The 71,454-nt window shown below is 46.3% G+C and overlaps 2 protein-coding genes across 3 annotated transcripts in view; both read left to right on the plus strand.

Annotated features, from left to right (window-relative positions):
- The window catches only part of LOC146183233 (uncharacterized), a 3,349-nt gene extending 1,334 nt beyond the window's left edge, over positions 1-2,015 (plus strand). The window contains exons 2-7 of one of the 2 annotated variants that reach the window (XM_084608704.1): positions 1-146; positions 519-638; positions 796-1,053; positions 1,216-1,241; positions 1,409-1,506; positions 1,909-2,015. The exon at positions 1-146 is cut by the window's left edge and continues 43 nt beyond it. In XM_084608704.1, coding sequence (XP_084464830.1) covers positions 602-638; positions 796-1,053; positions 1,216-1,241; positions 1,409-1,453 — 366 coding nt within the window. In that variant the 5' untranslated portion in view covers positions 1-146; positions 519-601 and the 3' untranslated portion in view covers positions 1,454-1,506; positions 1,909-2,015. Of the gene's footprint in view, positions 147-518; positions 639-795; positions 1,054-1,215; positions 1,507-1,908 lie in introns of both variants that reach the window. The other variant, XR_014708483.1, reaches the window with a different exon arrangement.
- An 8,043-nt stretch (positions 2,016-10,058) lies between these two features.
- Positions 10,059-56,609, plus strand: LOC146183234 (zinc finger MYND domain-containing protein 19-like). The gene is made up of 6 exons (XM_084609096.1): positions 10,059-10,430; positions 18,527-18,586; positions 21,787-21,893; positions 26,662-26,899; positions 41,700-41,760; positions 52,065-56,609. The coding sequence occupies exons 1-6, from the start codon at positions 10,347-10,349 to the stop codon at positions 52,262-52,264; spliced, it is 750 nt and encodes a 249-aa protein (XP_084465222.1). The 5' UTR covers positions 10,059-10,346; the 3' UTR covers positions 52,265-56,609.
- Positions 56,610-71,454: the final 14,845 nt, after the last annotated feature.

Consider the following 71,454-nt stretch of genomic DNA (forward strand, 5'->3'; position numbering starts at 1 on the left):
GCCGTCCCCAAAATTCTGGGTGCAGAATGGGGAAACATTATGGCCGCCATACCGAACCCTGTCTCGTTGCCCAAGCGCTATAAAAGACTGCGAGGAGCCTGGAAAAGAATGGATTGCACACAAATGCTGAATCTTAGGCGAGACTAGTACGTCATTTTTTTTTGTCACAAGATAGTATTGTGATTATAGGGTACTGTTGGAGCTTTAGGTTCTTGGTTGTGGCAGTGTACAAAGGCAACGATGCACATAAGTTAAGCACTGCCAGAGGGGAGAACTTTTGAGCCAAAATGGTGAAATAATCACACATCATCTTAATTTAATGACTCTTATCAGTTAGCGTGTTTGTTGCTCATTGGCTCAAGGTTCCTGTTATAGTGATATTGTTATGCTCTTATTTCAATAATATTGTTGCTAAGCAGTTGTGAACGTTGCCTTTTCACGGGTCTGCTTACTATTTTCATTCAGTTTCCCTTTAGCCGTGTCATTCAATCTTTCTACACTGAACTCTTTGCTTGCAGCAACATATGCTGACGCAAAAAGAAGAGAGAAGAAAGCTGAAGAGGTGTCAGATTTGACAGCTGATGAGGAACGGCTGACAAAAATGCCGAGAAAGCCCACCAAGAAGACGTTGTATGGAAGTACGAGTCCAGTTTTGCTGCTAAAATGTTTTTGCCTGATATGTTTACACTTTCTATATTAATCATGCATATTCCATTTGCTTTGCTGCTATATTTGTGAATGTTACTTTAGCAAGCCACTATTGAAATAACTGAATTGAAACATTTTTAACTGCAGTGTCGGATGAAGACGGCAGCAACGTCCCAACAAAAAAAAAAAGAAAACAGAAGGCCCTTTTTGTTTGTGAGGAAAGTGAAAGCGATGAAAGCTGCAATAATCATCGCCTGCCATCTACAGTTCCTACACAACAAGCCAAGCAACTACCATTCGTTGACCGTCCTCCACCGAGACCAGCACAAGTACCAGTGAGCCCAGCAGCACAAGCAGAAAGCGGCATCCAAGGGAAAAACTTGCCTTGTGCCTGTAGTGGGTGTTGTAAGCAACATTTTACTGTGCAGTGCATGTTATAGCTCTATATTTGTGGTTTTATTCTGGCACAAATATATATTTGGCTAGTTTTTAAATTCTGGCCAGCAGTCCATTTTTGCTGCTGCGTTCTAATGTATTTTCTAATTTTTTTTCTTTTGCTCATTTCAGGGCTTCTGAAGAACCTTGTGCAAAAGGTGTGGATTCATTGAGTCGTATAATAGATTGAGATGCACAATTCAATGTATTCATAAGCGTGTTCACAGTTCATAACAGATGTAATGGGTTTTGTTAATTTGTAGTAAATATCAGTGCGTGTCTAGGTTTACTGCCCCAAGTCTGCGATATTGTTTTGTTCGCGCAGTGGCCCTCCGGCAGTCTTGCCTGTTGGGCAAGGAAGTGGACATGAGACATGACATTGGCGACCATTTTCGCTACGCACCAGCACGCTGCAAAAAAACGGTAGGTCTGTTATGCTGTGTACGGAAGCTGGACTATAATTTAGTCTACTTGTGCATCAAGCTGTGCAAAAACTGGACTTGTCACAGTCACTTAGCTTACCAGCATATCATATGGAACAGCATAGGCAAAACCTATGGGACATAAAAGTAAACTTCTAGGATATAGTGTAAGGCCATCAATGTTGCATCAGCTGTAATTTTGATGGTTTTAAAAGCGGAAATTCAGTGGGTGTCCTGGTGTTCTTTATTTTTGTACTATCTGTCCAAGAAATATTGGCACGCTCCACACACAAGTAATTCTGGTCCTGCAAATTTAGTTTTAGATGTCTGATTACTTTGTAAGTGCTGTCTTGAATTTTGGCAGAATAATAATCTTTTTTGTGTTTTTGTTCTTTTAATTTAGTGGCCTAATTCATGGAATGGATGACCTGGCAGCTATGTGATTGCTCGTTTCTTCATGGAATTGCTGACTCAACAGATGTACAATCATGCCAAATAAATTGTGTAATTGATCTCACATGTGCACCTGACGTAATTTTTGCATAGGCTGTGTCATTCAAGTGACCGGTCAGCAGACCACGATTACTGCGTAACTGCCTTTTGGTCTGTGCCTTATCGACATACAAGCATACATTAGTCACTTCAGGAAGGCAGAACGCACTCATGCACGATTCATCAGCTATGGCTGCACCTTGTCTAGTAGGAACAGATGGTGCGGGTTATGTAGCTTTTGCCTAGAAGCTCCTTGAGGAAGGTACCGCATGCATTGTTTAGAATACATTAAGGTAATGTACAGGCAACGTTTCTTTCGTCATTTTTTGTTGGTATAACGTTGAAATAACATAACGTCAACGTTTTCAGAACGTTGTAGAAACATTAGTGCATAACGTTATCTGGTGATCAAAAATAGTGACATTAGCAACAATCAGGCAACGTTGCTCTCTGACATTTGTGGCCATTCAGATAACGTTCCAGTGACATTTTGCGTTACCTCTGTTGAAGAATCGCTTCATGAAGGACGTTGTCGAATCCTTTGGAAACATCGAGGCCGATCGACAATGACTCGTGTATAGTGTGCGTCTCATGACTACCTGATGATGGAGAAGAAGCACAATGTCCGCGGCCGCTAAATGAGGGCGGATTCCCGAACAATTGTTCTGGTAAAAGATGGTTGTCTTCGAGGTATCGTGAGAGTCTGGTCTGGATAACGTGTTCCATCAGCTTCCCAACGCAGGACATGAGAGAGATGGGACGCAGGTTGGCCAAGGTTGGTGATTTTCTCGGCTTAGGGATGAGGGCTATAGATTGGCGCATTTCCACTCCTGAGGGATGGTACCGCTGGCCCAACATTATTTAAAATAGTCGTGAGCATGGATGGATGCGTCGTCTAAATTCCTAAGCATTTCATTTGCTGTCAGGATGATAGTGACCGAACGGACGGCATATTTGAGCTATTAAAGCTTTCTCCTTAAAAACGCCACATGTTGTTTAGAGTGGGGATGACGGTTTAAACACTTTATCCACCGCCGGAATGCCGCGAAGACTTCATATGGCTACAGTGTTCTAGAACACTGTAATATGGCTTCAATGTTAAACCATATAGCCCCTCTATTTTTCTTTGCCTGCGAAAGCTAGCGCAAAGTTATCGCAAAGGCCGCTGGAGCACCATATCTGATGTCTTCCACCGGGTTTCTCGATCCGCGGAGTCGGCGCGCATGCTTTTCGAATGGAAGCTACTGGGGCTGCAACCGCAGTGGAATTTTAAGCTTCTTATTGCCTGTTTTACCAAGGGTCAACTCATCCTACATCACACAATACCAATTATTGACAGCAACAGAGAGGAACAATCTTTCCTTTCTTACCTCCCTCTCTGGGAAACAAATGCTGCAGTTGGAAGCCAGCAGCAACTGATGGAGACTTGCCTGGTAGCACTGAAATGTTATAGCAATGTTACATTTTTAGTTCAGTTGAACATTATATTTATGTTAATTCCTTTTTCTGTTTTAGCAATGCTACAGATAAAGGTTGGTATAATGTTTCGAAAAACATTTAAACAATATGAATCTAACATGCATGCAGCATAAATGTAACAATTGTGAAAATGTAGAGCAACCTTGCATGAGCATGTGGCCCACCGATCGTGATAACTAGTACACAGCTCGCACACTATGCAACCACCACAATACAGTACAACTAGCTCCTTAATAAAGCCCAACTCCTACACTCACCCCTGAACAAATATCCTAGAGTCATGCTTTTATATCCATCGCCAACGGGTGTTCCATGAGTGATAGTGGCGAATGGATAATAAGCAAAAATTTCTAACAAAATATTGGGGCTGTGCTCAGTGGGCATCATCTCAAAGCTCCATCAGTTGCAAAGAAGTGTTATTCAAGAAACATGGTTACTGGAAGAAAAAGGGCAAAAGTGCTGGGGCTTAGTAGTTGAAATACATATTGTGAGCCTTCCATGCATCTTCTTTCATTTGTACATACCATCATCATTGTCCTGCGGCACCGGCTCCGGCACGCGCCTGGGTTCGCCATCGGATTAAAATGCTAGACACGCACACCTTGCTTGCCGTCACAGCCTTGCCATCTCGACCTGGCCTTCTTTCACAATATATATGCTAATATTACTTTAACGTTCAGAACACAATATTGAAACAACACTTGTTTGAAACATTAAAATAATGTTTATAATGCAACATAAAACATTAAATAAACATTAGTATTCAAAAGTCTACATTAGTAGAATGTCTGTTTTGAATGTTTTATGAATGTTGTTTTTATGTGACAAAATGTTAGGCAACATCCAGGCAACTTAGCAAACAATTTTATAACATTATTCTAATGTTCGATGCTACCTGTATATTCTGAATTCACATATGTGTCGTGGATGCTGCACGATTTATGATCGATACATTGTGACCCCAATTGCATTCTTAATGCCCAGTTCTCACCTGTTGTTGAGGAAAACTGGTAACCCTACTCTGACGTCTCACAATTGGGTAACATATATATAGTGGCAGCTATTACGATCCATGTATGTGGTCTTGAGCGTGGGGAGTTCACGTGCGTCGTATAATCTATAGCATTACGCTTTGTGCCAGGATGCAAAGTGGGCAGAAGGTACTTCCTTCCACCAGATTCCCAGTGGTCTATAGAAATAACCGGATGCGCCGAATACCAGCCCCATCACGGTGTTCAGTTGTAAGCACTAAACTTTCTGTTCAAGCTACAAAAGGGATGGATGCAAGGCTCAGAAACTAGAACGTGTTACGCTGAGCATTCTTCCAGACAATCCGAAATGCATGCAGCCACCTGTGAAAAGACCGAAAAGTGAGGCTGCACTGCATGAAATGGGAAACAGCCATTCTGTGCCCCGCAGCCATGCTGCCCCATCCTAGCTGCTTGGTTGCATGAACCCTTCCTCATGAAATCACCAGTGTGAGTCTCCTTTACTAACTACACCATCTCATGCTCTTGAACACTCTGAAGACATGGGTGATTCAAGTAGTGACAGTGAGAACCATAGTCAAGCCAGAAGCCTCAAGATCAAAAACTGCAGAGGGTGACACAGGCAGACATCGACAGTTCGATTTCCCTTGTCGAACGCTAGAAGTGGTGAAATAAAAAATAGGATTTCGAAACCTGAATACTGGGACGATTGAAGCAAGCAGTAGATCAACATAAGGAACTGAGGAAAAAGAACACTGATGCTTTTGCCACAGCTTCGCCAAAGCAACGAGTGAGAAGTGCTCAGGTGCAAACATTCAAAACCAGACCTACCTAGCTGGTCAGTTGTTGTTGTGCGCCACTGCAATTTTGGGAATCCTGCAAGCAAATTTTTATGACCCATGCACAAAGAATGCCCCCTGAAACGTCCAAGCCGCTATAATTTACAAAGCTTTCTTGGAGTCAATTCAGGTGAAGTATAGGCTTCACATTCCTTGTCAAACAATGTTGCCGTGAGGTGGAAGCAACGGGACTAAAAGCCCAGCAGACCAGTTAAGGTATGGTCTTTAGTTTTTGATGAGATCAGCAAAAACTTCATCATAATTAAGAACAGAGATTCATTTGTGGGGGAAGTAGGCCTGCTGAATAGCGTGGAAGAAAGAGCCAGTAGAGATCCTGTTTTAGTTAACTCAATGTGGAGCTTTGTGCTAGCAGGGCTGTCAGCTTGTGGATATCTGAATACATATAATGCTTACATGCAAGTTCTATTCAGAATGCGTGTTTTGTACAAGGGAGCCCATTTTGTTCAGAATTCTTGTTTTGCACAAAACAGCCATTAATAATTACATTAAACAATGTAGCCGGCTGAAAACTGAAAGATTTGATCCTCTCGCTACTGGTATCAGAATGCCAGGCTGCCACTTCAATAATTCGTCTCACCAAGAAAGATTAGTTGCGTATACGCATTGATTTGCAAACACTCAACAAAACTCTAAAAAGAGAATGACACCCTTTACCAGTCCTGGAAGATGTCTTAACTGAATTAGCAGAGGCAAAAGTTTTTTCCGAACTTAATTTGTGGAATGGATACTGCTTTGTAAGCTAGGGCCTGAGTCTAGCATGCTCAGAACCTTCCAACACCATTTGAATGGCACAGGTGGCTCGACTTCCATTTGGTCATCAGTCAGTAGTGAAATCTTCCAAAAGCGATTGCAGACTGCATCACATAGCCTACAAGGAGTCAGGTGTGTCGCAGACGTGGTGTATAGAAAGGGCAGCTCCAAGGAAGTCGCACAGATCTAAGGATCATGACAGAAATCTGTACGCACTCATGGAGAGATATCGGAACCAGAGAATTCGTATCAAGAATGGCAAGCTTGATTTTAAGGCAGAGCAGATAACCTTCATGGGCCACAAGCTCACGTAGCATGGATTGAATGCTGACCCCGACAAGATCACTACTATCGTTAACATGGAAGCAACCACAGATGTGAGTGGAGCTTTATGGTTCTGTGGCATGGTAAACTACCTTGCAAGATTTCTACCAGGTATATCTGATGTTATGGAGCCTATCAGAAGGCTCACTAGCCAAGAACATAGAATGGGCCTGGACCACTGAACAGCAGAGCGCATTCAACAGAGTGAGTATACTGGCCTGTCCTGAAGTTCTACGACCCAAACAAAGAACACAGTGCAATGCGATGCCAGTGAGAAAGGCTTAGGTGCTGTGATGCTGCAAGATGGTTCTCCTATCTGTTTGCTAGCAAGGCTCTAACGGCAAGAGAAAGAAGGTATGTCCATATAAAGAAAGATATGTTGGCCATCTCCTTTGCCCTGCACAAGTTTTGCCAATATACCTTTGCCAGGCACACCACATTCATATCTGACCACAAACCACAGCAGAGTACCGCAAAGAAAGCTCTTGACAAGGTACCTAAAAAGATTGCAGAGCATGTTGCTACAAGTGCAGAGGTATGACTTCCCAGTGGAGTACTGCCAGGGAAGACACCTCATTAATTGTTGCTGATGCAATGTCCTGAGCGTACCTAAAGGACACGGGCTGTGGACCACTGGCAGATGAAGTCAGTGTTGTTTGTCGTCAATGTATCAAGTGCCAGACTCTTGATGCAATCAAGGAAAACACACAGACTGACATTGTGATGTGCAACCTGATGAGATTGATTCAGGAAGGATGGCCGACAGACAGGTTGAATCTCCCAGAAGGAATACATGCATCCTTACTTCCGTGATGAGCTAGTAATCGATGAAGGCTTGGCCTACAATTGCCAATAAGTTGTGATAAGAATATTTATTTATTTTTTTATTTATTTATTTACAATACTGCCAGTCTCTAGTTGAGACCATAGCAGGTGGGCATTGTATTCATAATATCGAAAAAATGATGATGACAAGAAATAAAGCAGCTCTACAAAGATACAGTATTAGGCAATTCTTAAAGCACAAAAAACTGAAAATGTGTTATCAAATTCGCACAAACAGCTCACAAATAAAGAACACATACAAGTTCAAAAACGAAACAATGGGATAACAGGCTGCGTTAAACAAGCGAAAGAAAAAAGAAAGCGAAATTTGTAACCGAATAATGTCAGCTCACACCGTGGCCTGTAGTTTGGAACAAAAACTTGAAAATGAGTCAGCGTTAGTAACAGATGCGAGCAGACATGAAGCGGACTCTTCATGCATCCCACCTAGGAATTGAAAGCTGTTTGCAGAGAGCAAGAGAGTGAATTTTCTGACTTGGAATGAACTCTGAGATCAAAGACTTCATCCAGTCATTGTACACCTATACATAACAGGAGAGTCTTGTACCACATCCAGAACCAAGTATCAGTGGCATAGAGTCAGCACAGCCCTAATGGAGTACAAAGGTCGGAATTTCTTAGCAACTGTTGACTACTACAGCAACTTTTAGGAAGTAGATGAGGTTACTTATACCACTGATTCAGCTATAATTAAAAAACTCAAAGCACATTTTGCCCGTTATGGCCTTCCAGCTGCACTTGTGAGTGACAATGGTTCTCAATTTTTGTGCAGTGAATTCGCTGAGTTAGCTGCCAAGTGACAGTTTGTACGTCAAGTCCAGGGTATGCCCAGTCAAATGGAATGGTCGAGTCGGCAGTCAGAACAGCATAATACGTCCCTTCTAAAGAAGGCTCAAGAAACTGGTCATGTCCCCATTTGTCTTTCCTAGATCATTGCAACATATGCCATGCCAAAGCAGAAAGGCAAGTCCAGCTCAACTAATGATAGGTAGGAGGACTCGGACGATACTTCCAATGACAAATGAACTCTTAAAGCCACGTATGTTGAACCAGCGAGCACAGTGGACTAAGAAGACAAAGCAGATGAAAATGTACTACAACAGGACATCACGGGATCTCCCCACACTACGCAAAGGAGACATGGTGCGAGTAAAACTGGCTGCTCCAGGATTGCCATGGGAAAAGGGTACAGTTGTGGAACATGTCTCCAAGGTCCTACACGGTCGATGTCAATGGTAGCACACAGAAGAAATAGGGTGCACCTGCGACAATTGCCGAAATCAAATTACACAGAAACAGGGGTGGGCTCTATGGACATTCAAGAGTTTCCCACGAGTCCAGACGGTGCCAGCACATCACCAAAGACAGCACCTGGCACACCACATGTGTCTGAAAGTAAGAATTCACCCAGTGTTGTGGAAGAGTGCCATATTAGGCCACAACCTTCAGAGCACTCCACACCTCGCGCGGTACAAAAAAGAGTGTTACCTCGGCATCTAAGTGATTATGTGGTGCAGTAACAGCTTGGTGACGAGGTGTACATGGTGAGTCTTATCTCTATCAAAGGAAGGGTCGGGATGTTGCAATATGCGCGGTTTCGGAATTTAGGAGCCTGGTGCAAGTGTTACCGGCATCGGGCACTCCAGTAATAAAGATGGCGTTGCGTTGAAGCCGGTGAGAATCTCCACGTGCCTTTCGTACGGCCTGCAGAGGCAGACATTGAAACAGCGACATACTTTTTATTCTAGTATATGTGCACATAGGCTCATGTGAGAACTCAAGATGCAGGCTATCACATTCAAGTTTGTGCCTGCCTATCATGCATGCTGTACTAAAGTAATGTGTGTGTGTGTGTGTGTGTTGTGTGTGTGCGTGCGTGCGTGCGTACGCGCGTGAAGGGCATCCCCTTTGAAATGAGGTAGTATATAGTCATCAGCATGGCTAGCTTGATCACTTACAAATTATCAAGGGGCTTTAAACTAGCTAATTCCACCCATACCTGTCCGTGCGCTGTGCGAATTAAGGAACCCCAGATAGCCGAAATTTCCTGAGTCCTCCATGGCGCCTCTCATATATCCCGAGTCGCTTTGGGACGTTAAACCCTACAAACCAACCAACCAACCGATCCATCGATATCCACCCGATGCGTGCCACAAGTGGGCGCGCCTTTCAGTACTAGCGCCGACGGTGCCCAACAATGCCCTCGCCGCCGTTGAGCGGGCACGAAAAAAAAAAAAGAAAAAAAAAAGCGATTAAGTTGAATCGAAAGCGTACCTGCGGCGCGATGCTGTACTCTAAGAGCAAATTAAATTATTTCATTAGTGCGCTTTTCATTTCTGTAATAAATTGCCGCAAGTGTCAGGCTTGCATGAAAACTTTCAGAGCATTTCTTGCAGGTTAGCCTCTAGCAGAAACGTCTTTTTCGTCCTAACTACGTCCTAACATAGCCAAGATAGCCAAGATTTTAAAACGCGCGCCTCGGTAAAAATGGAATAACTGCAGCGCCTACAACTTGTGGAAAGTCAGAGACTGTTTTAATTGGTAGACGCACAATCAAGTACAACAATAAATTTTAAAATTAATATAAACCTTTTTTTTTTTTTTTACAAAAGGTGTAATTGGTATAATCCTTTAAAGATGGCTGCATGTTAGCCCTGTTTGAATTTATGAAAATATAAACAGTTACGTTTTTATGTAGTGATTTTTATGTTTTGCATAATGTTGAAGGTATATTGTTTTTAAATAATAAATGACAATTTTTTGTTGATAAGGTGCCCAGTAGAGGTTGCCATGGGGCCATGGCGCCAGGGGGCACAACAGTGGGCTGAGGAAGGACAAGCGAGGCGAGGAGCGAGGAGCGAGTGGCCGCGGCAGCCGCGGTGGTGAGAGCGCTTTTTGTGAGCACATGTAGTTTGGCGTCGCTGCGGGTTGCTGAATGTCGCGGCGTTTCGCGTGGGCCTAGTAGTTCCCTTCGCCGTGAGGGTTTTTGTCTCTGGAAACCTACGAAACCGAACGGACGTAGCAACGACTTCCGACGGCGTCGACTGCTCGGCCCGCCACCATCAGCTGCGACGGCGGCACCTTTATGCCTGTTCGGCAAAATGAAAGACCAGGCTGGCCCGTCGGACTCCTGGGTGTCCGGCGTCAAATTGGGCATCGTCAGGCTCGGCCGAGCTGCCGGAAAGGTAAGCAGCCGCAAGGGAAAGTGCCGCTCTTCCGGTTTCCAGCACGTCTTCCCCGCATTTTACTGCGCTAGACAAAGACTCTTCCCGCTTCCACCGCTTCCTCTTACTCGCGCTTTCTGGGGCGTCGTAACTCGCGCTGCGATTTGCAGAACGCTGTGAAACCCAGCGCACCGTTTCCGCGTCAGCCTGGAGTTGCGTGCGACATGTGCTCCTGAACTGACCCTGACTGGCTTCAGCGCGCTGATCGTCTGTCGCAAGGCTCTCGCAAGCGTTGCTGCACTTAAGTATACGTGCGCGCGAAACGTCTTGTTGCCGGCGTGTGGAGAAAAAAAAAGAAAAAAAGCCTACTATTATCGCTTCGTTCAGGAAGTGAAAAGGAAAAGTGGACCGGTGGTTCCTCGTGCAGGTTGCTTCATTTGCATGCATGATTTCGGCGTGCGTCCAGGGTATTTCTCAATTTCAAGTAGATCATGGCTCTTGAGGCGCTAGCTCCCTTCTCCACCTTATTGCCTCACGCGGTGGCCGTCACGAAAGCGCCGTGTGCTGAAAGCGTATGCCAGTTTTGCGGATATTTGCCTTAGCTGCATCGGCTTCCAGAGTGCATACATTGTCTGACGCGGATATTTTGTTTTTATTGTGCTCATAAAAGCGGATGCAGCTTTCGGGCAGTTGCAAATCGCCCGCATAGCATGCAGCGCTCGAGTTTGCTTGTTCGCTTACTACGGAGCGCTCAGTGATCGGTAATATGAGCTGCACATTGGCGCAATTCCAACACGCTGTTGATAGGGGACCGATCGCCAGGCGCGTGCATTACGCCACGGCCGTGATTACGCGTATTTGCTTTGTCCCCTCCGCCCCCAGCGGCAACGGACTGAGGCGCCTTTGTCAGAGGGAACCCAGGGGTGTGCTGCCTAACGGCGATCAATAGAAGCCCTTCTTTCTTTTTCCTCCTTTGTTTTTCGTCTGACCGCGGTTCTCCGGCGGCGCTGGGTGAATCAGCTGGTCTGACCGGCCAACAAAGGGCTTTTCCTTCGCGTGGCGCCGGCAGGGGAGGGGACAATCTGAAAAGCGACCCCGTGCGTGCTGACAGCTGCTGCGGCCGGGGTTTGCGGGGGACGCTTTGTGGCTCCGCTCGGATACCCTTGGTTTGTCGTGCGGAGCGTCTGCTGCTTCGCGTTGACGTCGAGTGGGGCCTTGGCGCCGGAGGTCGCCCGCCCTTGCATCTGTCGAGTGCATTGTTTGGGAATTGGCGAGGCTGGCCAATTTCTGCCTAATTCTAGAAACAAGTGCAGTGCGTGCTACACTTGTCAATGGTCCTCAGACATTCGTGAGGGATTTAGACGCAACCTCCATCCTCATCCATCAGTAGTTGTGGGCTAATATATTTGACCGCGTTGGATGCTGGATAGTAGGGTATTTCGCAAATAGTAGCGGCTGTCTAACCACGTCTGGCGCAAAAGTGCGATTTGGCTGCCTTTGTTTGGGGGCATTGTCTTGAGTAATAAATGCGTTCAGTTGCTGGTTGGGCTTTCCATAGGTGCTGGCGCGGCATCAGCCCTCCCAAAGGGCTCTGAGCGACCTGGAATGGCGCGCCGCCGTTAGCCCCGCGCCTATCGTTTCGATCAGCTGTGTACTCCCATCGCAGGAGACAACTGATAAGGGCAGGGCTAGGATTAAAAGATGACCTCTGCTCGCCCAAGCGGCCTGCTTTTGTTGGCGTCTGGCTCATCTGCCGTGCGCACTTCGTTGCATGAGTAAGATAGCAGCCGCCTTGTGGAGAACACCTGCCTTCTATTCTGTGCTGAAAAGCAGTGGAGCCGGGACGGTGTACGTTCCGTTAGTGTGCTGCATCTGTGGAGCAGCACACAGGTTTAGCAGTTGTGTCCAGAGTAGCACTGCCTGCTGTGCATGTGTATTTGAAACCAGTGCCCCGTGCTCATCTAGATAGAGCACAGCTGGCCATCTTTACCATGACTAGCTCTGTACTATTGCATTGTTTGCTTGGAACAAGTGGAAAATGCCGCAGAAAGACCCATGGTTCAGTAGCTCTGAGCTCTGCATAAAATGTCTAGGTCAACTTGCCCTTGTGCTTCGTCTTTGCATGCCTTTATCAATGCTATAGCCATGCTTCATAGGTGTTAGAAATTCCTTTGCTCAGTTGTTGGTCTTGTGCTCCTGTACAAGATGTTTTTAACGAAATTTGGTTCATGTATACATTCGAGCCAATAATTTGCAGGAATAGCTACAGATCTGGTTTTTAGGTTTGTTTCAAAAGTTTACATTGAAATAAAGAATCTGAACTAGATTCTTTATTTCAATGTTCAGACTAATGTCATCTGACAACTTCTCGAAAGCTTTTGATCATTGTACACCACGAGCTCTTTAGCCAAACAGTTTCATTCTTCCCAAGTGAACCATTAACCAACTATTTTCTGGTGTCCTGCAGGGCTCTGTGCTTGGCCCACTTATGTTTGAAAACTATCTTCTGGTTGCCATTGCATATTACCAGCAGTTATCAATTAATGTTTCAAAATGTCCTAAATAGAATTGAAAACTGCATTTTCATTAGGCTAATGAACCTCATTGTATGCTAATGCAAAGGCATGAAGGTGAAACGTTAGCTCACTTATTTCAACTGATGTACTCATTGCCCTCGACCACCCTTTTCCAAGGTGAATCATGTGGTAACTTAGAATTCACATTTCCAATGGCCTCACTAGGCCAAAACGTGTTGCTTGCAGGTGAGATTTCGAAATCGCTTGGTTTTATCACACGGCACTGGAGTTTCACCTTCCCTTTTATCCTCGACCTAGGGCACAAAACATTCTTCTGCACCAAACTATAATTGGTATCCCTAATTTCGGAATATATACCAAAACTGGCAGTCTAGAAGCTGTCCAGACCATGAGGCCCTCTATTTCTTTCGCTCGTACTCACTCCAGGAAGAAATTATCTCTTGACGTTGAGCCGTTTGCGCACAGGCAGCAAACTGCCTATTTATGACACGACACGTCGGTGGGGTGAAGGCGCAACTACGATAGCCAGCCTTCCAACCTTATGAACAGTCATTACCACTGGACGCCACAAGAACAGGACACAAGACAGTGCGCCGAACCTATGCAAACTGGCATAGCCATTTAGTTTCCTTGTAAAAAAGCACAATTAGGCAACGAGTCTCCCTCCGGTCATTCAGACCACTTTTCATTTTGTACCTTAATAATTCAAATCAAGTTGTATAAATACTCCCAATGTGTTGTAGTTTACACAGCTTAATTACGAAGGGCATTTTGCGGGCTCTTATTTTCATTTTGGTCCATTGAGCAGAGTTGAACTGGCAGACTTTAAAACATGAATAGAACTGATTGAAAAGTCTGAACAGTCTTAGTATTCATTTGGTTCTAGTTGAAATTTTTTTCTTTTTTTTTTTTTACCTGGCAGCGGCAAACTAGAACCTACAACCTGAACCTGAGGCAGTGCACCTGTTTGCCTTGTAGAACATAGAACAAACAGCATGCATGCCATGAGAGTGAACAATGAAAAGAGCCAGGAAATGGCTTGGCAAATTGTGTTCGCTGAACTCTCACTGTCTGTGTGCACTTCCACTGCAGCAGCATTCTAGGCAGCTGTGTGTCACTCGCATGCTCCATTTTACATTTGGAGCACCTCTACACTTGGTTAGGTTAGTGCGTTGTTGTTCTTGGGCCCCTGTCATTGTTAGTTTTGTGCAACTTGAAAGTGCTTTGCAAGTCTGTTTGCTTCTGGGTGAAACAGCAGCAGAAACTGCCACCATGTTTTGGGAGGCTTTTAGTGAACTCTTGGGCTGGGCGGGGCGGGGCCCTTTGAATGGTCTTAGCTGAAGCGCTCAATAACCTGCTGCAGCCTATTAAAAGCATCCAAACGCTGGTTTCTTCAGGGTTCTGTGCTTAGCAGCTTAGGCTTAATGCCCAGTCACATTGCTTAGATGAAAGTCAGTCCACTTTGATTATTGTCAATATTTGTGGTCACTCGCCCGCTCAGTTCGCTAAGCCTCTTTTATTATTTCGATTATTTGAGAGGCAGTCCAACAGTTTTGGACATGTTTTTTTGTAGTCTTTTAAAATTTCGTGCTTCCTGTTTAAACCCCTAGGGAGCAGTCATAGTTCCCCTTACATGGCAGACTACTGTTGAAAGGTTTGGTTTGGTTTGTGGGGTTTAACGTCCCAAAGCAACTCGGGCTATGAGAGACGCCGTAGTGGAGGACTACGGAAATTTCGACCACCTGGGGTTCTTTAACGTGCACTGACATCGCACAGCACACGGGCGCCTTGCTTTTCGCCTCCATCGAAAAGCTGCCGCCGAGGCCGGGATTCGATCCCGCGTCCTTGGGAACAGTAGTCGAGCGCCGTAACCATTGCGCCACCCCGGCGGGGTTACTGTTGAAAGGGTGTGTTAACTTCCTTTCACATTCTCGGTGGAGATTTGGTGATTAACAGTAACATACTGTTGAAAGGGTGTGTTACTGTTAATCACCAAATCTCCACCGAGAACGTGATAGGAAGTTCCCACATATTCCACAGAATTGTGTGCGGTGCTGTAAAGAAGGCTGGCGCGGAGTGCATAAGTTGCAATTGGGAAGGAGCAGCAGAAATAAGTTCCAGCCCCATGGCACCATTACCTAAAGGAACAAAAGATACATGAAGCTCTGCAGTTTGGGCACTTGCTGACTTGGCATATGCTGACAGCCATGCGGAAAAAGCTAAGGCTGCAAATGGGACGTTACATATAGTGAGATCAAACAGCCTTGGGAAGACTGCAAAAGAGAAGATGCAGGAGCTTCAAACCATTGATCGTGAATTAGCAGAAAAACTGCAAAAGCTTCCTAGAGTACTTTTTCAGCAATTTGTTACTAAACGTTCTTTATTACAGGCGGCAGCAAGTGTGGTCATCTGTAGTGTGGTACAGAACAAGGGCTGACAGTTTGCAAGAAGTGTAAAATGCTATGTAAAATTACGATGGTGTTTACAGGCAATGGATTTTTTTTAAAAATAAAATTCAGGGATTATGTTGTCAGGGCATAATTTTCTTTCCAACATACTAAATACAACCTCACTTGAAGTCCTTGAATTTACTGGGCCAGGGCCTTAAAAGTCCTTGAAAACCCTAGATTTTTTTTTAATTCCTACGAACCCTGTTCCTTTTGTCGATGTGCAAGTGCTTGTCCCTGAAGGTGAAATGGCTAACCAGTGAATTTACTTGAAGGTGTCGGTGATTGGATGAATGTTTTTCCAGGATAAAATGATCTGTGGAACATGTGCATGGGCAATGCTACTGTTCTCCTAGTGGTATGACCTTAAAGAAAGGACAGTGTAGGCATTTAGTCCTGAACTAAAATGTGCCTGGCTGGAATTCAGCCTGAAAGCTCAGGAGCTGGATGTCTCATGCCACCACAGTGGTCTTTGCAAGGTTTTCTAAAACAGTTCAGAACAAAGAGCAGTGATGGAGCAAGGGCATTGCACCTTGAGCAGAGTGCCTTGATGGAAAAGTCAGCCCTGGCTTGTATGCTTATGCTGTTTGGACATTCAAAAAGCTTTGATTTATTGATAATAATTGGCAGTACAGTTTGCTTCCTTTTAAACTCTGGAAATTTCAGACTCATGAAACCAGTAAAAATAGTTTGGTACGGTGTGCAGGGGTTTAACGTCCCAAAGTATGACTCTGGTTGCGAGGTATGAATAGTGGAGGGCTACGGAAATTGTGACCATCTGGGGTTCTTTAATGTGCACTGACATCGCATGGTGCATGGGCGCCTTGCTTTTTACCTCCACCGAAAAGCGTTTGCTGCGGCTGGTTTTTTGTCCCGCATCCTCGGGTTTCATCGTAACCACTGAGCCACTGCACTGGGGCGGGTAAAAGTAGTGTTTAGACTCCCCATATTGGTAGACAGGTATATTAAAGACACATGATTGATTTGAAGTAAGCATGAAGGAGTACAGACGTTTTCTTTGTAGTAACCTGTTTGACATTAGTATGCATTAATTGATAGGTGGTATACACCTTCAGCTAGTAAATATGACTTAATTTATTGTCTCTTGCCGCTTTCTCAGTTGCAGAACGATGATTTGGAGGTAGTGCAGTAAAACATGCAACCGAGGATATGTAGGGAGTAGTGAGACATTTACAAACACTTATGGGAATGTCACTGTGTGTGTCTATTTGAAAGAGTGCTGTTGTACAGAGCTGCATTTTTTCAAGTTTCTGTTTTATTTTAGCACCAAAAATAAAGTTCTCGTAATGAAGGGTGTTAGGCAAGGAGGCGCAGCCTTTCTAGTACAACTCTGCATACTTGGAGGAAGTATTCAAAGAGCTCAATTGGCAACAGTTACGGATGAGGGTTGGTGGAGAATATCTTGGCAGTCTGCAATTTGGTCATGACTGTGCTAAGTAACTCAGGAGATCAATTCCAACATACGATTAATGATATAGGGAGGCAGAGCAGAATGGTAGGCCTAAAATTAAAATGCAGAGGACTAAAGTAATGGTAAAACAGCACCAGAAAAGAGCAGCAGTTAGGATAGGTAGCGAGGCTATGTAAATGGCGAGGAAATATGTCTGCTTAGGGCAGGTAGTGGCTCTAGATCCGGACCACAAAAGAGAAATAGCCAGAAAAATTGGACTGGGACAGAGTGCCTTTGGCAAGATCGCAAACGGTAGCTTCCCATGTGGCAGCTTTTAATTGTATGCTGATGAGGTTGTGAGATAATAGCAGTAGAAATTAAGGTACTAGTTAAGAAGTGAGTAGCAAAGTCCATGTAGTACATGAACTAGGACTGTCGAGGGGAGGGGCAAATCTGAGCTCTTGGTGGTGTTATCACATATCCAAAGCAGAGCTTAAGTGTTCCCCCAATTTTTTTGCTCATAGCAGTAAGTGTTCAGCTTGATGTAGGGGGTTTTTTTTAGTGCTAACAAAAGCAAGGACAAGAAAGGCAAAACGTACACTCTTGCTCTTGGGTGCTTTTCTTGTCCTTGCCTTTGTTCGCGCTAAAAAACCCCTACATCAAGATGAACTACCAACTTGCCCAGCAGGAAGTTTTAGTGAAGTGTCCAGCTGCTTGCTTAGAATGAACTAGTCCACATTTATTTTCGGGGTTGGCACTTGGGTCCTTTTTGCGAGGGCATTGAAAAAAGGCCGGCTAACTGGACACCACTTGTGGTTTTACGCGGCCTTGATAAGTCATTGCCTATAGTGGTTTTGTCTTAACACAAAATCTGGTGTTAGCGTGAGCGAAAAACCCCGGCCATGGCTCTGCCATGCGACGTGGCCACGTACCGATTCATCGATGGGTTGTGTAAGGATGCCGCGTGCTGTCGCAAAGTTGAGAAGGGCTATGAACTCTTCTTGCTCTTTTGAGGCGGGAGGGTGGAATAGGGGTTAACCTTCCAATGCTCTTGGGTGCCGAGTCAGGCAAGGACCTTCATCAGCTTGGTTAAAGTGAGCCACTTTGTGTCCGTTGGTCGCGACTGGTAGCTGGATAATGTGCTAGTTTAGGACTGCATGCTGATTGATGAGAATGTGGCCCACCGGGGTGACGCAGTGGTTACGGTGCTCAACTACTTTTCCCAAGAATGTGGGATCGAATCCTGGCCTCGACGACCGCTTTTCGGTAGAGGCGAAAAGTAAGGCGCCCAACTGTTGTGCGATGTCGGTGCACATTAAAGAACCTCAGGTGGTCGAAATTTCCGGTGTCCTCCACTACGGCGTCTTTCGTAGCCTGAGTCGCTTTGGGACGTTAAACCGCACAAACCAAACCTTGCCAAGAATGTGAGTTATTAAAAAGTCAAGTTAAGGGATTGGCAATTAAGCGAGCAGAAACTGCATGTACGAGAATGAGGGGCCAGAAGTGGAGCCGCAGACAAGCCATTTTCATAGCGATGTCATTGCGCTAAAGGTGGAGCTTCATTTTAATTTTTGTTTCATGGCATGTCTGACTTGAGATATGTTAAGGCTGGTGCTGAACTGATTTTTTTTTTTTTTAGCTGAACTGGTGTACTGTGACTGTTATTTGTACAGCAGTGTGGCTGAAGCATTGATTTTTTTTCTTTTTTTGTTTACATTGCAGATCAAGTACACCTTGCTGGATGAGCGGGATATTACATTGGTCCACGAGTACTCGTTCGAGGTGGGCCTCCTTTTATTTTTTATTTTTAGCTCTTGCAATAGATTTGTTGCACACGTGTGTGTGTGTGTATATAAATATATATAATATAATTTTTTTACGCCATGACATAGCATTTCCAGTGCATAAATTCTAGACCGGATGAGGGTTGACATCCTGTAATTTTTTTCTGCCACTGAAGTAGTTCAGGGACTCGGGGTTGTCACTGTCCTATCAGTAATGAAACAAGACTTTCAGCTATTGCAGGTATGTATGCGCATCATTCAGCTTGATTTTTATTCTGTTCAATGCTTGCACGTGCTAACCTCAAGAGAATGTGTTAAGCTGGTTAAGACTCTATTGTGGGAAGGGGCACTTTGTTCCCGATAAAGTATCTGAATGAGTGAGTGAAAAAACTTTATTGAACTAAGACGAAAACAAAGGTAACGTAAGTGGGCCCTGAGTACAGAGCTGAAATATGTGGCATGTGTGCCTTTTTTTGGGGTGTCCGTATGCATAGTATCAACGGCCTTGTTTTGTAATGGTGTTATAGTTTTAAATTTAAAATCGGGGGACAGCACATTTTGTTAGGGACATGTTTTGCATGAGCGTTGCAACATACTGTGCCTGGAATTTTGGGTGTCTACGTTTGCAGTTGCATGCAGTCGTGGTGGGTGCCTTGTTGTGTGCTCTCTAGTGGGTTTAGCTTAATGGAATTGTTGCCAGGGCATGTCTCCTTAGGTTTCAGAGACACTGCATAAGCACTCCTGTCCTTAGGTGACACATGGGTTCAGCAGTCGGGAGATTCCTAAGAGCTGCTTTTCTTGAAATTTGGGGGAAGCTCTAGACCCTTTCATTTCCAGGGGAAAAAAAAGGCTGCTTTTATAGGTTTCTGACAGACTTTTTTCTGCAAATTTTGTGATAGACAAAAGCACGTAAAATACTTACCAGTGGTGGATATGGAATGGAAATTCGCAAAATATTTTATAACTCAAACACTTGGCGATCACAGTGGCGTGTTAATGAAAGAGTTAAGCTCTATATCTGTAATGTCTGGAGAGGTGGGCAGACACCTGGCTATCTCTGATGTTGTTGGCATTTCTGAATGAAGAGTATTGTCTTGCTGTAGCAGTGGCCCTCTCAAGCAGAGGTGCATGCATCACCCTGCAACCACTGCAGTGTGCATAAACCATTCACCAGGAGATTAGGGTTCACTGAAACGGAAACTTTGAATACGTGGTGGCAACACTGCTTCTGCTTGATTAGCTTGCCTGAACAAAGTACTTTTATTTGGTTAAAAGTTTTAAGAAACAGCCACGAAAAGGTCGACAGAGCTCATATTGTTGGTACTCACTTGTAGCTAGTTAATGATAGGTGAAGAAAGTCAGTTTGGTAAAAGCTGGGGTTCTGTAAGAAGCAATGCCCTTTGAAAGGTCCTAGATGATGGTGAGTTAGCAAATTCCCATTGGCTTCAGGAATTTTCAATTCCAAATGGCTCATTGGCTGTGACACTGCTGCTGAAGTAAGGGGTGTGGGGTTTATTGTAACCACAGCAGCTGGTATGCTATTTTTGTGCGTAATAAAGAGCCCGAGGTGGTCGAAATAATCGGCGCTGTCTACTACAGCATGCCTGATGGATCATGGTCCTCTGCGATTTTAAATGGAGCCGTTTTAAGGTTGTAACCAGCTGTTTGTGTAAGCTTGTTTGGGAGGGAGGCAATGCCTTCTAATGCGCAAGCCATTCTCTTGCTAGGCGGGCACCATAAAAAAGTTCATTCTGAACTGAAGGAGCTCTGTGGGCTCATGTAGAGGCGGCATGGAGAACGCTGTCACCGGCTGTTACAAGTTAGCAACAGTGCACAAGGCGCATATGTATTGCTCCGCAAAAGAACAAAAAGCACTGCAGCACAGACAATGTTGTGGCACTAATAATAGTTAGATGCAGTACAAGAAATTGTCCTGCAAACGCTTGTGCCAAGTGCAGTGAAACCTCATTGTTGTGTATTTCAAGAAGTGTTGGAAAAAAAAACATATCCGTGAAAACTTGATATTCAATATCTGAACTGCCTGATTTTTAAAAATTGGCGGCTGAACGAGGTATAAACTATAAAGGCATTTAGAATTGAATTTCACTGCATAAAAGTGTAGGTTAGCATTTATAGACATGAAGTTTGCACAGGTATTTTTCTGGCTGTCGCTGAATTCAGTCCATATATGCGTTGTCCCGAGTGCACAAGAAATTGTCACAAATCCGGTTCGTAGAAGGCAATGACGAGCCAAGATCGCTTCCTTGGTTGTTTCCAGATAGTTCGTACCATTGCACTAGTGAAGGGTGGAGAAGCTACCGTGGTTGCTTCGAGGCGCTGCATTTCTGCCCATGCTGCGTCCTCCCGACCTGGCCCACTCATATGCAGGCGAATAGTGTAGTTGTCAAATGGTTCACCCCTATGCCCCTAAGGCATTTCAAAAAAGCCACACTATTTCTCCTCATGATGTCTTGTTTCTGCGGGAACAGGCGCCTCGTATTTTGGCTCATTGCCTTTCTTTGATGCTTCACCCCGTTGTACCTTGGCACTGCAGGAAAGCAATTGTAGTGGTGTCTGAGCGCCGCTAATCAGTTTTTCATTTCAAGATTGCTTGTTGGCACATGTCCAGCTAATCACAAAACATACTATACCACCAGAGTTTGTCGAAATTTTGAATGTAGCACCCGAGAAATCGTGCTCTCCGAGAATACATTAACCGCGAAAAAAATGATGTAAGTCTGTGGGTGATCTCCACTATTTTGAGCATATGAAACAGGAACTGTACTGCTTCCATATTCAACTTCTGTGGATTCACGCGTACTTCAAAGCCAGTACAGGTGCACCATTGCTTATGAACGTCATGGCAACTGGAATTGGCCACCAGTGCCGTCGCCAAGCCTCACTTGCGCCCTATCTGGTTCTTTCTTTTGCTGCTATTTTGCAGTGCTTACCTGGCCTTTCATTTGCACTGCAAGAGTGCGAGCATCATTTGCATGCTGAAAAGAGACCTAGAGCAGTAGGAGCCCTTGCCTTCACTTCATCTGTGGTGGCTCCAGCTAGCCAGAGCCAGAACTGCTATGGGGTGTGCTGTATTTGGGTCTTTTGTTCACCTGGAGAATTGAATTCAACCAACCAACCAACCCGGATCCTGTATTGTGTCCTGTTGACTGGAAGCTCACTGTGACATTGGTTTTCTAGGCTCGTGTGGAAGTGGATAAAGACGGCAATGGCGCCCAGATCTTTGCCTACGCCTATGAGATGAACCAGGGAAAGAGCACCGGACAGTACCTCCACCAGCTGCTTTGGTGGGTGCACATTTCTTGTCTTGTCTTGTCTTTCGGGTAAATGCTTGTTGGTCAGCGGTACTGGATTTTGGATGCTGCTCTGCTTGGTGCGGTGCCGTCTAGTTGTGATAGGTTTTTACCATCATTTGTAAGGCACTCGCGGAACGAGTGTCTCCTTATATTGCAAAAGAAAAAGAAAAATTTTCCATTACAAACTGCGCATGGGGCTGTTCTGTTCTATGCGCAGTTCTTTTTGCAATTTCTGCCGCCCATTCGTGCCTTTCTTATCACAGTTCTGGGACAGTGTCTCGCATGCCATGCTATTGTGGTGTCATTCTTGCAAGCTGTGACGCCATGACTTGACTGTTGCCGCATGGGTCTGTTTGGCGTTTGCTTTCGCCAGTGAAAAGTTGCTGATAAATGAGTACAGTACTTTGTGCATTTATGAGTACAGAAAAAAAAAAAGTTGTTGGAAAAAGTAAAAATTGCAAGCCTTGGGGTCAGGTGTTGTATGGAGCTTGAGGAGCCTGTTGGCAACTTGTGAACGTGACCCACTCAAATGAATCCATGTCTCGTTCCTTGTGGCATCTGACTGAATAAAAGCACTGTTGCCAGGAGGTCCCGCAAGGGTGTGTAAATGAGGCGTGCACCGCTCACAACACACTGGCCACTGCGTCAGGTTCAGCCAGACTCTACTTGAGAGGGAACATGAAGTGTTACTAGCCCTAGGCATGGGCTAGTCGACTCCCGTTCTCTACAATTTGATCTTGAAGTTGCAGAAAATTCCTCAAAACCTGTTTAGTCCCATAGCCTGACTGACTTGTAGCGGGAAAAATTGTTTGATGCACCACAGTAGTTTAGTAAGGAGTAGCAATGCAGTGACAAGAAGAGAAAGAAACTAAATGCAAACGTTGGAACATCCAGAGGGTAACGGCAAGTCAGAGGTGGCTATCCTCCAATTACACTAAAAAATTAACCTGCGCCGGTAAGCATTTCTGTTGGTCTGTAAATTAAAACATTTGCTAGCTGCAGCTCTTGTATGGCGTGCGGGCAACAGGTAGTCAAGAGGACAAGGCAGACCTCATTTCATCAGTCTTTCTTTGTGCACCTCTTTCTTAGGATAGGCTAGGGTTCAAGCATTCAAGTTAGGTTATTGAAATCTGCTCTCCTTGTTCTCTGTATCTAACTAGAATTATTTTGTACCTATTAAAAACAGGTGCTTTTTTGTTGTTTTGAGTAGACCCACCCAATTTTCAGGCCAAAATGGACAATAAATGTGCTGTAAAACAAAACCCTTTGCTGTGATCGATATAGTTTAGTTTAATTTACGATAGCTCCTTAATTGGGGAAAAAATGTAACATATGGGTGTGAAGTGTTTCAAAAATGGATGTTTTGAGATGAGTGGCTTCGAAGTGAAAAGTAAGCTTCATTGCAAAAGTACACTAAAAGGATTCATGTTGATATATGATATCAGTAGATATCTTCTAGACTGTAATTGCCACGCTTGTTTTGTAGTTGATTGCTGCTTCGCACTCTGGGCCTCTTCTCTGATGAACAGTGTATCCCTTCCACAAAAAAAGTAATTGCTGATCAGCTTCAAAAGGCCATTGCGCTGTGTGTACCGAACTGGCGAAATACCAAATGAACATGAACATTTCAACTTAAGCAATGCATCAGCATTAGAAGTAACCACAGCAGTCATCCTGGATATTTTCAGCGTCTAAATACCAATAAACCCCATCGGGGTGGCGCAGTGGTTACGGCGCTCGACTACTGCTCCCAAGGGTGATGGATCATATCTCTGCTTCGGTGGCCGCTTTTAGATGGAGGCGAAAAGCAAGGTGTCCGTGTGCTGCGCAATGTCAGTGCACATTAAAGAACCCCAGGTGGTCGAAATTTCTGGAGCCCATCAGTACGGAGTCTCTCATAGCCAGAGTCGCTTTGGGACGTTTACAAACCAAACCGAACCTAAATACCAATAAGCATTTCTTTTGTAGCTTGCTGTGGAACGAAACTTTAGCTTTTCTTTTTTTTATTTTTCTTCCTTGTGGAGGCACTTCTTTAATAGTGCATAGCCTCGATCAATATGTCACCTTTTCTGCAGATCTTGATAAGCTGGGAAGACGCCCAGTCATGAGACACTCTGTGCCGTATGTCAGGCAGCATTGCTAGAATTCAACAGCGTGGGGTTCAGCATAGGCTCACTAATGTATAATCGGTGCTTTCAGAACATGTCCTTCGTCGTTAGTCACTCCAAAACTCAAGTCCAGGGGTCAAAAGAACTCTACAGTGCTTGCAAAATCATGCTGAACCAAGGCAAAAGTAGGCAAAGTACTTCGGCTGAGGTGCGAAGCGTTTCCAGATGAAGCACAGCTTCTGGAGGTAAATTCATCTCAGAGGAGTATGCTAGGGAGTTTTTTGCTGTGGCTTAGAACTAATAATGCATGCGTCCATATTTTTAAACTGTTGCCTACCTTGTTTCCTTAAGGGGAGAAGGTCCTCATGCATTGTTCTGTGTATCATATCAGCAACATCACATCACATCACTTTATTTTCCTTAAAGACCCCTTGCGGGGTGTTACATAAGGGGTGGGTTTTTATGAAGTACAAGTGTTCAAAGCAGTCATGAATGTTCCAGGGCAGGTGATGGCAGCGATATCGTGGGGAAGGCCGTTCCAGTCAGCTGCTACTCGGCAAAAAAATGAATTAGAGAAAACAGTGGCACGGGCACGTGGGCGCAAAACTTGAAGAGGGTGGCTGATGCGATGGGATCTGCGCGGCGGGGGGGGCGCAGATGTAGGGTTCTTGTCTGAGTGGCGAATAAAAAAACTTGTGAAATAAGACGAGACTGGCAGTGCGACGGCGAGCAGAAAGATTAGATAGACCTGATTGCAATTTTAGAGATGATATGCTAACGTCGTATGAATACAAGGAATGAATGAATCTGGTGGCCCTGTTCTGCACAGCTTCGAGGGTGTTTGTTAGATATGCTTGGTGAGGGTTCCAGATGGCCGATGCGAATTGCAGTTTAGTTCTGATGAGTGAAATGTATGCTTGTAGTCTTATATGTGGAGGGGCATCCCGCAGGTGACGTTCCAAGAAGCCAAGTGTTTTATTAGCTGATATCAGGTTAGTCACATGCAGACGCCAGGATAAATCGTTAGAAATGGTGATACCTAAGTATTTGTACGACTGGACGAGGTCAACAGAGGAGTTATAAATTGTGTACTGGAAAACAAAATGATTTCGGCGGCGGTGAAAAGACATATACTTACATTTGTTAGGGTTGAGTGTCATCAGCTGCTGCAAACACCAGTTTTGCACATGGTTTAGGTCAGCCTGTAGGGATTCTTGGTCAGAAGGGTTAGTGACTGAACGATAAATAACGCAGTCATCAGCAAACAGACTGATATGACAAGATACATGCTGGGGTAGGTCGTTAATGTAAATCAGGAATAACAAAGGACCGAGAACGGAACCCTGCGGGACGCCGGAGGTTACTGGAAGCGGGTGGGAGGGCTGATTATTAATGAAGACAGACTGAGAACGATGCGTGAGGAATTCTTTAATCCACGTGATGATGTTTGGATCTAGGTTCAGCTGAGAGAGTTTGAGAAGCAAGCGTTGATGAGGTACTTTATCGAAAGCCTTAGCGAAGTCTAGGAATATGGCATACACTTAATACATGAACAGAGCTGAAGGGAAATGCACACATTTCGAGAAATGGCAGTGTAGTAACGGTCCTGTTTGAAATGGAAGTAATGTTGGAGGCTAAATAGATTTTTATGGGCACTGCCCCAGGGAGCTATGCAGTAGCTCGGATGGCTATGTACAAATGCATTTTGTCACATGCGGCAACTGGAAACCAAGTTTAAACATGTCTTTTCTTTTTTCTCGTGCATATCTTAATTGCCATTATATATTTAAGTAAGGCTGCTCACTCTATTAGTGCAGTCTCTGAAAATACTGCTTCTTCCTGGAGTGAAAAACTATGCATTTAGTTTGGTCCACATTGTTATTTAATTGGATTCGTTAACAAACTCTTTGTAGCTCCTCATTGGTTTTGTCTTCAATCTTGAAGGAGACTGTCCTCAACAAAGATTAGTGCTGTATTGGCTGCCTAAGGTATACTTCAGAGTAATAAGAGAAAGCTGTTAAAATAGTGAAAAAAAAATTATAGGCCCAATAACTGAGCCTTGTGGTATCCCTGGTACTGATAGTTGAGTTTAGGGCATGATGCCATTCATCACTATTTTCTGCATCTGTTGGAAGGCAGCTTTTTAGGAGTAGATGAATTTTGGTTAACTGATTCAAAAGCGTTTCTTAAGTCTAGGAAGACAGTGACAGCTTTTGTACAGGGTTTTGTTAACTTGTTGGATTATTACCAGAACTCCAGTAGATGTGGGTCTGTTGGACCAGAAACCAGGCTGATTTGGGCAAATAATGTTATGTTTGCATGTGAATGATGCAATTCTGCTCCGAGTATACTTCTTTGAAAATCTTACAATTCACACATAAGATGGGTACCATCGGTCTGTAACTTGAGGCATGAATGATCTCCATCTTTATTTAGAGCACGACTTTACCCACCTCAAGTTCACTCAGTTACGTGCCACCCTCCTGCCAATGACATAACATATGCAGTAGGTGGAACGCCAGATTGTCTACGTTATCTTCATTGAATTCATTTGCCTCTTTCGCAGATATCAGCGCCTTATTGTGCTTCTGCCGCGGGGTTGTGTGATAGGAAGCCATGCGAAGCACTGGGCTTCCTGTTTGTCGTTGCAGGGAGCGGCACTATGGCGGGGTGGCTCCCGGCTTTCAGGTGGTGCACTGTAACGGGGTCACCATGGACAACCGACTGGAGAACCTGGGGCTGCAGCGGATAGGGGTACACCGAGCCGTGACTTACCCACCTGCTGCTACCCTGGCCGCATCGCCTGAGTCTCAGCCCAGCAAGCAGCGAGAGCAGTCTCTGTACTGGGCAGCCATCCAGCAGCTTCCCCCGGAGCACCTTGTGGAGGAGGTTGGTGGTCCTGTCATATCTTTTAAGATGGTGCATTTTTACTCTGGGTCCCACTTCAAGCTACATTTTGTCAACCACTGGTTACGGCAGAAAATGCACTGTTCGGTGCAACTTCTGTCACACGGGCAAGTTGCAACTTCCTCAAATTTCCTTTCCATAGAGGACCATGGAGGGAGTTGAGTTGTCGCCGTGTCACACTGCAAAAAACGAGCTTCTCAAAGACACTGTCCGGGGCCCGTTAGGCGCTGTTCATTTTCTGTATGCATAAAAAGACCTGAAATAATTTCTAACTGCTTTTTTTCAATAAGTTGGCTTAAATTTATAATGTAAACATATTCTTTCATGTCAAAGAAAGGCACGTGAAGCAATAAACCAAGCAGCCGCAATCAATTCACCTGGTTCAAGAGCTGGGTGTGCTTGTTGAGAGTACACGTTTTTGCGTGTGCTCAATTACTTGTGTTAAGCGATAAAAGGTATTTAAATTCGCTATAAACACAAAATTAATGCATTTCTGTATTTTTTAAAGATCAGCGCTAAAGCTCATTTTGCATATCTCCCTTGAGGTAAAGACTACCTTAGTTGAAAGGAGTTTAGCCGCCATGCCCGTGTGAAAACCCCTTTCAATGCCGTTGACATACCCATATGTGCTTTGCTTCAAGTTCAGAAATGCACGCTAGAACTCTGAGCGAGCGTTGCTCCCAGAGGAACCATTCACTGAAAGGGCAGATACAGGGTGATTATGCTAAAGTTGTGCTGTCTGTGGCCAGTTGAAATGCAGCATATGGTCGAAATTTTCGGACTTGGCAAGACCCATAGAAGAGCAGTCCAAATGATCGAAGTCAGCAACCATTGCAGTTTCCGGCGTTCTGCTTTCAAGTGATTACTTACAATACCTTACAGTCCTCCGCAGGGGTATCGTGTAAGGGGAGCACTGTACTGATACAGTAAACGGTCTGCAACTTGAACAGCTTCAAGAGACCGAGAAAAGTATTCTGATTATTCGAAGTTCAAATTGAGTGACCCTGTAAAGACTGAAAAGGCCCACCTGCATCATGGTGGATTTATTTGGTGAAAAACTGAGCAATGGTTGCCTGCTATCAGTACGAGAACAGCACAACAATGACTGTTTCTCACATTTCCATCTATGCTTTATTGTATGCACACTGTCCGGGCCATCAAAGCAAAAATGTTAGGGGCCTGCGTGGCATAATTTGGGGTAGCTGTGGTGCCCAGCCTTCATAAGCTGCTTCGTATTATGTGAAAAGGCTTCACTGCGCGCAAATGGTACTTGACGAGGAGCTATGGCTGGACTCCAGAGCGGTGCGCCAGTACAGTCCAGGCATGCTGCGGGCGGTGGCAGGGCCTACTATCGAGAGTATAATGGGTGTGCGGATGCATGCAGCGCTGGTTTGAGGCTGTAGAAAAACAAAACGGCAGCTATGTTGTGGCAATTTTTCATAGCTTTTGACCTGCGATGAATAAAGTCTAGAAAATCGAAAGAGAAAAGTTTCAAATGTCCGAAATTTTGGTCGACGTTGAACATTGTCTCTATGGAGCACGTGACTGTACCATAGCAGAATCCGAATAATTGGGCAGGTCCGGAAAATTGGTTGGCGACTATATTTGCAGCAGTTTTTGCAGCCTTATACTCCTGAGTCTCCTTGCTTCATGGCATTGAGAAATGCGGACAGTTTGCTCTTTCCACAAGGTGTGACGTTGGCGTGTGTCACAGTGGCAAAAGCTATTTGAAAGTGAAACACTGAATTCGCTTCTTAGTGTGCAACCTTCCAGCATCTGCTGCTGGTGAAGAGCCACCAATTTGGAACATGCTTTGAGCAAAACTACGCCGATGATTTTTTGACACTAGCAGAGTTTGCTACTGCAAGGTCCCTGTAAAAGAACTCAATGGGCACTGTCAAAAAGTTTGGGCAAGCCCATCTCACCCCACCTCTCTTCTCCCCTTGTTGGCGGAAGTAAGAAATCTCGATTTTCTGACCCGTCAGGTTGGCAGGCATGCATTGATATGGTAGTGCTGATTCTAGACCATAGATGCATTGATAACAGTACCACCACCACCATCATGGTCTGAAAGAAGACATACCCATTGAAAGTGCCATTCATGGGCAGACTGGCTTGCACCGTGGTTCAGGTTCTTCGCGCACATTTTAGGAGGAAGAAGCCAAGATTCACAGCACCGAAGTTGTGATTTTGTTGAATGTTCTTTCACCTTATTTGGCATATTTTGATGAAATGCCTATCGAGCAGGCTGTAGAGTACTCAGTCACAGTGGGTTGTCTTAGGGGACTGAATTTTTTCAGTTTCTTATGGAGGCCATTGTGTTGTTCTGTGAGTCAGAATGATGTGAAAGTGTGTCTAGAGCAATGAAATGGCAGTGAGGCACTTCTTATTTCCCAGTGAGGCCCCTCTGGCCCAGTGGGTAGGCAGAGGTGCAACACTAACTGGCCGGCCGGCCTTTTGCGTTCACCGTTGGGCGCTAGTGGCCGGCTGGCCCACAGGCCCTTGCTTTATTTTGAGCAGTAGTTCCGGAGTAGTTTCGGGTTTTTTTTAGCACGAGTAGGTGATGAAAAGGAATACAGTAGAATGGAACTCGAAGGGGATTAACAAAGTGTTTCATTTGTCATAAGTTTCATTTAAGCAAGGGACAGATACTTCATGAAATACAACTTATTTAAAATGTTCCAGCCCTCACTAACACAGATTCACAGAAAAAAAAAAATCACTCTTGGTCTGCTTAACATTCTTAAGCTGCTTCTTTGCAAAGTAAGTGTGCATCTTTGACAGGCTTGACTGAAATTCAGCAGACCCTTCATGCTCGAACTACTGCTGCAAAAATAGAACTGCATCTTTAGCAGCACTGTATGGCACTGAATTGGGCGCAGGGTCCTCGCACTCATCGCTGCCGGAAGATTGATCCTCAGGTTGCACTTCGGCAATCAGTTCCTCGAGGCTTTCCTCCCGACAGGTGCTCACATTTTCACCAACTACCTCATAGTCGTATCATGTGAAGGGGGCAGAGGGCACTACCTGGCTTAATGTCTGCTTCAGTATTGGAACAGCTTGCCTCTTCATACGGTAGCAATTCTCGTGCTTCAAAGCATGCATGGTGAAAGCACCTCTTGATTGTAGTCTCCTGTACTTGTTCCCAGGCATGGGCTAACCATGTAGAGCTGGCAACAAGTCTATGCTATAGCTCTTATCACGGCCTGCTCAAAGCAGCATTCGAGGGAGCAGCTTCTGGAAGTAATCAACCTTGAGGTTTTGTATGCCTTGATGTATTTATTGGCTGTGTAATGGCTGTGATGTTGGCAGGTAAAAATTCAGTACTGGTAGACTTCAGACCTTCCACATGGCCATGGGCAGGACAGTTATCCAAGATAAACACAAATTTCCTGCCCTGTCTAGTGAACTTTGCATCTTCTTCGTTCATCCAGTTTTCAAAAATTGCCATAGTCATCCAGGTTCTTCCATTTGCATGGTACAGTAGAACCCGGCTTAGTAAACTCTGATATAGTAAAGTGAGACGACTCCCACGATATGACCATCGCCACCCGCGCACTACCTAGAATCGTGAGGCAAAGATTTTTTCTATTTGAAAACAAAAAAATAACAGTGTTCTTTAGATGGCTTCACCACCAGGCTTAGCAACATTCAGGAGAAGCCTACTTTACGAAGGCCTGGAAGCCATGAGGGAAAGCATGCGGCGTGTAAGAAAAAAAAGTAAAGCTGTACAAACATAAAAAAAAAAGAGGCAGCGCGGTCCGTAGTAAAGTGCAGCAAAGAATGGGGAAAGGGAAGAAACTGGCAACATTCACAGCACTGTGCAGGATGAAGCATGAGGCAGTGGAGGCAAGAAGTGGAGGTGCAGCGTGTGGTGGTCTTGCAGCACTTGACTGCCATGCGCATTTATCATCTATTGCCTTTTAAAAGACAGAAACAGCAAAAAATGAGTGTTCATGCAAGGCTTTGGTTTTCACATGAAATCAAACGTGGTTGTATTCGTAGCCACGTTGATCCTCATGCCTAACCCTATCGCTGTCTGGCATTTCTGGCCGTGACGCACCCCGAGTGTCTGCTTGGTTTCAGGGTACGAGTATATCAGGGAACAAGCATAGCAATTTATTTTTGATTATGATTACTATATAAACAACATAGTCTTCGGGAAATGTTCATTTCAGTGTTCTGCAGGTATTGTTAATTATCATCATCAGCCTGATTATAAATGAGATAAATCAGGATAATATAAGGAAAACCTTCTCGATACTTCTTGAGTCTGATTCCGAGCTTCGCTCGTATTTATAATGAAAAGAGCCATCACTCCAGTCCGCAGTCGAAGGTCTCGCGTGGACAGCCATCCGAAAGTAACCACGCGCACGGAGGGCGCACATCCAGAGAAATGGCACATTGGGAAATCAAGATTATGGAGGCGGGTGGAAAGAGACTAAAACAACCTCCTTTGCTGCTGCTAGCCGCAAGCAAGGACGCGGCAAGAGAGCGAAAGCAGCGATAGTCATGTGTCGACCTATTGGAGAGGCAACGGCGCAAGCCCCTGAACGTGACGCGTCGTAGCAGGCATGCCAACAGAATAAAAATAAAAACCTACAAACCTGTGGCAGATGGCAGAAAAATTCTCAAACCCATAACCTCACGCACGCACCACGAAATGCGCGCGCCGCATGATAGCTTAGTGCGATAAAGTAGCACGGCGCAGAGAAACCGCGCCCCCCAGCAAAGAAGGGGGTGGGCGCGGTCACTTCATACTCTTCAGTATATACGTATGAACACAACGTGGGGCAAAAATAACAACTTGTAGAAAGATATTGCAGATGGCGCAGCCTGTCCAAGTGCACCAGCTTCACGCTCAGGCGTGAAGTTTTGAATGCACAATAGAGAACGTACCGGTACGTTCGTGACAGCGAAAGGGTTAAAAGATACTTCCACCAGATGTAAAAAAAATTTTACAAAAAAATTGCACTAGGAGATAACAGAGAGGTGGAAGGTATTTCAGGGCATTTTTTTTATTAAGCAACAAGACGTGTTGCTGGAGCTGAAATTTTCCATTCGCATTTGCAGGGTTATCTCCTGCTCTTTCTGTTCTAAATGGACCGCTTTAGAAAAACTGGGATTCCGCGCCCTCTTGAACCTCAAAAAGACTGTCTTCATGCAGCATTGTCCTCATCCGCATTCTGTTTCAGGCAAAAGTACCATTCTTCACAGCAGCTTGAATCGTAGCTTTGTTTTTCAAAATCCGCAGTAGTGTTGATTTTAGGGTGTCAAAAACTTTTCAGCAGCATCAGTTTTTGATAAGCTGCTCCCCTGGAGCTTCTGCAGAATTTCTCCTTTTTTTTTTTTTCAAGCGATAGCACTTTCTGTGGCAGTTTCTTTATGCTCCTCATCTTGCTGGAACCGCAGAAACGCAGATCGCATGTAGGCCTAACATGCTTCTCTCAGCTGTGGCAGTGGCTATGAAAAATGCTTTCATAGTTGTGAGACTACATTTGGGTTGTGCGAGCACAAATACATCCAGACAGATTTAGATGGAATTGAGCTTTTGTGCCGTTTAACCGAGGGTAACAATTAACAATTAAGGGTAACAACCGAGGGTAACAAGTGTTTCAATTAACCGAAGACTTTTACTATTGGAAAAATAGGAATCCAACCAAACAGCATATTTAAGGGGGGACACTGGTCTTAGAGCTATTTTCATTATTTTAAAGCCAATCCTGATAAAATCATACCCTCTTGTTCAGATTTTTATGCTGATTTCAAAAATGTAACTTGTTTTTCTCTATGTCAGTTAATTCCCGAGATAATAGTATTAATTATCCATTTAATTAGTACTTCCGCGCAAAAAAAATGCCTCTATAAAACATCATTTTTAATGCATGGCGGTACAGTACAATGACCAAAGAGTGCAATGATCAAAGCAGTTTTTCCATTTTACCCTTATTAGCAATTTTGCTGCACTTTGAAAGTTGTCCTTCAAGACGTGCCTATCATGCTTCAATTAACTTGGCAAAATAAAAAATTTTTGAAGCTTGAATAAAGAATTCTGCTTCGATCATTGCATTCACCGCACCTTCAGCTTTATTTAGAAAAAGGAATTACATCTCTATCTGTCCTAGATGCAGAGATATCGACGAACTAAACCAGCCAAGTGTCCAAAATTTGAGTTTTGAGAAAATGGGAAAAAACAAACTAGGCACAATTTATTCAAAATTTCAAAAAGATATATGCATATTTACACTTGCAGACAGCTAATATGCACCAGACATGTAATCTGACTGCTTGGGCTGACTAGAATGCCGCTTTTTCAGTGCCCGATGTATGTTTTCCGCAGAGGCACGCTTGCGTACTGATTCGGCTGTTCGGCGCCTGTCCTTCTCAGCCATCCTCCTGATATTCTGGACGCCAGGGTTCATATTTAGCTCACTCAGTATTTTTGAGCATGCTTGTAGGTTTCCTGCATTGAAGCGGACAACAGCCTCCGCAACAGCTGCTTGAACGGAGAACAGTGACGCATGGCGCTCCTTTGGTGCGAGTGACCATATTAGGGAGTCCAAGCTTTCATTACTGTTCTGGGTTTTTCCCTGCTGGCACCGCTCCAGCAGCTTTGGGTCTGCCAAATGCTCATAAATAGGCAAAAGTGCTTTGCACACATGTGGTGGCAAACTGTATCTGTGCTTGGGAGCAGGCTCTCCCTTGGCTGCAGCAGCATTCTGGCGGCACCACGAGTTTGCGCCTGTCGGGCAGAGGGTGTGATTTGACACGGTATCATTGGAGGTTACGTGATGATAGGTAGCCATCACTGCCTTATGCATTGCCCCAACATCTCCAGCATGGGACTTCAGGGCCCAGCTGTAATACGATGTCAACTTGGTGACAAGGTCGCCTGTCAGCTTTCCTTTGCCACTCAAGCTCTCTTTTGCATCACCTTTATGCTTGGCAATTGCATTGCGTAGGGCCGTTCCCATCCGCTTCTGCACATGGTTTGTGCAATCTTCTTTGCTGATTTCGATGTAGCCGTACACAGCTGATTCTTGCAATGCAAGAAATGTGCGGCTATCGCCGTCTGAGAGCATGGTCGTGTACCTAAGGCCATGTTTCTCCAGTGACCTTTCAAACAAAACAAGTCCGGCCTGAACTTCCATTTCACCGGACTTTTTGTCCGTGTTCTTTTGGCACAAGTGGCTTTCTTTCCACGCCTCATAGGACGGGTCACCTTCTTTGGGCCCACGCTCACACCCAGCACAAAAGTTACTGAAAACTACATAGTCGAGTACCAGTCCAGTAAAAAGTTCTACTACGGCGCCGACACCGATGTGGGATGAATGACCCCGGGTCATCCATGAACCATCGAAAGAGACAGAAATGTTCCCGGGGTTGTCAAGGTTCAACTCGTTATAGAGTTGCCGAACAGAACGGGCGCTGTCTTTCAACACTCCTTCGGCTGCGCGTGTTGCTGCGGGCGTCAGCTTACTCTTTACGTAGTCCTGCCACGTTTTCGTGTGCAGGCCACGATGAGATATGTTCATCGCCGCAAACACATCATTCAGCGCCGTTTGCCTATGTCCGGTACTTTGCATCGCGCGTGCAGCAAGGATATTCACGGCAAACGGATTTATCTTCTGGCTGCCTTGCACGCGCGGCGAACTCCATGCCGATGAAATGTCCCCGCAAATCACGCACGCGAGAGAGAGTTTAACGGCTAGACCATATTCACGATTTCCTTTTGAAATATGGACATCCCCGCCACACACTTTGCACTTCACAGCAGACAACAGTTCGTTCAGCGACTCCAAACTCACAACAGTGAACGTCGTATCGTCCGCACGGCAACCGCCGGTCGCGTCAAGAAGACGGGCGTCAGAAGTGGCGATGAAATCCGCTTTCCTCTTCGTCGCTGCGGTTGAACCCAGCTCCTGCAGCATTCCTTCGGCTTTTCTTTTCAATCAAGTCCGAAGGCTGCAGCATCGTCGTGTCGTGGCGGACGCGTCCGCTGGGCGTAGGCGCCGCCGAGCTCGCTAGGCCTATTTCGTCCGCGGGGACTTCTTGACTTGCCGCTGGCTCCTGCACATCCTCGGAGCTTTCGGGTGCCGCAGGACGGTTCCGAAAGTTGTCGCCGCGCGCACTCTTCTTTTTTTTGCCGAATTTGTGGCGCGAGCGGAATTTACTGAGGGGCATCGTCTCGCCTCGGTCTCGACTCAGAACAAAATGGCGTCTCGGACGCTTTCAACGGCTGCTGGCCCGCCGCATGCAGACGACGTGCGATAGAATCAGCCAATCGGATGGCTCAGTTGCAGTCACGTGCGCTCAGCAGCGAATCAGACGCCGCGTTTTCGTTTTTCTTTGTGGTTATTTTTCTCAGTGGCCATTGAGGGCAGACAAGCGCTAGCGGCGGGAAATTGAAACCCAGAAAGCGCTCTTTCAAATGCGCCTAACATGGCCGAGATCGGTCCGGCGGAACGGCAGTTGCGCGCAACGAAAAATGTGCCGTTTTATCGTCTGCTGCTGCGCAAATTCAGCCCGCGCGATGATTTCAATTCGTTATTATGCTGAAAATACTGACTTCTGGAAGAAGAAAATTGGTGAACTTGTAGATTGATAGCCACAGATTCCAGAAATGCCATTTTCAGAAAATCGGTTTTTTGGTCATTTTTTGGTCCCAAAGACCCGTGTCCCCCCTTAATTCCGTTTATCCGTAATTTTCATATAACCGAGTTGTGTTTATTGGGAGTCTACTGTAGTGTGGCTTTATTGAATCTGTGAAGATGAACATTGAGTGTAAGATTACGACCCTCTCATCCCGGAAATCTGTTTCCTATTCCAAAGTGCGTGGTGTCGCTCATTGTTCAGTAGCTTCCGCTGATGTACGGTCTTTTTGCCCTGCTTAATAGTGAAATGAATGACTTAATAAATAAGTGAAATATATTCGATTGAACAGCTCTCCAATTTTCTGGGAATTTCGATAAGTGTTGTTCATTTGCTTAAGTCCATTAATCAAATTCATAATACTGTCAAGTCGTTCACAAAACTGAATTATCATGTTATCACTCAAATCAAGAAAAGAGCACCTGATGGAACCTCCGGACACACAACACAAGAAGCTGTGGCAGCAAAAAGCAGTATCTAATCCAGTGTCATGAGTGTTTAGAGTGTCATGACTGAACAGTGCTTTTGAGTCATGACTAGACACTAGCCATGGTCATGACTAAACGTACACAACTCATGGACTGCATAGTCACATGGGACCTCTGATTTGACTGACTCATGACAAGCTCTGCCTCGGTGGTGCAGTGGTTAGGGTGCGCGACTGCTGTGCCCAAGGATGCGGGATCTGATCCCGACCACGGCGGCGGTGGCTTTTCGATGGTCAGTGCACGCTAAAGAACCCCAACCAGTCGAAACTTCAGGAGCCCTCCACTGCAGCATTTCTTGTAGCCAGAGTCACTTTGGGACGTTAAACCTCACAAACCACACGAAACCACTCATGACAAGTAACTATGGTACATGACATGACTCAGCACATGACATTTATATACCATTTGTCATTACATACACATGCATGACTGCCATTCTCATCTTAATGAGACGTCATATCACACGTTACATTTTGCTTCCACGTTTGGAGACACGTTTTCGCAAACGTAGCCGAGTAAGCCTTTCGCTAATTTTAGCGATCTGGAGAGAGAGAGAGAGAAAACTATTTCAAAAAGAAAAAGGAAAAAATAAAAAGGGGGGGGGGGGGACAGTGAGTGGAGTCTTCATTTCAAGACCCCAGTGGCCTGGGTTGCCGCTCTTGCCTGAGTTACCAGCCTACGCTGGGTCTCTAGATCATAGCATTGCAGAGTGGCCTCTCACTGCGCCTCCGAATGGTGCATGTTTATGTGTGGAGGTTTGGGGCCTGTGCACCCCCATGTGACGTGGTAGGCAGTGGGCTGATCGTTGCACCAAGGGCATATGTCTGTGTATTGTTCTGGGAACATTATGTTGTATTGATGTAGGTTGGGGTAAGTGTTGGTTTGGAGCTGTCTCCATTCCTGCATTTCTTGTGCATTTAGACCCTTGTGTGGAGGGGGATAAATCCTACGTTGTTCCCGTAGGTACTTAAGTCGCGCGCCGTAAGTCGCTGGGACAGGAATGCTGGTTGTGAGATCGGGATTGGTGGCCACTCTGTTTGTGTGACCTTGAGCTAGCCTATCCGCGACCTCATTACCTTCCAATCCAGAGTGCCCCGGAACCCAAGGAACTTGACAAAAGGAAGAGTCTCAGCTGAGGCAAAGAAAATTCTCGAATCCAGGGCGACCTCACTGATGATCACAATAAAATGACCCCAAGCCACGTATCAGTGTGTGGAAACGAAGCCGCTCACTCGAGCTACAGTTGAACCTGGATGTAACGAACCTCTATGTAACGAATTTCTGAATTTAACGAAGTTTTTAAATTCCCCAGTGCCACACCCATTGAAGCCAATGTATTTTCGACCTCTATGTAACTAAGGCGTTGTGGCGGTCAACCTTGATGTAACGAACTCTCGAAGCTGATTAGTCAATTATTTTTTGAGCTTTTACTGAAAATTTGGCCGAAGAAATGCATTAATTTAGTGAATATTAGAACTTAAGAAGCCAGCAGCTATGTGAACGCCTGTAATCGAAATCAAGCAAAATTGGCGATGATGATGATAGTATTACCTTCTAGCGCCGCTCCGTGGCAAATGCAGCAGCCTCCTCAGGCATTGGTAGTGTAGTGCAACACCTGGTGGTATTAATGGCTGCAGTTGATTTCTTTGTTGGTACTGTACATGCGTGTAGCACATGCAATTTTTGCATGCGTTGTGCATTCGCCATCTTGTCTGTTGTTCTGAGTCTCTTGTGTCTGCGGATTTGCGGTGTTGGTTTGCCCGACGTGTCGGAAGTGCTAGGCCAACCTTTCTTCCTGTATTTGTGGGGCCCCGCTTGTATCTGCGGTGTCAGTTCGTCATGGTGAGTTCAACGGCCAGAAAACTAAAAGTTTTGTCATTTCAAGACAAACTTGCCATTTTAAATGCGGTCTTCGCGGGCGAGAAGGACGTCGCCGCTCATTTCAACATCCCAGCAAGCACCCTGTCAACAATTTTGAGTGCGGAAGAGAAGATTAGAAGTGCAGTGGAGTCGGGAACAAATGCTAAGAAAAAGATTGAAACTGTCAACATGATGATGTGGACAAGGCAGTGTTCACGTGGTTTTTGGACACGGGAGCCAGGAATGTGCCCATAAGCGGAGCGATATTACAACAGAAGGCGAAGGATTTTGCATTCACCTTTGGCCATGATGACTTCAAAGCAAGCAACGGGTGGCTACAAGGTGTCAAGAGCCGACACAATGTCATTGGGAAAGTAATCTGCGGCGAATCTGCCTCTGCAGACAGTGATCGTGGGTGGCTGACACGCTTCCTGGAATTCTGAGGTGCTTCGAAGTGGCTGAAATCTGTAATGCCGACAAGATGGCTGTTTTATCAGATGCTTCCGGGCCGCACGCTAGCACTTAAAGCAGATGACTGCCGCGGCAGAAAGCAGAGCAAACTCTGCGTAACAGTCCTACTGTGCACAACTTCGACGGCTCTGACAAGCGAGTCCTGCTAGTTGTGGGAAAAAGTGCCCGTCCCAGGTGGTTTAAGGAGACGAAGCATATGCCTGTGAAATACACGGCGAACACCAAAGCGTGGATGACTTGGGCAATATTTTCTGAATGGCTGAAAGACTTCAGCCGGGATGTCAAGCGGCAATGCTGTCAAGTTTGCCTACTTCTGGACAATTGCGCTACGCACCATGTTGAAGGCCTGCAGCTATCTATCATCGAACTGCACTACTTCCTGGCTAATTGCACGTCACTAATACAGCTGCCGTACAAAGGAATAACCAACAGTTTTAAATGCTGTTACCGGCGCCGACTGATACAGAAGCTTCTTCTGAACATTCGTCTGGAACGGGAACTGAAGATCGATATTTATCAGTCAGTTGAAATGCTTGCTGCCTCCTGGCGAGAAGTAAGGGCAGAAGTTGTTAAGAAGTGCTTTATAAAGGCAGGGATTACAAAAAACTCGCAGGCTGGTGCCGACGACGAGGAAAAAGAGACTTCAGCTTCATCCTATGTGGCCAAAGTGAGGGATGAGCTACGCAGCAAAGGTGGTGTCCCCGACGACGTCGACCTGAGCGACTTTTTGTTTGCAGACAACGCCACCGTAGCTACGGAAGAAATGAATGATGAGGCACTTGCCGAAACCGTGCAAAATCCCGATGTCTGTGATGATGGTTCCTGTGAGCCAGATCCATGTGACGTGCCCATCGCGAAGGAGGTGATGATTGCAATCGACGTATTGCGCCGTTCCCTCGGCTCGCGCGACGACGAAGGAGCATTAATGATTTAGCTTCATTGGAGCGCAGTGTTGTGCTTTTGCTCGCGCGGAAACAAGCAGAGATTACGAAGTTTTTTGCTGTAAAATAAATGCCTAAAGGGTGAGTTCACCTTCACTGATATCTGAAGCCTTTCGGTTTCATTTCTGCATCGTTCGTGCGAAAACCTGCATGTAACAAAAAAGTGCGAAATTTTGTCAACTTCGTTGTACCCAGGTTTAACTGGTATCTACTACGGGATGAACGTCAAGTGAGTCGACAACCCAGTACCCGGGGAGAGGTAAACACCTACCACGAGATCTGTGAATACTACAAACTCAACAGAGCATTCTCTACGCCACATAAACATCTGAAAAACGAAAAAGCCAAAAATCTTCACTGACTACAGGCCAGAAATTGTCCAACCCAGGGCTGCACCATTTAAACGTAGCTGTAAATACTGCGAACAGAGAAGGGCACTAAGTCACATAATCTGGCAATGCTCCTTTTTTTGCTTGTGAAATAGCCAACATTCAAAATGCGGAAGCTTGGAGGAGTCTCTACCAGAATGCTAAAACCTTGAGACCCAGAAAGTAGCCATCCGCCTGGTGGCTGAGGCCTTGTGTATTCTTGTGCGCTTGCATACCTGAGTAGGGGAGCAGGAAGGTGTTTGCCCCAAGAGTAGACTATTTTGTACGGGGCCTGTCTGCCAAAAGCACGAATGCAATATGAAACAGAGCAGTAGCACTTGCATTTTTTATTCATCTTAAGGAGTTCAATGAATCAATCATGTCTTTTTGCAAGGGTATGCCACTGCCAGCAGCTGTTTAGTAGTTTCATGTTAGCATGTTTCTTGAAGCGTTTTGTGAAGATACGGTCGATGACCGATTTTTCCGACTCTCTAGGGACCGTGAAGTCAGAAAATTCGGGCAGTCTGAAAAATCAAATTTATAGAAAAAATCTCTTTACATAAACTTATGATTGCCACTGCCAAGGTGTCTAGTAACCGGGAAAACCGGGAATGGTCAGGGAAATTTCAGGCACCAAGAAAAATCTTGGAAATGTCAGGGAAAGCATCAAATTTTTCGCCAAGTCTGGGAAAATGGCGAGATATATTCTCTGGTGCATTTTCATTTCAAGCTGACTGCTGTGACTTTTGAAAGCAGATTTTATCGCATTTGCTGACCGAATTCAATGTTAATAATTTGAGTGTGGGTTCTCGAAAGGATAAACATTCCAAAAATGAGTTTTTCTCAAAATCAATTTTTGTCCATTTTTGACCGTTCTACGACTTCTTTCTCCCCTTCATTAACCCTATGGCTGTTTTTAAGAATTTTTCGTAAGAGCGCGCTAAGAAAAGAGAAGCGCGCTCTCCCTCGAGCCTAGCCGTGACCTAGGGTGCCTGGCATCGAGGTACCCTATATACACCCGAATTTTGACCACTCAAAACCGCCGTTTTTTGATACATGGGGCCTATAGGAAATTTCGCAACTGGTATCAAAGAGCTCTGCTGAGGCTGGCGTCGGAGCGTTTCTAATTTTCAGTCAAGTTGCGACGTTTTTGCCTGCCATTAACACTAATAACAGCCTTTCACTATTGTAAATGGCAGAATATGATTAATAAATAGCTTTTTGTTGGGAATTATTTGTCTATGCTCATTATCATCAGCTGCTACATTTTTAAGCCTCTTCACTCGTCAGGGAATTTGATCGAAAATAATTGGGGAAAATCTAGAAAAGTCGGGGACTTTGAAAATAGTGGTTTGCTAGACACCCTGCACTACATTGCACTACATGGAGGAAGGGGTCAGTAGCCCAGTCTGACGGTCTCGCCACGCTATGTTTACACAGACAACGGGTGGCAACTGGCGTTCGATGGCTGTACTGCCGTTGGCACCTCGTGGGTGAACACGCTGGCTTTTACGAAGTCCAGACGCAAAAGCAAACCGGCAGCTGCGAGTTAGTTGAGCCACCGCATTTTGAGAATACTTCACCCCATAGTCCTCATCTGTTGTGCGGTGAAGTATCCTCGAAACGCGGCGGGACTGTCTTGCAGCTGACTGCTTTGCACTGCGTAAAGGACCCCATATTTCTAGCTTAAAATTTGCTGCATGTAATTCCATTTTTTGATCCAGTTGCAGCCTGGGTTAATGACTTTCGTCAGTACATGTTATATGGAGGCTTGGTTATTGGCAGTGATACTGCGGCAAATGCGAATAAGTCAGAAAAGTCGAACAATCAGTCACGATGTGGCTGAAATTTTGGGGCTCACGCACGGTGCTGCGAAAAAAAGTGAATAATCAAGCATGTTCCGAAAAATTGGGTTTCCGAATTTTCTGTTGTCAACTTTACTTGTTTATGGAGAAGTTGTTTACACAGTCAGGTCTTTCTTTTTTTTTTTTTTTTCTTCTAGCTTGCGGATGCGACTGGCACCAAGTATTACAACGCCAATGGGGAGGTGATTGAAGAAGAAGGTGAGTTGCAAAACTGTAGCTGTTACCATTTACCTTTGTGTGAACTGTGTGTGGCTTGTTGGGACTGTCCGTGACTAGTCTTCTACCTTGTATTCAAAGTTTTGAATTTGCGTGATTTGGGGAGTGATCTGTTATTAGTAGCTTAAGTTAGTTTAATCAGAACACAATGAGACCTGCTGTTCGAACTGCTGGAAATGCCGTGTTCTTGCAAGTTGATTCACATCTGAACAAGTTGTAATCCACACATAATCGAAAAATTGAAGAGCTCTTTGGGTGGACCTCTTGCTCCAACAGTTCTGTGGTCATGGCTGCCCTTGCCAGCAGTCTGTGCAGATGTTCAAGGTCACTGCTGAGCAGAACAACCTACCATTGACCTTTGGATGGTGTGGGGAGAGTTCATTGGGTACCACTGTTGCAATTTTGATGGTGCAAAGAGAATGTTTGTGTATGTGTGTGTCGGAATGTGTTCCCCTGCCTTTGCTTGGTGCTTTGTGGTTCCCTTGCTTAGTCACTAAGGAAAAAGAGCACACGGAACAAGCTGTCATTCTGGTTGTAGTCGGCGCTTGTTCTGTGCGCTCTTTCTCCTCCATGCTTTAGTCTTGCTCATGCTGGTCAACCTTCCTTCCGGTCCGAAATACTTGTCAACCTGAAGCTGCACGCATACAGCTGCAAGTACTACAGTTCCAGCCATACTAATGCAAAGCATGCGTCAGTGATCACACTTCCCTCAAAGCTTACCTGCTGATAATTGGGCGAGTATTTCTTTCCTGTCCACGGGAAGAGGGGTGGTATTTGGATGGTGTCATTAATATTTTTTTTTCTTTAACAAAACTTGCTTGGTACTGGGGTGTCTAGTATCAAATTGTAGAGGAGGAATTCCTCTTCACAATGGTATTGGTGACAATCTGCATGTTTATTTTATAGATGTTGAAAAAGAACTATCAGCAAAAAATTGTAGTTAAAAAAAACACACAAAAGGATCAATTTCTTGATACAAATAAAACGTATGAACCAAATGTTCAATATATGCATTTTTTACAACAGGGACCAATGCAACATTGCAGCCAATTCTAGCTTTCTGTGTACAATATTCGCTGAGTTGGGAAAGAAAACAGTAGTCAACATCGAGCCCTGGCTGTCCTCTAGCGGAAAACACTGCTCCCTATGTTGCCGGCGGCAAGTAATGCTACCCAAAAGATGTCACCCTGCAGATAACAGTTGTGAGCTTCAGAACAGTGATCTCTTCCGACTTGTCGAGGCATGGTGGTCCACGTTCCAGGTCGGTTTGACGCAGTTTCGCTGCCAATGCTAAAGTCTGAAGAGCTGAATTTGTCTTCAGAGTCATCACTGTTGCTGGTCGCATCCAAAAACGACCCCTCCAATGCGTCAAATTCCACGAATCTGCACGGAAGCAGAAGTGCACGACGTCAACGCAATGATGTAAACAAGGAGCGGTGAACACCTGACTTCAGGGACCATCTGCCGCCATACTATCTTGCTCAAAATACAGTCGAACCCGGATATATCGAACTCGAAGGGGATCGCGAAAAAGTTCAATATATCGATAATTCGATATACAGAAATTGGCTTGTGACGGCACTTACGATGCGAAAAAATGATACCGTATTTGCCGCGTAATCAACCCACTCGCAAATAAATGAACCCTCTCTCCCCTTTTGCGCCCGAGAATTTGAAAAAAAAAAAAAAATGCTTTAAGGCCAGCTCGCTCACATGCAAGCGATTGAGCAATCTCAGCGACTATCGGCAGCGACAGAGCGAAAAATTTCCAACTTGTTGGAACTGCATCCCCCTCGCTGCTCGAGCCATCGCGGCAGCTCATTACAAGGTTTCTGTGTCGCTGCGGCAGAAAATCGCGAGCGTTTTCGCTTGCATGCCGATGGCGCGCGTCACTCCGTTTCCGCCGTCGCATCCACAGCTCATTTCTTGGCAGCGTGCCAAGATGTTGCGCAGCGATAACGTCAGGGCGCGTTTATCTTTTTATAGCTCCTGCGGTGGCAGGGAGTGAACTTGGCAGAATGCCCGTGATGGCTTGATTGCACAAGTGGGGTTCGATTTATCACGCCGCGCTTGGGGGGGGGGGGGGGGGGGGGGCGTCATGATTGCAGCAGCTGACTGCGTGCTTCCCTTGATTCATACATGCAAAGATAAACGGCTCCCGCCAAAAAAAAAAAAAAAAAAAAAAACTGCCGTTTCTTAACGTCCGCAGCCGCCATATCTTGCGCTACGTCGCGCGTACAGCACAGCGATAAAAAAGAATGACTCTCGCAAAAAAAAAAAAAGAAAAAAAAAAAGAGCTGCCGCTTCTTAACGTCCGCAAGGCGCCATAGCCACGTCAGCCGCCACGCGCAGAGGGTTCGCAACACACGCTGGAGAAAGCGTCCCACGTCTGTCTGAAAACGGGCCGAGCTGGCTTGGCGCATGCGTAGCGCGTGCTGAAGGAGAGAGCTGGGCAAAAGAATGGGCACACCCACGCACATGGCTTGCAAACGTCATGTGTTGGCGCGCGGGAAACGATAACTGCAGATGCGCGCGCCTTTGGCGAATGGGCGCGGCGCTGTCCAGAACTGTCCCTTCTCATTCCTTCCGCGCGTGGCTTGAAAACGTCACGCGGCAAACGGCCAAGAGTGATGCGATCGTCTTTGGGGAAGGCACACTTTCCAGTGCGTAGTGCGGAGTTCGATATATCGAACGACCGACCGGCGAAATTGAGTTCGATATATGACGCGGCTTTCCTATACTTTTACATGGGATTTTCAAGGGGATATTCCGTGAGTTCGATATAACTAAAATTCGATATATCCGGGTTCGATATAACCGGGTTCGACTGTAGTTCTTTAGGCATTGGATGTATTTCAATGCTTGAGAAGTTATTTTCTCAGCTACAACCCCTCTGCTACTTTCTTCCTCTTCCTCTTCTACGTCTTTATCTGCGGAGTTGAGCTACAATTTCTTGATCTGTCAAGTGTTCTGTGTTGACCAGGTTTTCATCCGCAGTTACATACTGCGAGAATTCTTGGCACCAGGAGGCCTTTTCAACAGCTGCCCAGAGACCTGGATCTGGTTGGTCCTCCTGCAGCAACATGGGGTCTGAGCAGTCGCTGTCAGACTGAAAAACTAGCTTTCCTAAAGCAGTTTTTTTATGATAATTGGCTGAATCTGCACCCACACAGAAGAACCTGCACCGCAAATCTCAGGTCGATTACAGTCTCTCTCTTCGCTTGCATGTCAAAAAGCAAACTCTCAGCAAGGCATGTGCGGTACCTGGACTTCATTGAGTGCACAATGCCTTGGTCGATAGGCTGCGCTTTTGACATTCTGCAGGGTGGAAAATACACCACCTTTATGGCCTGAAGCTGTGGAAGCTGCATACGGCTCTAGCAATTGTCGAGGAAGAAAAGCACCCTGGTCCTGCCCTGGTCCTGCACCTAGCCCTGCAAAATAGACGCCTGACGCGGGGTTCCCGGAGGCCCTTGTAGTTTCTGTGGCCGAGGGCCTGCTCCAGAAAATGAAACAAGTCCAGCAATCTGAAAAGAATGCCGTGACAGGCCCAGATGCACGCAAAAGAGTAGCAGTCATTCCGTATATCCACCAGACTTCCTACAACCTGAAGAAGATTGGAAAGCGTGCAGGCGTTGACGTTGTGTTTTCGGCCCCACTCAAACTATCAGTTCTATGCAAGAAAACTAACCCGTGCTATAGCAAAAAGAAAAAATCGTGCATGATTAGACACCAGAATCGGTTTATCACTTGCGACAAAGGTGTTGTATATCGCGTTCAGTTGTCCTGCGGATGCGAATACATTGGACAAACCGGCAGGTGTATGAATATCAGATTGAAAGAGCACAACAAGAATGTAAATGGTGGTGACCAGGGCCATCTTAGCACGCACTGTCGTAATTGTGGCGATGGGTCTAGACGTCGCCGCAGAAAACATTGCATGCCTGCGTTTCAAAAAAGCAGAATCGTTGCTCGACACAATGATCAGTGTGTCAGGGAGATAATTGAGGCGGTAAACATAGCTCGTACAGAGGAAAGGTGTGTAAGCATGCCATCAGTCTCACTAACCAAGAAAGAGCTGAAGTTTCAGGATCGATGGTGATTAGGGCCTTGTCCTATCGCCTATGCCTTTCATGCTGATTGCTTTTCCTGCTCTTTCCTGCTGAAGCTTCAAATGTGTATAAATGCGTGGCATATCAGAGAAATAAATAGTTGGAAGTGAGCGCTCTTTTCACTCTGTCTGTCGTCGTCCCTTCTTGTGGTTCGCGCTGCAATAAAAGTTAGATATGAAGCAACTAGCCCGCCAAGCAACCGTTCAAGAAAAGCACATTCCTCTTCTTCTGCATTTTGCTGTCGTACTCCAGCAGCCACCTATCGAAAGTGCTTTTAATCATTCAGGTGCTTTTGTTATAATCCCAGTCTACGGGAACGTGCACATTCTGCAGATATAACAGTCTTCGTGATTTGCCTATAGCCAGCAGCCTCTCTTTTTCACTCCTGTCCATTGTTGCAGCAGAAGAGAACACTTGTACGCTCCTTCGATTTCTTGCTGTCATGGCATGCGTCTCTGGAAAAACAGAGCATCTTTTCTGGCCTCAACTTGTAGAATATGCCACTTTTATCGGCATTGAGAACGTCTCGCGGTGCGTAGCCTTTGAGGTGCAATGGGAGAACCTTGGCTTTCCAATCTGCCACAACAGTGTCATGAATGCTTGCCAACTCACCAGAAAGGCACTTGAAGGCAATTCCATGCCTTACTTTAAATCGGTTGAGCCAACCTTCACTGCATTTACTCTTCTTGGTTCACAACAATGGCTTGTTGCTCCGCACATTTCCGTAGAAGCGGACCGTTCGCGGGGATGTTTCGCGAACGAGCGTCGCGAAGCCACACCAGCAGGGCCTCCTCGGCCTCCTCGACATCTGGGAATAAAGCCTCGCGGAGTCTAAACCTCTTGGGCTGCGAGTCACTCGAGACTTTTTTTGCCAAGATTGCCTCCTTGGCACTCATGATAGTGTTCATGGTTTGCTTCGATAAGCCGAAAGCCATGACAACGTCCACCTGCTCAGTGATATCAAGCTTGTCCTCCAGGGAAATCTGCTTGCGCTTCGTCATTTCTGGTGGTTTACGATGCACGGCACTTGCTGATCGAATCGGCTCCATCACACTGGTAACGTCCCGACAGCGTGCACAGGCTGACAGGATAAACAAAGCACACGCCGCGCTGAACAACGTTGGCGCTAAATGTGAACGCCACAAAACATTTCATTCAGAGAGGGGGCGCTATCGAACAACCACTTTTCTTTTTAATTAAAAGTATTATGGAAGTATAAAGGATAAGTGTTTGTTCCTCGTATCAAAAATGATCAAAGCCAGCCCAATTTCAAGCCAGCCGAATCCAAGCCAAGTATGACCACCTCAGAATGGTTGATCCTGCTGGCGCTGTTCCCCTCCTGAAAGTTTGCCAAGCGATGCTTGAAGTTGGAAGCTATTGAATTTAGAATATCCGCGGGTAAAGAAGACTTCAGTAAATGAATGTAAAGGAGGGAAATTATACCCCAAATTTAGTTCATTGTATTCGAATGTTTGCTGTAGCCGAATCTGCAGTAGGTGAAGTTTAGTCAATTGAATAGATAGGAAAACCAACCAAACATCTCACATCTGTATGTTATAACCGAATATTCGTTGAAACCGGATCCATTGTAAGGAGATTATGCTGTAGTTGCTGCGCGCCTTGCAGGAACCGTGAAGGGCTTATGGTGAGCGAGACGAGCTCACCTAGTGCTTATTGTTATAGCCTGTGCGCTTTTAGAGACTTAGGAAAGCTCTATATACAAAACTTGTTCTTCATGCGCTAAGAACATATTAGTCATTGCAGCCTGAAGTTAGAGCAGCAGCAGAAGGAACTTCAGCACTGCCGGATTCACGGTCCGAATTCAGGCCGGTTGGTTCCGGGTCCAGTCGTCTGAGCACAGGGCTGCGCTGGGCTAAGGTCCTTTCAGTGTCTGGCCGGGCTCGGGCTCACAGTTTCGGCCTGTGCACACCTCTGGTACATACTGGCACCAAAACATTAGGGACAGTCTTGGGAGTGCAAAAAAAAAGGAGGGGACACTTGAGCCCACCTAGGGTATGGCATGGGGCAGCTTTAGCAATTCCCGTTTTTCTTGTGGATACTAGTTTGCATACGTGCACTTTTTGCCTAAGCACTAATCCCTTAATTTGTGTATTATCTTGTGCATAGTATTTAGCGTACTGTCTTGAGTTACGTGAAAGAGCACCCGACATAGGTATATACATCCCCACCTAACAAAGACAGTGTAACGTTTCTCCGTGGCCTGCAGGGCAGCATATCAAAATTGTTGAGGGCTGAACTCTCCTCACCCTCCTGTCTGAAATTAGAGGCCCTAATAATTAGCTTCTGCCAAATCAGCCAGGTGATGTTACACAGCATTATTATGACCTATCATTCCCAGCGATATCAGCTGCCACCTGCCAGAATAATGCCAGTGATCTTTCAATTGCAACACCACCAACACTGGATTTTCTGAAGAGCGGGACCTTTAACACTGTCGCTATAAAAACGAGGGAGGACGAGGGAGGGAACGGCTTCCATCAGTTCAAAGCACAGGCCTGAGGTGCATGGTCACCTCAGGCTTGCTCTTAGTAGTCTAATTAAAGAGATTTACTGTGTCATCTTCTGTGCACCAGCACCAAGCCTGTTGTAAGATGTATCAAATATTTGGGCATCTGAATACTAGGTATTCAATCTGCAAATTGAGTAATTCAATAACTTGTTATTCAGTTCGATTATTCAATTCTTTGCACACCCCTAGAGTTTGGTGCTGGGTGGGAGTTATGGCTGGGGCGCTGTGGCATATCAAGCATTGTCGTCATTTTGCGGCTTCAAGGTGCTGTCACTTTATTGGTTAGAATAATTGGTTCACTGGAAGGGAAAGGCCCAATATTTGTCATACTTGTTTCTGTAGACACCTATACCGCGCTGTAAGAGAAGGGAGGAAGGTGAAGGATGCTGGATCGAATCCTGGCCGCGGCAGCCGCTTTTCAATGGAGGCGAACAGCAAAGCGCCCGCGTGATGTGCGATGTCAGTGCACGCTAAAAAACCTCAGGTGGTCTTAATTTCTGGAGTCCTACACTGCAGCGACTCTCATAGCGTGACTTGCTTTGGGACATTAAAGGGACACTAAAGAGAAAATGAAGTGGACTTGCATCAATAGATAGCCAGTTCCTGGTTACAAAAAAGCCCCTCTTACTGAAAACAAAGTTGTTATAAGGTAGTAAAGAGGAAGAACAGGAATACAGGTATCGCCGCCACAGCCGAAACTGCCGAGGCTCGAAACTACAAATCGCATAATGCACAAAGGATCCCTGAGGCTAACAAATGCGAATTACGTTGACCGTTTGAATGCGGTAGTCTGTTTTGTCTCTAATATCATAACATGCTTTTATCACTCTTAAACGACGGCGAAAAGTTGAAAAGATAACTTAAATGTTGCAAGGCAGATATAAAAATATACTCTTTTCATGCGCTTGTCGGTAGGTGCCGCTAGTCTCTCAGCTAACATGGCGCTACAGGCGTCCACTTCAGTTTCAGTTATGTTCCGACTCAGGCACTTCATGCGTGCTCGGATAGTTTGGTTTCGGCCTGCAGCGCCTGAAATACGAGCTCGGAGCAGCAGATGCGCCTACCCTAATTGCGTATCGAATGAAGATCGCTACTCGGCACGCACCTGCGAAGTATTCTCCGCTCCCGCGCGCCGGCAATCACGGAGTCTCCTCTTGCATCATCCTACCCAACTACGTAGTAGGAGAAAACAGTTTGAATTCGACCGGCGGGAACAAAAGAAACCTCAACTTCTTATCGTAATATCTTAGCAATAATTCGTTTTTTTTGCTGCCGGATATGCGGCGACAGTGTCGCCAAATGTCGCTTATTAGGTTTTGCTAGCATATTTGGGTGTCTTTAGTGTCCCTTTAAACTCCACAAATGAAACCAAACGCAAAAACTGTCTCAAACCTGTCGCAAACCGATCAGCTAGCCATGCTCTTGTTGGTCGGTTCTGACCGGCGCACCTGTCTACCAGTAGGAGTTGAGGCTGATGGAAGGTTTAAGACAGATTTCGCAATGTGATCAGAGCATAATCGGCCCCTGCACGTCACTTTATTACCTTAAGCCCCCACTTTGGGTTATTGCATGAGAGGTGGGGGGGGGGGGGGGGGGGGGGGGGGGCAAAATTGTTTGGTTTTGGTGATTGTGTGATATCATTGTATCATTGTAATGATAGCATAAATTGTTTTGAAAACTTGATGGGCAGGTGATGCCAGCTACATACTGGCGACTATGTTTTGCCTTTATTGTGTCATATTTGAGGCATCACAGCGCGGGTTATTTGTTTTATTTTTGTGGAAGTAATTCGCCTGTTCCGAGAAATATTTGCATTGCCCGCAAATGGTCTGTGCCCATCATAATTTTGGAAAACATACTTTACCAAACATTCAATTTCTTACATTCCGGCTGCTTTGCTTGAGGTCTAATGCTCTGCACGAAGAATTGATCTGGGCATATGGATTCCTTGCTGCTTGCAAATTCAAAGACACACCTGAATTTATGGAATGTAGTAACATTCCATAAATTTACTTAGAAACAGATATGAAAGACTCATACGAAGGGAGCAAGCAGCCACTACCACTGTATCAATGTGAAGTACTGTACTTTCCGGTTTATAACACTCTCCTTTGTGTAAGACGCACACGTAATATTTAGAGGCTTTCAATAAAAAGAGTTCTATATAAGACACACCCTTGTATAAGACGCACCGCAATATATTCAGGTTAGGGCAATCTTGACTTTATGTGCTTACTCGACCATCGCGTGCTTTGTTCCTGGTGTGCATGCGAATTATGTGCGAAAACACTGACTCAACACTTTGTGGTTACTCAAAGCCTTCGAAAAGCTTCACCTTGGTACGTGGTCGACGATTTCTCGAGAGAGTGCTCGGACGTCCCCATTGCGCTCATTATCACTGCGCTTATCGTCACTGCGTGCGGGTGCTCTAACGTATACGTGGCAACACACATGCAGGAAGGGGAAAACACACATGCAATAGCCATCAAACAACATTGTAAATTGTAACTGGAAAAGAGGGCCGGCTCTCCTAAAGCTCAAAATGAGCTTACAGTCTGTGCGCTCAACCTATGCAGATGGACGAATAATAGAAGAATATGGGTTTGTCGATAGCGCATGCCTGTCCGCATGGTCAGACAGTGTTCTTGCACGCCAACTTTCGTCCTCGCGCTTCCTCAATACTTTTTTAGCAAACATCTGATGCCGCCGCCCCGCAACACTCTGTCAAAGGAGCAAGGCAGCATCATTTTTTTTTAACAACCCCCGCTCGCATGTAGTTCCGGCATGCGGTCCGCCTGCATCCCTCCTTGCGATTTTACCAGTGCCCCGGAGCGATCTTGGCGATGGGCAGGGTGGTGACTTATAGGTTGTACTACTGACTCCAAACAATGAGGCGGGGCGCACGGCAGACACGGAAACATCCGCAGAACCTTGTTCCCCCTCAGAAAATGATGCTTTCTTTTTCTCTTTTACGGTGAACTTCTTTAAAACATCGATGGGTCCGCGCCAGCTCTGTTTTGCAGCCTGACCGCAATGTCGTCACGCATCGGCCTTTTGCTGCAGGCCAACTGTTCCCTCACTTGTTGTCGACGAAGCCGATGGGTTGCGAGAATGCACTGGGACGAAGCGGGCATCCTCTGCCGCCATAACCTCAATTTTCTAAACTAGAGGAAGCATTTGATTGTTGAGAGCTTGTTCGCACATGAAAAAAGTGAATGGAAAAGCACTTACTGCTCTGACTCGACGCACTGGCAATTTGCAGCCAGCCATCGTTTAGGACTTCTCTTGGTGTGTGAGGTGCATACAAAGGGAGCCAAGCGCCACTGATGCAGAAGAAATTATACGGTGTTGGTCAGTGTGAAGTAATGGTGTAACCCTTAATGTGAAATGTGGGGGTTGTGTGTTCGGATCCCACCGGTGGCACACGATTTTTTTTTCTAATTTCTGTTCAGTCGTCTGCACGATTGCATTAATCTTCCACATTGAATAACACAAAAAGTGGCTGTTGGCTCCCTTTGTGTGCATTCCATAAACTTGGGTGTAAGTGTATGTGGGAGCATTTCATCTGTGGGGAGTGAGTGTATCGATGCCTTCTCTGCCTAGACATACTAGTGTGCCCTCAAATCACGTTCTGTCTTTTCCAGAGGAAGGCGGCTGCTACTACGAGTGCCACTACCCGCCCTGCAGCAGCCTGGAACGGGAGCCGCGCGAGTTCAGCATTTGCGGTCGCTGCCAGGCTGCTCGGTATTGTGGCCTCTTCTGCCAGCAGCGCGACTGGCCACTCCACAAACGGCACTGCCGCCCCCGACTCCGCCCACACCGCGAGAAAGCGCCAGAGCGATGACTTGGGCTCGCCCCTATCCGATTTGAGCTTTGCACCAGTGAGTGGACGCTGCATTTTTTTTTTTTTTGCCCCTTGTACCTGCCGCTGGTGACTGGTACTCTCATGCTGGGTGGGACACCCCCATCGTCACTGCCTGTCAACCACCAACACCAGTGCAGTGCTAGGGGTTACCGGATCTCGGGAACTCTCGGCATACCTGGTGGGATACATTAAGCAGTGTGCATTTCGACTGTGGTGTGTTTTCTTACTCTGTGGTGATGTTTAATTTATATTTGTAGCAGTGTGTGATTCAATGGGCCATTTTTCATGGTGGTTTTTTAAGTATTTTTTTACCAGTGCCTTCTTTTCTGCCCTTCCCTTTGCTTGCCACCGGTGGTGTTAGGCATTCTGCTGCTCTGGCGAGCAAGTGCTTGCTGTGCTGGTGTGAATGCTTGCATTCTCATCCTTGTGTTGCATCATCCTTGAGGTTGTGCAAAAGGCTGTTCCTCCGGTGTTACTGACATTCCTTTGCGACACCTTTAACCTCTTTTGTCTGGCCGTGTCCCAATTCTGTACTGTTACAGCATCTATTAGAGGTGCTTCTTTCTTGTCCCAGCAGTGGGGACCGTATCATAAACATTCGTGGGCAATATGAGAAGGAAGGAAGCTTTTTGCGAAAAATTGTGAATATTCAGCATACTTCTCTATTAAATCTGAGGACGACGTTTGAATATTATACATCAAGACAAAAACTAGTGATAAGAATTGAAAAGGCTGTGATTGTCGCGCATAATAAGGGAGTAATAGTTAATTGCTCAAATGTTGTTCCCTCTCATATTGCTCATGACTGTACATGACTGCCTGTTACACCATTGGCTGTCCGCGTGTGCCCTCTCCTGTTCGGGTATCTGGTCATGGTTGTGTGCCATAGAGTGGTCAGGGGCTTTTCTAAGCAGGCGGGCTTTTGCGGCTGCTTTACTTTAGAAATGTTTGCGCTGCATTATTTGTCTACACACTGCCACTCATGTCCACAGTCATACATTTGCCGGCTCGTGCTAGTTTCTGTATATCGAAGGTCAGCCACAGTGCACAAATATCAGGGTAAACCTGGGACAAACTTTCCTCCTGCGCTGTGGAAACGAACAGTTCCTCCACCGTGCGTTTACTAGTAGTGCCCAACCACCTGTCCTGTTGAAGCCTTGTTCAAGGAAGTCTGGCTACAATTCAGGTGCCAGTTTGTTTGCATTTTTATGTGGGACCTGGTGAGAGAAACAGTTGATCATAGCTGACACTCATTCCATCAGCATTCAGCTGCACCTTTTTTTTTTTCTTTTTTTTTTTTTTTTTTTACTGTTCTCTTTGCCACCTCAGCACTGCCCACGCACTTCTGTGCTTGAACTTGTGCTTGAAAGATGTGGCAGAGCCCCATACGGGCATCCTTGTGGGTGGCATTTCTTGCCCTGTGTGTATTGAGTGTTACCAGCTTGTAATGTGCCATCACTGCCTTGTGGCATGCACTGTTGTATAACTGTTTGAGCCACCAGACCTAGGAATATGTGCTGAATGAAAGGTTTGAGTGATGTGGTTGCTTGTTATGGTGCAGAGGAGTGCATTGCTTGTGGCGGTGCAGTCCTTGGGAGTGCTGCTTGGGATGAGCACTGTTGACCGAGGTGGCATATTTGGCGGTGGCCAGTATGTGCATACCTTTGGCAGGTTGTTAAGGCGTGGGCTTCTGCTGCATTTTGTACTGACTGGCGTCATTCCTTTGGCACATGCCATTGCAGTGTTAGTCCAGGCAGCATTACGTTGGAGGGATTTTGTGAAGCGCTTGTGCATTCATTCACTGTTAGTGTGAACAGTTGCCTCCTTGATGGAAGCAAAGTGATATGCAGTTAGGGAGAGCAGACTTCACTCAGTTGCAGTTCTCCTGCAGAGAGAGCTTTGCTAGCCTCCTACTGTGTGGCTTGCATTGCGAACTCCTGGCTAGTAATAAGGGTGTGTGGTGCAGCTTTTCGTTTATTTCGAAAGGGGAGAATGGCAGCATCCCTTGCTTGGGTGAGGCTCAAGTAAACAATACAGGGTTCACTGTACTCTTCTTTTTCTTTTTTTTTGTTTTGTGGCTGCTGTTGCAAAGTGGGATAACCTGTGATGATGTCTGTGTGTTGCAGATTTTATCACTCCCTTTTCAATTCACTTAATATAGCTATCTCGGCATTAAGGCTCTGTTGATTGCAGTGGCAGATGCTGATGCTTTGATTGCTGTTGCACACAACTGTTCAGCCTGCCCTCATAGTTCTGTGTGAAACAAAAGGTCATGCACCTCAATGGTAATCTGCTGTGGGGAGCCTTATCTTTGAGAGTACTGTGTGTATGAGCCTCTGAGTTTAGCCATCTGTGCCAACATCTTTTATCTCACTGGACCCTTCAGATCTTTTATTTCACATTGTGTGTGCTTTTACGTTCACTTCTTGTACTTTGTGTGTTTAGCTTTTGCAAATGTTGTTTGCGTGCATATGATAGAGCCACTTTGAAGCTAAAAGAATTTTATCCTTTCTCGTAACGTTTTTTGTAGTTTTTAATGACTCATTATTCTAACTGCATTCTGCTTGAATGGATATGTGTTAAAGAGTGTTTGCAGGGAATTTCAAGTTGTATAATAAGTGTTAGTTCTTCAGTGGAATCGATAGGGAAAAAAATATAGCAATGGCCGCAAACATTGCACTAGATAGCCTGCCTACAACTGCTAGTTTTTAATTACTTAGTGCTCCTCACATGTCAAGTTTATCTGTGTTTCAAAAAAATGCTATTTAGCAGCACTTGTTGGAAGGCTAAAGCCGAGGTTGAAGTAGCCTCAGATTGGGAATAGGTAGCAGCTTGATGGTGCCATTCTCAGTTTTAAATCCTCGGTTTGGTCGGCAGTGTTGGCAACGTGTTCATGCAAGCTGTTGGCATTGGAGAAGAGTGCAGGCTGGGTATTTTGTAGCCAGACGCTCGGTTTGCCAAGTGTGGCTCATCTTCTGACCAGAACATGTGAAGTATGGCACTTGATGGCTGCTGGCCGAGTTTGACGTGCAAGTCTGGTTAAACACCAGGCCTGTGCTGCTACCTTGGGCCATGGTGGTCTGAGAGAGCTAACTCTCGGAATGTCTCCATGATGCAACTGTGTGTCTGGCCACATATTGCCCGAGCTTTCAGGATGTTGCTAGTGAGCTGTCGAAATGGCGCCTGGCTTTTGGCGGTGCCCTTGAGCAATAAGCCGGTTTCTCGTGTCAGTAACTCTTACTTTATCGTGTTTCCCGTGTGCTCCCGTGTCTGTTTCCAGTATTTTAAGTGCCCGTGCTTTGCTTTTGACACCTTAAAATGCGCTGTCCCTTCTTTTTGTGGCCACTAGTGGTAAACGCTTGCGATGTTGTGTTTGACAGGGTTAACTGATGCATCTCATATTGTGCTCTGCTGAGGTGCAGAATTTATTTTTGTTTAGTAGTTGTTTGCCGTTGTGGAATAATCTAGTCCCTTGCTGTGTTGCTTTTTTTTTTTTTTTTACTTGTTCCTCCTGCACTTGAGCTTTTTGCAAAGTCCATATTTTTGGCCAAGCAACAGGTATTAAAGGTTTGCACAGGTGCTAATTAGATCTTTAGCTTCCTGTTTGTATTTAGTATTGTGTGAGCAGCAACCCAGAGCCTTTCGATTTGCTGTTGGAGGTTCCGAAACATTCCCAAACGCAGCAGCTGCATTGAGCAGCGTGTCACCACCGCGGTGGTGCTTGGCAGTTGACTGCCCTGTTGCACTTGTCACATTATCACTGTTTGCCTAGCTCAAAATTGTTGGCCTTGTTCCGCTGTGCTTTCCAGTGAATTGGGTAGGTGTTTGAGGAAGTAGAGGCAAAATAAACCGTTCAGTGTAGGTAGCTTAATGCTTTGTTCATTTAATATATGTCCTTTAAGCCTTAGTATTCAAGCACATGCTTTGTGCAAACCCCAATTACTTTTCCTTACCTTCACTACTTTATGGACCTGTCTCTAGTTCCTGCATTGTATTACTATGACTTTTTATGCACATTTTAATCAGCATTTTTATTTATTACCGTGGAAGTATCCATTGTGCATGAGTGGTTGGTTGTAATGTTGCATGACCCCTTGCATTTTTTTCTTTTTTGCTTTCTCTGGAAGTTTGGATCAACTGTACAGTTGTCATTGGAGAGTGCTTGGTGTCATCCCCTAGGTAGTGCGTACATGCTGCTGGGGTTTTAATAGCTGTTTTTTGTTTTCCTTCTCTGACTGAATTCTTTTACATTGAGGGCAAGTTTTTCTTTTAATTCATCATGTTTGAATTCATGTGGACCACAAAATAAAAATTTTGTCACAGATTTGGCATCAAATAATTTGCAAATGCTTGCGCATCATATGCCACGAGTCGTCCCTTGTATAGTAGTTGGTTGCTGAAAAGCATTGATGTGGGCTCTAATATGCTCCCCGGTGCTGTTTAAACCTCGGTGCTGTTTAAAATTGAAAAGGGCATAAAAATGGTGCTGAACAGCACCCACAGCGCGCGCCCTTTGGTGTTTATTTCTTTTCAGGCGATGTTGCTTTACACATGCTGCTGTTCTGTCACCGAAATTTTGGAGACCCTATGATTATTCACAACACAATAAGAACTCAACAAAGATCCACAAAGTAAGTTTGAGACAATTAGTGGCCTTGTGTAGGAGTTGTGCCTGCTAGCCCGCCAGATTTGCTAGGGAGACTACTGTATACCTCCCGGAAAATTGTCTCTTCACACTAAAACAGTTTTGCAAAATTCACCGCGGAACCTGCAGCTGCATCGAAATCACCGGCATTGCCATCGGCGACAATTGAACTCCAGAAAAATTTTTACTTCACTCAGGTTACAGGTTCATTATTTGTGCACCTTGTAAACGTACTGCCACTGGGAAACAGTGCACCTTTTGCTGGAAAAAATATCAGAATATTTAATCTGTTTAGAATGCAAATAGTGTCTGGAAAAGTTTTTTTTTTTTTTTGTGGGAGGGGGGGGGGGTGTACAGACTCTGCACCGTACAAAAGGAAGAACGTACAATGTATACTACTTGAATAGACAACATATATCAGTACGTGCAACCCGTAACTGTTGCATGATACAATAATCAAATTGATGTTATGCGATGAGACATCGCTTGTAACTAAATACAATGGGTAGTAAAAGGTAATTCATTGGGACTTCAAGGGGTAGGAATAAACCCCTATTAATTGGATCTAGATGGTGATACTGGTTATAAAAATAAAAAAAAATTGCAGGGTCTCTTAGATGTCTCATAAGAGGAGAATGGTGAATGCCTACTTTTTCTCTTCCGTCATTTGCCTCTCATTGTTTGCCTCGACTTTCGTTGCAGTGCTACATTGGTTTACAGGAAAGGGAGGGCGCAGCATCTGTCACACTTTCTCTGGCAAGTGGGAGCTTGGATGGTGCACCATCACTTCTGTCGTGTGGCGTTCCTTGGCACGCGTTGAAATGTAAGATTGCTAATGGCTGGAATGCTAGACAAGAACACATCTTGCAGAATATGACAGATCTCGCTCACAACTCTTGCAGTTCCACGAGCCTAGAAAAGCTTTCTTCTTGAAGTGACCAACGAGGCTCCAGTGTGGTGCTAATGGATTCAGAGTTTGCAAACGCGTGGCCCATGTCTTAGCAATGTCTTAGTTGTGGGCTGCCGTGAAGCTCTGAAATCGAAACTACGCTGTATATTGATGTCACATCGGAGGTGGACTGCATAAAACGGCTTGGATTCTTTTGTCTATACAGGGTGTCCAAGGTAACTGTGGCCAAGGGTTAAAAAGTGACATTTCAGGTAGGCCAGAGAAACCACTTGCTGGCCATCTGGCACTGCAGAGGCTTTTTATTTTGCAATTAACTAAATAATTAAGCTACTTTTCATAATTTACTAACAATTGCCTTTTGACAATGCTTTGTAAAGTTTGAGAGCACCTTCCGAAGCTGCCATTCCATTTTTCGAGAAAGGAAGCCCCACGTGTATTTTTTTTTTTTCAAACTCTGAAGAAAACTCTCGAAATAGGAAAAAATGTCTCGTGGTTGACTCATTCGCGCGCCACGATAGTGGTGCTCAATCGTGGTTTGAACGAACGAAATTAGCTTCGACCTTGACTCGACAGCCCAGTTCCAGTGGTTGGCTATATTGACGATGGTTGCAGCGAGCGCGGTGACCCGTGACCACCGCAATTTTAAGATCGCTGTGGTGACGGGTGAGCTCGCCCCAGCTGTCAGCGGGTGGCTGCAACGGTCCCGTGGAGCCATGACCACTGCTGATTTCGTTCACTGAAAGACTGGTTGAGAGCAGCACAATCGTGGCGCGTCGCGTGATACATTGTCACGTAGTGGTGACGAGGTCGACGACACAAAAGAAGGGGTCGATGATTGCACTAAAGAAACTTTATTTGGGCTGACTTGCGCCCGCAAAAGAACTAAGCAACTAAGCAAAAAATCCGAGGTGACCTGCTGTTGGCTCATCGTGCAACGCCTGCAGAATTTCTTGCCGAAGGGTTTTAGGTACTACGAGAAGCTGCGCGGTCTTCTTGGGTGCGAAGTTCTTCACGAGGAGGCCATTGCTTAACGTGAAGGATGATAAATGTCGCCTGAACACACCAGGAGGGGAAGCGGTCTTTCCTTCCAAGTAATCGGCTAGCGTTTTCAGCTCAGGGTCTGATGGTTGTTGTTCTGCGAAACTGCTGGCACTTACCGGTCCCAAAAAAGGCGTCGTCGTCATCGTCCTTCGAGGGAGCATCGACGGGAGCGCGGGATAAGCAGTCTGCCTCGGAATGCTTCCGGCCCGACTTATAGACTACAGTCCATCTGGCAAGGCGGCCGGAAGGATCTTTCAAATTAGCCAGCCAGCAGAGCGCGTGATGGTCGCTTACCACCTTGAATGGTCAGCCGTATAGGTATGGACGAAACTTAGAAGTGGCCCAGATGATTGCAAGGCACTCCTCGGTCGTCGAGTAATTGACTTCGGCTTTTGTGAGGGACCTGCTAGCGTAGGCGATTACTTTCTCCTGTCCGGCACTCTTCTGGACGAGAACGGCTCCTAGGCCCACACTGCTCGCGTCGGTGTGAATTTCGGTCTCGGCGTTTTCATCAAAGTGGCCAAGTACAGGAGGGCATTGCAGGCGGCGCTTGAGTTCGTCGAAGGCTTCTCCTTGCGGCGCTTCCCATTTAAAAGGTACGTCAGCCTTTGTAAGCTGCGGATCCGCGAAAAGTTTCTGACAAATCGTCGATAATAAGCGCACAGCCCAAGGAATCGGCGCACAGCTTTCTTGTCGGCAGGCGGTGGGAATTGTGCGATTGCAGCTGTTTTCTCCGGGTCTGGGCGAATACCGTCCCTGCTAACGATGTGACCTAGGAAGCGGAGTTCTTCGTAGGCGAAGTGACACTTCTCTGCTTTTAGCGTTAGTCCCGATGACTTGATGGCTTCGAGCACTGTCTGTAGTCGTTTTAGGTGGTCTTCAAAGTTTGGCGAGAAGACAACAACGTCGTCCAATATACCAAACAAATTTGCGGCGCGGTCAATTCTCCGTCGAGGACGTTTAGAGCGACGTGTTGCGTCGAAGTCGTCGTAGCAGGTATGGCTTTGTCTGCAGAGAGCTTGATGAGCTTGGATCGGAGGTCGATGATAGCCTTATTTTCATTTAGGAAGTCCATGCCTAAAATCACGTCGCGGGAACACGGCTGCAAGACCACAAAGCTGGTGGGGTAAGTACGCCCATTTACGGTTATTCATGCAGTACATCGTCCCGATGGAGTAATCGGGTTGCCACCTGCGGTGCGAATCAGCGGGCCATCCCAAGCGGTTGTAACTTTCCTGAGATGGGAGGCTAACGGTCCACTGATGACTGAATAGTCAGCTCCGGTGTCTACAAGGGCAGTGACTCTACGACCGTCGATATCAACTTCAAGGTCACTTGTTCGCGTCCTCACATTGCACGTGGGCCTTAGTGTCCGATCTCGGCTCCGTCGTTTCTTCAGGTCATGGCCGGCGCATACCGTTGTTACTTCGCTGGGCGGCGGTGTCTGCTTGTACTCTGGTCGTGTTGTCGTCGTGTGGAGGGGCGATGAAATGGCTGCGTCGTCGTTAGTGGTCGTCGGCGGCGGAGGATCTTCGTCTTTTCGCCGTTGAGCAGCCTCACCTCCAAATGTTGCTGCCTTTAGTTTCCCCTACGGGGGCTAGGAGACCGTCCTTGCACGTAACCGCGGCCCGGCGACGCAAATCGGGCATTGTACGGTGATGGGGAGCGTGACAAAACCTTGGCGACGAGTGCTCTCCGCTGCGCAGGAAGTCGTTGATTTCCTGTGGTCGCTCGCCAGGACGGGGTCGTGGGGCGTCGACAGCGAAACCACGGAGGCCGATCCGCCTGTACGGGCAGCGACGGAGGATGTGTCCTGCCTCATCACAATGGAAGCAGAGCGGTCAGTTGTTTGCTGTCCTCCAGGCGTCGCACTTTCTGGGGCTTGGGGGTCGTTGGTAGGCTTGGCGGGCGGGGACCAAGGGGGCGGCTTTCGGAAGCAGTATGGTAGCGACGAGGGCTTGGGAGGTCGCGTCGTGGTGCAGGACGACATAATGCAGCTGCGTAGTCCATCGCTGCTGATTCATGCTCTGGAGCCGTCGGAGTCGTCGCTTTAGGAACGCCCAGCGCCTGCGGAACTTCTTCACGGACGACGTCCGCGAGCGTCGCCATCTGGGGTTGTTGCGATGATGGTAGCATTCGGCGGAGCTCCTCTCGCACGATCTCCTGGATGAGGTCCCGAAGGTTCTCTCCGCTTGCAGATGCGTTGGGGTAGTGGGTTGAGCAGTCCGGCTGAAGTGGTCGCTCGTAGTGGCGCATCCGGGTGGCCAACGTCTTCTTGATAGTAGACGCCACAGTTCTTGGCGGATTTCGCACAAGACCCGCAAAGAGCGACTCTTTAACGCCTCGCAATAAAAGTTTGACTCTCTCACCTTCGGTCATATTAGGGTCAGAGCGGCGAAAGAGGCGCTTCATCTCATCAACGTACGCCAGGACAGGCTCGTTAGGAAGTTGAAGTCTTCACTGAAGGAGTGCCTGAGCTCTTTCCTTTCGGACGACGCTTGAAAAGGCAGTCAGAAACTCTTCCTTGAAAGTCTCCCAATCCTTCATAGTTGCCTCATGATTTTCGAACCAAACTCGGGCATGTCCTTGAAGAACAAAGTAGACTTGCCTAAGTTTCGCGGCGTCGTTCCAGCCGTTGAAATCTGCCACACGGTCGAAAAGGGCCATCCAATCTCCCGCATCTTCATCCGGTAGTCCATGGAAGCAGGGAGGCTCACGGGGTTGGGTGAAAACAACCGGTGCTGTAGGCTGGGCCATTGTCAGCGTCGATGCCTTCCGAGATCGAATGGGGTCAGGCAGCAGACCGTGTTCGGGTTGTAGGCCTTGAAGTTGGCGGCTGGCTCGGTGACCTGTAGGCTGGTCTTCCAGGGCGACAGGAACACGGCTTGGGTCTTCGCTTGAAGGATCAAAGGCAGCACCTCCACCAGATGTCACGTAGTGGTGACGCCCGCAAAAGAACTAAGCAACTCGGCGGCGGCGATAGGAACAAACGTGCTCGTCGATCGTCGAACAGAGAATGCACGTCACACTCGGCAACGCTCAATTTAAAGGCTGCACAGAACAATCTAGATAACGTCGCAAACAGCTACCAGCACGGGCTGGAACATTGTGGAAAGACACCCGAGTGGCCGGAACCTTCGAGACAGATCTCGGTGCATCTTGCGCTACAACAAAATTGTTATCAGTTTTGTTGTAGGTGTGACTCGCGACACCGAGCATTAACAAACAAAGATTACAGAACTGATACGCGGTCCAGAATCAGAGTGATAAGCCTGTATGCCGGCGGCTGTTAAAAAACAACAAATACTGTTTTGAAGGTTTCGCGGCAATATAATCAAGCGACTTAACGTGCTGCTCAACGTGACAAACGTATCAAACGACTCAAAAGTGCTGCTCAGTCGTGACACTAGGCACTCGTGGTGCTCTGGATTAGATACTGCTTTTTGCTGTCTCAGCTGCTTGTGTTGTGTGTCCGGAGGTTCCATTAGGTGCCCTTTTCTTGATTTGGGTGATAACTCAGTTTTGTGAATGACTTGATAGTATTATGAATATGATTAATGGACATAAGAAAATGAACAAGTATACGAAATTTCCCAGACAATTGGAGAGCTGTGCATTCATAAATATATTTCACTTATTTGTTACTTCAACAGAAGCTAATGAGCAATGAGTGACACCACACACTTTGTAATAGGAAACAAATTTCTGGGATGAGAGGGTCGTAAGCTTATACCAAGGTGTCTTACACCCAATGTTCATCAATTCAATGCTTGGTTAAATGAAAATTACGAATAAACGGAATTAAATAGGCTGTTTGGCTGGATTCCTATTTTTTCAATAGTAAAAGTCTTCGGTTAATTGGAACCTCAACAAGAGTTGTTGTCGGGCTAGTTGGCTTGAATCATGTAATGCCATTACGGCTATGCGCAAAAAAGAACACTAGTTGTTTGTTACCCTCGGTTAAACGGCCCAAATGCTCATTTCCATCTAAATCCGTCTGGATGTATTTGCGTTCGCACAACACATTGTAGTCTCACAACCATGAAAATATTCTTCATAGCCAACGCCACAGTTTAGACAAGCCAATCTAGTAGCCATCCGCGGCATGTTCTGCAAGAGAACTTAAGAAGACGGAAAATGTTCTGTGTTTCTACAGTGCCTGCGGTTCCAGTTGTAGCAGTTCCAGCAAGGTGGAGAGCGTGAAAAAACGTCCGCAGAAAGCGCTATCGCTTAAAAAAAAGGAAATTTTTAAGTAGCTTGAGGGGAGCAGCAGAAAGCGCGGGAAACTTGCAAGTGCAAGTGGAAAATTTCAGCCCCAGCGACGGATGGCTGAGCCGATTCAAAAGGCGCCACGGGCTTATATTCAAGACCATTTCAGGTGAGAGTGTTGCATCAAACAGAGCTGTCTGCACTGACTAGCAGCAAGGGCAGCTGAAGGAGATTTTGCAGCGCTGTGAACGAAGAGACGTCAACATCGACGAGATGGGTCCTTTTTACAAGCCGCTTCCATTGAAGATACTCTCCTACAAAGGCGAAGCCTGCATGGGTGGCAAGCGGAGCAAGGAGCGCATTACTGTACTGGTGGGCGCATATATGGCAAGAAACGAAAAATTGAAGCTCCTAGTTGTAGGAAAGTCGAAGCACACGCGTTGCTTCAAGGGCGTTCAACACCTGCCAGTTACATACCATGCAAATGGAAGTACTACAGTCGTACAGAGTGGTGAGCAGCCTTGTCTAGAGCGCTCAATAGGTCAGCGCCATCAGGCCTTGGGTTTGAATTATGCGTCCCGTGCGCGGCCAAAATACAGCGGAGACTACTCGTAGGTTCTCGGTTTCGATTCCGCTCAGTGCTTGCGCTGCATTCCGCCAGGTACGCGTTTAATGATACCTAACAGCGGCCGGAAAACTAACGCGTTTTCCGGGAATCACGAAGCGGCTAGGCAATGCAATGTCATATCAAGTGATCGCTCGGTTCAAGGTCTATTCAGACTTTCGACTCGCGACGGACGCGCGACCGGCAGTAGCATGCGAGCAGAGAGCAACCGATGTTCACACTTGCGAATGCGATTTGCGGGTTGCGTTCCACATCGTGTCTTTCTTGACTGTCCACCACATAGAGTAAAGCTAACTTAAGTTCACGGTAGGTGAGCCGCTGATTGGTTTAAGGCCCGTTCACACTTGTGACTAGCAGCCGTCGCGCGACCGTTTTGGTCGAAAAGCGACAGTCGCAAATGGTCGCATCGGTCGAAAAGCGACTGCCGTGGTCAGATCGGGCACTGCTGGAATTTCCAGTCGCATAAATACTAGTCGCAAACCATTTCACCAATCAGCGAGGTCCCGGAAGTAAGTCATACCTGCGCACATCCGGTTGTTATCGCCGGCGGCAAATTGGAAATTGGCGGGAAGACGAGAAAATGGAGTACTCGATCGAGCACCTTCTCAATGCAATTAGAGTACCCCGAGCTTTTCAACAAACGGCACCCGGAATTCAAAGGCAGGGAGAAGGATACGGCCTGGGAGGAGATTGGAAAGATATTCGGGCTATCCGGTAAGTATCGTAAACTTTTGAGAAATGGGTTTTTCACGCAAGCGCAACATTCTGGAGAACGGAAAGAATTCAACTGCTCGTTAAGCTTTATATTGACACCACGGTGGTTGACACCGTCTATTCGTCGTCGGCATTCTCCTGGAAACACGAAAGCACGGCATGCGCATGGGCTAGCCTGAAAAAGCTGAAGTGTCTGGCAAGCGGCTGCTACCGACGTCCGCTGTCGTCGCCCAGCAGCTCTCCTACTCCCAACTGTGCCTGACATACTGAACCAGGTGAACCTGAGGCAGGTGGCGCTGATAAGCGCTCAAAGAGTTTCTCCAGGGCCGTCGTCGTAGTTTCTGCGCTGAGCCAACGCCACCTAGACTACTACAAGGCCTATGCAAGCTTATGTGACGTCACCTTAGTGAGATCACACTGACAGTCGGCTTCACCCTACGCGGTTGCGTTTTTTTTTTTATTCAACGCTGCTCTGGAGCTACTTCTTGAAATGTTTAGTGCTAGCGATGAAGAGGGTTATACTTGTGTTACCTATGTTATCTAATATTGCCAGTCTTTTGAAGTATATAAGAAGTTTGACACAATCCACCTCGCATTTGTTTTAATGAAAGAAATGAAGCTGCGAGGAAATTGTCACCTTCATTCAGAGTTACTTGCATAAACATTAGGCCAGGCACAAAATTCATCTGAGAGCACATTTATTGTTAGATGGATAGATAAAGATGAGGACGGTGGGCAGAGATATCTCAAAACGGTGACCTTGACGACACTCTGTGTAGCTTGTCGTGAATACGAGGTCACTTTCACGGAAGTGCTTCACAAAGCTGTAACGTAAATCTAAAAAAATCTGCTTAAGCTGGAAGCAGCGATTACCATGAGTATATTAACGCAGCGAGCAGCTAACTCGGCTTTAAACCAGTCATTTACTATGGCAAATACGATCACGTGGCAACTAGCGAAGTAAAATTGTTTCCATAAGAAAATAATGTACGTTCCCAAACAAATTTGTTCCGAACTCAAAACAGGGCGAACGCTACTCGATTATTAGTAGCTGTGCTGTCCAAATTGTGTGCTCGATATGAGCACGCCTACGCTTTAATACACTGCGCTAAATCAAATAGTGGTGAATCAGCAAGAGTATTAGGAAGCAAGCAAGAACGCTTTCTTACCAAAGTGTACTTCATCGGTAATAAGTTTTTCCACGGCACAGCCTTTGTCCACGCTGCATTTTCAGCCGAGTCCGACGGAAACTTGTACACTTGCGCTTTGTATCCATTGGCATAGTTAGAGCGACAGTCTAGCGCACAACAACACCCAGACATTGTAGATACCTTGCTCGCAAGCGCCTATGCAGCACAGATTAAGATTAGGAACACAGCAAACACAGGCTGAAAACACGCACACTCAGGCCGAGTCGTTCCAGATCGCCTTGCTTGCGTACGCTTGCGCTCGGCACCGCCGATCTATCCCCAGATCTCACTGTCGTGACGTAGGACTAGTGGAAAGGGGGACTTGCGCTGGCCTTCTCTTAGTCTAGGTGGTGTTGGCCGAGCGCGCTGCAACTGTTCGCGCGGCCACAGCGCACTTCAAAACGGCGACGACGTCCTCACTTGAATCTTCAAGTATAATGTTTTGTGGGCAAAATTAGAAGTATGGGGGACGAGCGCAAGGATGGCGGAAGTGTTTTGCGTCAAAGCAGACGGAAAAAGCACACGAACGGCGTCATTCCCAGTGGTTCTCGTTCGGAACGAGAACAGAACGAGAAGGCGACAGTCGCAAGTGTGAACATGGCGGTTGCGAGCTCCTCTACCAGTCGCGCGATCTCATCTAGTCACAAGTGTGAATAGACCTTTAGCGGTTTGCGACCAGCCACAGCGCACTTCAAAACGGCGACGACGTCCTCACTTGAATCTTCAAGTATAATGTTTTGTGGGCAAAATTAGAAGTATGGGGGACGAGCGCAAGGATGGCGGAAGTGTTTTGCGTCAAAGCAGACGGAAAAAGCACACGAACGGCGTCATTCCCAGTGGTTCTCGTTCGGAACGAGAACAGAACGAGAAGGCGACAGTCGCAAGTGTGAACGTGGTGGTTGCGAGCTCCTCTACCAGTCGCGCGATCTCATCTAGTCGCAAGTGTGAATAGACCTTTAGCGGTTTGCGACCAGCAGTCGCGTGACTGGAAATCGAGCAGTGCCCGAACGGCCCGCGGCAGTCGCTTTTCGACCAATGTGACCATCACTTTTCGACCAAAAGGGTCGCGCAACCACTGCCAGTCGCAAGTGTGAACAGGCCTAAGTGATAGCACCAGTGTGAGAATATGGCCTAGTTTGTTTGGTGCCTGCTTTCGATTTCTCCGTATAAGCTTACGGCCAGGTGTTGCAGGCGTATTGTTTGATAGCGTCTTTTTTGTTGGGTTATCAGCTATAAGGGGCAAAGTATTTGTAATAAATACAGATATAGGAACTTGACTTCCTCCAAAATAAAGCACAGGGATGGCCATTGGTGCGTATACAGGTACTCGTAATAATCATCTATCACTCGCGCTTGCTTGCTTGGCCATCTCGTTACACTCAAGAAACACGGAGGCATCGTAACACTCTGGCAACAGTCACAAGCCTCACAAAATGCAGGAAGTGCGACCCTAGCAGAATTAAAGGTACTCGCAAGGCAGGAGCTGAACAAGCAAGTGATGAGCAGGCATACCTCTAATTTGCTGCGAATGCACACGGGACGCATGTCTTAAACCCAGAGCCTAACGTTAGATGTCGCATGACTTGCTCCGCAGAGCGCCGTCCACGCGCTCTAGACAAGGCTGCTCACGACTGTATCTGGATGACTATGGCAATTTTTGAAAATTGGATGCCCGAAAAAGATGCAAAGTTCACCAGATAGGGCAGTAAAGTTGTGGATAAGTGTCCTGCCCATGGCCATGTGGAAGGTCTGACGTCTATCAGTATTGAATTTTTACCTGCAACGCCACAGCCATTATACAGCCAATGGATCAAGGCATACAAAACCTCAAGGTTCATTACCGCCGGAAGCTGCTCCCCCGAATGCTTCTTTGTGCAGGCAGTGATAAGAGCTACAGCATAGACTTGTTGCCAGCCATACATGTTTTGGCCCATGCCTGGGAACAAGTGCAGGAGACTACAATCAAGAGGTGCTTTCACCATGCATGCTTTGAAGCACGAGAATTGCTACCGTATGAAGAGGCAAGCTGTTCCAATACTGAAGCAGACATTCAGCCAGGTAGTGCCCTCTGCCCCTTTCACATGATACGACTATGAGGCAGTTGGTGAAAATGTGAGCACCTGTCGGGAGGAAAGCCTCGAGGAACTGAGTGCCGAAGTGCAACCTGAGGATCAATCTTCCGGCAGCGATGAGTGCGAGGACCCTGCGCCCAATTCAGTGCTGCTAAAGATGCAGTTCTATTTTTGCAGCAGTAGTTCGAGCATGAAGGGTCTGCTGAATTTCAGTCAAGCCTGTCAAAGATGCACACTTACTTTGCAAAGAAGCAGCTCACGAATGTTAAGCAGACCAAGAGTGATGCCTTTTTTTCTGTGAATTCTGCGTGGCCACTGTACAGTCGTTTTTTTACCCACTCTGCACGTATGCGGCCGCACCGAGACGACCGGTCCGGGAGGGGCACTCAATAGCGCGCACCCGCATCCGTCGTCCGCAGAAAAGTTGACTGAATCTCAAGTTTTCGCCCGCATGTGCTGATCTGCAAGGCGACCGGATTGCAGCTATTTGTTGCCCTGTAGGTAACATCTCCGGCTCCTCCTCGATCTCTTCAGGGCAACATGGCCGTCAGCGATGTGAAGTGACATATATTATTGTGAGGCTACCCCCCCCCCCCAAAAAAAAAAAAAACATAAAATAATGTGCCTCTGCCCCATGCCACTAGGTATAACGGGCTGATGTGAAGTGACAAGTGAAGCGTAGATGGTGGTTGTTGCTTTGCCGCAAAAACCAATAATACTCGCTCACATGGCTAATACTAGTGTTCCTATCGACTGCGGATATTTCCCCTCAAGTCTAGGATCATCTGCCCCACTGTTATCTGCGCTGAGTTGAAGACAGTGATCTTTCAACTGGCGAAGTGTGCATCGCACCGGTGTCACGATGTGTTTGTGATACCCGCGAGGATCTTACGGCCGACGGCCAGTAATAGTAGCTCACGGTGGTTTTCATGCGCACGAATGGGCTCCACAGCTTATTGAAAAGTGCCCGTGCATGTGTTGCGAACGTGTTTACGATTTGAGCGACTCGTAGCAGGAAAGAGAACTGTTCATGTTTGCAAAATTCGCCACACACTGTGTTTTCATAATGCTGAAATTTACTTGGTGACAGCCAGTCGGGCACCCGTTCTGCTGGTCGCAGTGACTATGACAGAAACGAGCACACGACGTTTCCGCAACATGTTGATCACCTGTGTTGATCGCGGTTTGTATGTGTGCTGTGCTTGACAAATGCCGTGTGAGTTCCGAGCCCTTCGAAAACGACATTGTACTCAAACGACATTAACTGCATGGCTTTTGGGCTACTTGCCACTATTATGCGATTTACGCTTTTTGCTGATATGGGTGCTTGACGGTACTGTGTAAACTGTAAAAATATTTGTTTACTTTTATGGCAGCTGTCACTCCGAGAGTACCTTCCTATTTATTTTTATTTCCTGCTAGCTGTGTGTACCTATGTCTGCAATAAGTATCCGTGCGATGAATCGGCCGACTGAACACAACTTCTGTATATGAAGGGCTAAACGCTTTATCATCAAATCAGGTCTTTTTCAAAAAAAAAAATTAATTTGATGCGATGCCAAAAAAATTAAAGTATGACGGGAGGTTATCCTTATGAAAAAAGGCACATCATATGCATCTGTGCCTTATGATATGAACACTTTGTTGTACCTAAGGCATGTTGAGAATAAAAACATACTTGGTTAAAAAGAAAAAAAAAGTAGGAAATTATTGTGATTACCAATCTGCTTTCTTCCTGCATAACGTGGGTGAGTTAAGTTCATTGGACAACTGCTTAGACAAATGATCTGATGTAGGCTTTATACTGACATGATCCTGTTATGGAGTTGCGCACGTTACATTACGTGCTTGTTGCTTTGACAGCTTTACTCTCACCGGATTACATGCCAACTCAGTTTTATTGGTATTGAATAGCTATTCAGCTGCATTTCTTTGCTAAGGTGCACCAATTGAGATATTTCCGATGTCATCAAAATCAGATGTCGTCGATGCACATGTCCGTGCCTATTTGCTACTTTCATTTTCCTGTGAGGCCCATGATTGCCTCCTGAGTGATATTGATGGTGGGCATGCACTAACCTTACGTTTTTCGACAATGTAGGATGCATTACAGATTTTGTTATTCCTTGTTGCATTTGCCACTCGCCTAAGTTTGCACCCTGTACAGTGACCAACTGGGTTTTCTGGTACATATTGTCACAGAATCCAGTGAAACTGGTTCAGCAGGTTTACTAGGACTAAGTAAAAGCACCGGCAAGATCAGGCACGGAACCGACTGGCGGGCGAGCACCGAGAGCGAAAAAGACGAGCGCGTGCCAGTCTCCCGAGCTCGCCACATGGCGGCGCCAGTACGTTAACATTGCGGCATTGCCCCTCCCGGTGGAAAAGGCATCGTCCCGATTCCGAGTGGCGAGGTCGAGGATAACAGTAGTCGGCGAGGATGCGCGTTCACATCAAGTAGTTAAAGGAAGCAAAGAAAAAAAACACATGTAGCTTGACCTAGCGGGAGTAGAAGGGCTTCATCCTGGCGACATGTACGACTTCCGATTGTGCTTGCCGTCAGGATGAGCGAACAGTTCCTTGCGGGGTCACTTCGTAGGTGACGTCGCTGAGTTTGCGTTGTACTTCGTACGGGCCGAAGTAGCGGCGCAGAAGCTTCTCAGAGCGACCCCGCTGGCGAACAGGTGTCCACACCCAAACCTGATCGCCAGGGTTGTAAATTACCTCACTGTGATGAAGGTTATACCGTCGAGCATCTTTAACTTGCTGTGTCCGGACTCTCAGTCTAGCCAGCTGGCGAGCGGTCTCGGCATGCTGGACGAATTGGTCGGTACCGGCAATCGATGGGTGGGCAACATCTGGCAGTAGCATTGCATCCAGCATGGTGACAGCTTCGCGACCGTACACCAAACGAAACGGTGTAAAGCGGGTCGTTTCCTGGACTGCGGTGTTATACGCAAATGTTGCATACGGTAGTATCTGGTCCCAGTTCTTATGATCTTCGTCGACGTACATAGAAAGCATATCGGCGATCGTCTTATTGAGTCGCTCAGTAAGGCCATTCGTCTGAGGGTGGTAAGCTGTTATGCGATGACAAGTGCCACTGAGCCGCATCACTTCCTGGGTTAGAGCTGAAGTAAATGCCGTGCCTCTGTCAGTTAAAACGATCGCAGGGGCACCGTGACGAAGGACCAGATTAAAGATGAAAAAGTTCGCAATATCAGTAGACGTGCCGCTGGGAAGAGCTTTCGTCTCACAATAGCGGGTCAGATAATCTGTGGCAACTATAATGTACCTGTTGCCCAATGATGACGTAGGAAATGGCCCGAGCAAGTCCATACCGACTTGGTGAAAAGGTACTCGCGGAGGAATAGGCTGCAGCAGGCCGGCCGGCTTGACAGGTGGTATCTTCCGACGTTGGCAATCACGGCACGTCCTAACATAGCGCTGAACCATAGCGGCAAGTTTGGGCCAGTAGTACTTTTGTCGTACTCGTGCCAAGGTGCGCGAAAAACCGAGATGTCCGGCAGAAAGCTCGTCGTGGCATGCCTGCAAAACATCGGTACGGAGCGGCGTTGGGACAACCAGCAGATACTGAATGTCTGTGGAAGCGTAGTTTTTCTTGTAGAGGACGCCGTCACGCAAGCAGAACGACGACAGGCCACGCGTGAAAAGGCGAGGAGGCGATGAGGCGGTTCCTTCGAGGTAATCGATGAGGGGCCGCAGTTCGGTGTTGTCTCGCTGCTGTTGAGCGAGATCTGGC

Source organism: Amblyomma maculatum, chromosome 7 (assembly GCF_055883805.1).
Source record: "Amblyomma maculatum isolate TAMU_Amacu chromosome 7, ASM5588380v1, whole genome shotgun sequence".
Taxonomy (NCBI): Eukaryota; Metazoa; Arthropoda; class Arachnida; order Ixodida; family Ixodidae; genus Amblyomma; species Amblyomma maculatum.

Coding starts and splice junctions, on each gene's coding strand:
- LOC146183234 (XM_084609096.1), top strand. CDS start 10,347: ATGAAAGACCAGGCTGGCCCGTCGGACTCCTGGGTGTCCGGCGTCAAA. Junction 18,587..21,786: donor TCCACGAGTACTCGTTCGAG/GTGGGCCTCCTT, acceptor TTGGTTTTCTAG/GCTCGTGTGGAAGTGGATAA. Junction 41,761..52,064: donor GGAGGTGATTGAAGAAGAAG/GTGAGTTGCAAA, acceptor TGTCTTTTCCAG/AGGAAGGCGGCTGCTACTAC.